Raw genomic sequence first — 72,089 nt, 5'->3', positions numbered from 1 at the left:
TTATCGGATCTGTGGAGTAAGGTTCATTATGATAGAAAGGGCCAAGTAAGTCCCTATAATCAAAAGCAATATTATGTCCCAGAAGGGATTGCAGAGTTAGCACTTTTATTCAAGAGTTGAAGATTACAGGGACAATGGGGATTATGTCTTAATCCCTGCCTTCTCAATTCTCCTGTCCAGTTTCTGCAATAACCTGACAAATTATGATGGGATCACCAGGAACTTGGAGCCCCAGTAGCAGAAGCTACATATGTAGGTTCTTGACTGTGATAGGTCAGCATTGCCTTGGTACATGGCATGCAGCTCTAGATTTGATGAATGCTTTCAAACCTCCATCGATATATGCCCTTCATCGTTTTGCACAAATCCCCTCCTTTCTGTAATAACACAGGGATCTGGATTATCTTGATGGTCTTCAGTCTGTCATGTAACTCATCTGTGTTGATGACATCATATTAACTACACCTGATGAGCAAGAGGAGGCAAGTGGCCCAAATGCTTTCATAAAACATGAGTTTAGGGACCTACTGGTTTGGAGCACGTTGGGAAAACTATTAATAAAGGGCTTGTATCTCTTATCACTAAGAAGGATGTGCCTTGTACTTTGCATCTTTTATCACTAAGAGGCTCAGGTCTTGATGGGACTTTTTGGATTTAGAAGGCAGAATATATAACTTATTTATCAAGGTACTCTGGAAATCTGCCAGTTTATATCTGGGCACAGGGCCAGCATGACATGTCCAATGTGCAGGCTACAGTCAAGCTGCCCTGCCATTTAGAGCATCTGACCCAGTGTTCTCAACTAGAGATAACTATCATGATGAATGAGGATTCCCCAGGGGGTGAGTTGTAGTGCAGTCCTTTAGGGTTCTGAAATGAGGCCACTCTCTCTCTTTTCTAGAATTTTATTTATTTATTTACAGCTGTAATGGGTCTTCATTGCTGCACAAGGGTTTTTTCTAGCTGTGATGAGCAGGGCCACTCTTCTTTGGAGTGCCTGGGCTTCTCATTGGGGAGCACAAGCTTTAGGTGCACAGGCTCCGTAGTTTTTGCACGCAGGCTTTGTTGTTCCACTGCTTGTGGGATCTTCCTGGACCAGGGATCAAACCTGTGTCCCCTTCTTTGGCAGGCAGATTCTTAACCACTGGACTACCACTCTTCCTTTTTAAAGAATAGCTCCCTCAATGTTTCAGAGCCTTCATGAAGACTGAGTAGTTGGTCATGGAACAGCAAGTGAGAATGGGATGTGGGCTGCCTCTCATGAATTGAGTGTTTTTGATTCTCATGCATCATCATGCTAAATGCACACAGCAGCGAAGCATTGCCAGATGGAGGTGGTACAATCAGGACTGGACCTGAGCACTGGCACTGTTGAGTGCACAATTCACCAGCGGTAGTGACTTAATACTTAGCTCTCATCTGCCACTATTTTTTGGATAGAAGAGCCAGCTATCCAAAAAATGGATTGAAGAGCCAGCTACATGTTGACAATGATATTGAAATTCTCCATCTTAGAGGAAGTACTAATTCATTCTTACCAGAACTAATAATAGAAGCAGAGGAATTTGGCAATACATGACCATTTGGGGGCTTCTCTGGTGGTCCAGTGGTTAAGATTCCACGCTTCCAGTGCAGGGGGTGTGGGTCCAATCCCTGGATTGGGAACTGGGGTCCACAGGCCATGTAGCATGGCCAAGAAAATATATATATATAAAGTGACCATTTTTGTCTTACATAAATGACAGTTTCATGTGGTTCAATTTTTACGGACATTATTCTGGATATGAGTATGGTAGGCAGGATGATGATACCCATTCCCCTAAACGTGTTTACAGACTAATCCTTGAAACCCCTGAGTATGTTAGGTTACATGGCAAATGGGAATTAACATTGCAGATGGAATTACAATTGCTAATCAGATGACCTTAGGATTGAGAGATTTTCCTGGGTTTTCTGGCAAGTTTCAATGTTAATGCTAAGGATCCTTAGAAGAGAGACTTGAAAAAAACAACCAGAGAGATGGCAGTGTAAGGACTCACTGCTTGAAAGATGGAGCAAGGCAGCCATGAAGGAAGGACTGTGGGCAGCCTTTAGAAACTGGAGAAGGCAAGGAAATAGCCCCTCTTCTGCCGCCTGGCTAGCACCTCCAGAGAGGAATGCACTCTGCCTGCCATCATCTTGATCTTAGCCCACTGAGATCCATAGCAGATTTCTGATCTACAAAACTGTAAGACAATTTATGTTGTGTTAAGTGACTACTTGTTATGATCTGTTATAACTGTAATAAAGAACTAATGTAGCTGACCTTTGAGCAACACTGGGGTGAGGGGTGCTGACCCCATGCAGTCTAAGATCCATGTATAACTTCACAGTGAGCCACTGGTATCTATGGCTCCATAGAGGTGGATTTACTCAACCTCAGATTATGTGGTACTGTAGTATGAATTTATTGAAAAAAAAAATTCACATGTAAGTCAATCCTAAAGGAAATCCATCCTGAATATTCTTTGGAAGGACTGATGCTGAAGCTGAAGCTCCAATACTTTGGTCACCTGATGTGAAGAGCCAACTCTTTGGAAATGACCCTGATGCTGGGAAAGACTGAAGGCAAAAGGAGAAGGGGACAGGCTGAGGATGAAATGATTAGATGGCATCACTGACTCAATGGACATGAGTTTGAGCAAACTCCAGGAAATATTGAAGGACAGGGAAGCCTGGCATGCTGCAGTCCATGGAGTCACAAAGAATCAGATACAGCTTAGCGACTGAATGACAACTGAGGAAGTAGTGGGGCTTCCCTTATGGCTCAGATGGTAAAGAATTTGCCTGCAATGCAGGAGACATGGCTCGATCCCTGGGTCGGGAAGATCCCTTGGAGAAGGAAATGGCAACCCACTCCAATATTCTTGCCTACGAAATCCCATGAACAGAGGAACCTTGCAGTCTACAATCCATGTGGTCGCAAGAGTTGAACATGACTTGGAAATTAAACCACCACAACTACCTGGGGAAGAAGTGAGGACACCTTCTATACATCTAAGATTTGTAGTTTAAAAAAAAAATGTTTATTTAATTATCTGCTTGCATTTTCTGCCCCTTTATTTTTTCCATGGTGTTTTGTGTTGTCTGTCATTTTATTTATTTTTAGGCCACACCATGTAGCATGTGAGATATTAGCTCCTAGACCAGGGATTGAACCGATGCCCCCTGCATTGGGAGCATGGAGCCTTAGCGACTGGCCTACCAGGGAAATCCTTAACATTTGTATTTCATTGGAGTTTGTGAGCAGAGCTGAGTATCACTGAGTAAAGTTTATTACATTCAGTGCGTGTTGCCCCACATCAGCTTGCCTCCCCACCCCAAATTCAGTGGTTTGCTTTCTTTTCTGTCCAGACCAGCCCTGGAAACTGCTCACAGCCTTTCGTGCTACACTCTGAAATCGCTTTATAGCCACCAAACCTCCAGTTGTTTACACCTTCCCCAGGAAGTAAGGGCTGAGTTCTGGCACAACCTCTATGCCCCTTGGAAGTGCATGGGCTTCCCTAGTGGCTCAGCAGGTAAAGAACCCACCTCCCAGTGTAGGAGACACAGGAGACACAGGTTCAATCCCCGAGTCAGGAAGATCCTTTGCTGAAGGAAATGGCAACCTGCTCCAGTGTTCTTGCCTGGGAAATCCCATGGACAGAAGAGCCTGGCAGGTTGCGGTCTATGGAGTCTCACAGAGTTGGACACAGCTGAGCTACTCAGCGCATACACACACTCCATCCCACCCCCACATCTAGCAAGCCAGAGCAGTGCTAGGTGCTTCGTTCCAGCCTGGGTGCAGGTACTTGGAGGCTCCAGTTTCTCCCATGGTTGTCCAGAGGGACCTGGAGACCAAGACGGAATTGCTGAGGAAGTTAAAGCCCAAAGGAGAAAGTTAAAGCTCAAAAGAGATTGGTTATCTTTTTGACCAATAAGAGATGGAAGACATGATCCGAAGAAAGTCTGCTCACTCATCCTCTCGCATAGATTCTACCTAGCAGGGCTTTCATTCTGTCTGGTGGAATGGAGAAGCACCAGGATTTCCTTGAGAAGCTGTACCAGTTCAGAAGCACATCATCTTGTCCTTCCTTCTTCCCTGTCTCAATTTTTTCCCCCCTCACCCCTCCCCTCAATATTAAGTGTTAGCACTTTGGTTTTGCCTTCGATTCTGATGTATTAGAAAACCTGGCCTGAAATATTGCACTTGAGGCATGTTGAAGACTTGAACTACCTGAGTCACAGTGCAGAAGGTAAAGAGAGGTAGATAGTTGAGTTAATTCAAAAGAAGAACTGTCTGTATTTGCTATTGCTTTGGACTAGAACTGAAGAGCTGAGGAAGAGAGGCAATTATAAAACCTTTGAAGTTAATGGTATTGGCAACTGCTGAAATGATGTGTTAACTAAGATTTCAAATATTAAATGTTTGGAGAGAAGGTAATGAGCTGAATTTTTAATAAATCCTGCTTGAGGTGCTAGTGGGGCAACATCCAGGTGTTGAAGTCTAGGAGAAGTTGGAAATGCATTCTTGCAGCTAAGGTGATGGCTTTGGTAAATGCAAGGTTGAGGTCAGCTTGCTACAGTGTAAATTTTTTATACACATAGATTTTTTATGGCCACATTTCTGGCAGACATGGAGGTGTGTTTCAGCAGTGAATATAATACCTTTTGGAAAATAAATCATCCAATAGCATTTATTTGAATGTCCCCTGCCCTAAAACATTTTAACACTCCTGTCATTTATTTCTTCCAAATCATCTATCATTTATCCTTTCCTGGCTAAGGCCACATTTATCCACAGGGCTGGCTGTGATGTGCTATCAGAGGTACCAGTAAGGCTGCTCTGTTTCAGGAAGTATCTCTTTATTGCCTTGCTCAAGCTGGATTTTCACAATTAGTGGTTCTACTATTGAGATGAAGGATGTAATCTGTCAAAATTTGGTAGGTCATTAGCGGATTTGGAGAGACTGAAAGTAATAGATTCTCTCTGAGGGAAGATTGTGTGCATATGAGAAAGAGAAAGGTGGTCATCAATGGTGTAAAATAGTGGTTCTATTAAGATTCTTGTGTCAGTCACTTGGGTTTCATCCTAGACCTGTTGTCTTTGGCTCTTGGAAAAATTACTTCACTAAGATTCAGTTACAACATATCTATAAAATTGAGCATAATCATAATAAATACCTAAAGGGCTGTTATGTGATTTAAATGGAAACATGAATGAAGGGTACTTCATTTATGCTAAGCTCTCAAAAATTATCAATAATATTTTTAAAAGTATGAATGGGAAAGCCAAAGATAAACATTACCTACTTTATAATTCAGTCTGGAAAATGGCTTTCGGATAATGGATGATCATTTTTAGTAAACTTAGACTTGGAATATGTTTTTCTCTTAATTCATATTATTCATAACATAAATAAACTGAATGATTCCAAGTGACCTCTCCCCCCACCCCTGTGGAAGTGTCATTTGCTTTTTAGCTTTCCTGAGAAAGTGGCTTTTCAGAGTTAAAGTCTCGCTCATTCACTTGGAGGTGGATGGTCTGCCTTACCTCCAAGACACACCTTAAATTGTCCGTCTCTCATCATCTATTAATACATGGCTTTGACAACGGCAGTGACCTCCTAATGGAGCTCATTTTCATTTCTTACCGCTACAATCCGTTTTCCGCTTAACACAGAGATTGCATTGAGAACAGTTCAATTGATTCCTGTTTTAGTTCGTTAGTTGTTAGTTAATATTAGTTGCTCAGTCATGTCTGACTCTTTGTGACCCCATGGACTGTAGCCTGCCAGGTTCCCCTGTCCATGGAATTCTCCAGGCAAGAATACTGGAGTGGGTAGCCATTCCTTTCTCCAGGGGATCTTCCTGATTCAGGGATTGAACCTGGGTTTCCTGGATTGCAGGCAGATTCTTTACCATCTGAGCCACCAAGGAAGCCCTTGTTTTGATTAGAGGAAAATCTAAACTCCTAGTCACGACTTCCAATGTAGATTTCTGTCACATCGATATCATTAAAAGCAGCCACAGATCTTATTCTGTTTCTTAAAATATCAAGCCCTTTTTGTTTCTTTCTTGGTTTCTTTCTTATTTGGGGCCTTTTCACTGGTCTCATCTCTCCCAGTTCATGACAAGTCACAAATTTGTGTTCACAAATGATCACCCTTTTCTTTTTCTTTATAGCCTTTATATCACAATTTCATTGTCATTATCTTATTTCTCTATTAGTTCATTCGTATAAGCCTCTCTCTTCTGTAAGAGCTACATGAAGCCAGAAGCCTTATTTCTATCTTGTTTAATGTTGTATCTGCAATGTTAAATGAGCCTGGCATAGAACAAGTACTTAGTAAATATTTGTTTAGTGAGCAAATGAATAAACAAATGAACATGAAGCAGTATTATTGACCATCCAAGTTTCCATGACTAAGAGAGTTAGAAAATGAAGTGATGCACTGAGGAAACCAGATCTGAAAGAGACACGTGCACCCCAGTATTCATCGCAGCACTGTTTATAATAGCTAGGACATGGAAGCAACCTAGATGCCCATCAGCAGATGAGTGGATAAGGAAGCTGTGGTACATATACACCATGGAATATTACTCAGCCGTTAAAAAGAATTCATCTGAATCAGTTCTAATGAGATGGATGAAACTGGAGCCCATTATACAGAGTGAAGTAAGCCAGAAAGATAAAGAACATTACAACATACTAACACATATATATGGAATTTAGAAAGATAGTAATGATTACCCTATATGCAAAACAGAAAAAGAGACACAGAAGTACAGAACAGACTTTTGAACTCTGTGGGAGAAGGTGAGGGTGGGATATTTCGAAAGAACAGCATGTATATTATCTATGATGAAACAGATCACCAGCCCAGGCTGGATGCATGAGACAAGTGCTCGGGCCTGGTGCACTGGGAAGACCCAGAGGGATCGGGTGGAGAGGGAGGTGGGAGGGGGGACCGGGATGGGGAATATGTGTAACTCTATGGCTGATTCATATCAATGTATAACAAAACCCACTGAAATATTGTGAAGTAATTAGCCTCCAACTAATAAAAAAAATTTAAAAAAAAGAAAAAGAAAATGAAGTGATGATGAAGACCACCCACAATGATGATAATATACAAGATGTCTCTGTGTCTACGGGTAGTTGAGAAGAAGTAAATGTGAAGGTTTTAACAGTTGAGAAAGTAGTGCATAATAATTGCAAACACATTGTTTTTGTCTGTTTGTCAGGCATTGTTCTAAGAAAAGGAACCATATTAATTCTTTAAGTCTCACTATAACCCCACCAAATAGAAGCTGTCACTAGCACTCATATTTTATAGACGAGGAAATAGTTGCAAAGGAGTTGAATAAACTGATGCTCAAATCACACAGTTAGCAAATGTGAGGGGAGGATGTGAATCCAACAATCTTGTCCACATAGCTAACCAACTCTATGACTCCCTAAGATGGTCTAACAGGCTCGTCAACACAATACGGATACTGAATGATGCAAGCAAGGATCATAGCTCAGAACTGTTCATACCCACTTAGCAGTTAATTCTCTACCTTACATGTGATGGTCATATATCAGATTGAATCATAATTCAGCAGGGTAGATGAGGAAAGAAAAGTCTTATGCTAGACCTTAAAAATCAACAAGTTAGTTGAAAGAATATTCTAGAGGTCATTAGGAAAAAAATGATGATTAAATAAAAACAGGGAACATTTTGATAATACAGGTGATAAGATTTTTATAGAATCCAGAAAAAAGTAGGATAAACAAATGTGTTTCCAGGGAAAGAACGGCATTCCAAAGGAAGAGGGTAACTTGACTAGAGAACACAAATACATGATAAAATTGGCAAACAGAACCCTTCAGTGGAGAGGAATGGCTCATGAGGCTTCATAGCTTGATGAAAAAATCATCTCTAGGGGCTATGCAATTTTTAACTCACTGATTCCATACAGTGGCTCCTTGGTATCCATGGGAGATTGGTTCCAGGACAACCTCACAGCCCCATGTGTGTGTGCTAAGTTGCTTCAGCTGTGTCCAGCTCTTTGTGATTCCATGGACTATTGCCTGCCAGGCTCCTCTGTCCACGGAATTTCCAGGCAAGAATACTGGAGGGGGTTGTCACAGTGCCCTCCTCCAAGGGATCTTCCCGACTTCCCCCACAATACCAACAATTTCCAGATGCTCAAGTCCCTTGTATAAAATGGAAAAATATTGACACATAACCTATGCACATCATCCTGTATATATTATATTATCTCTAGATTACTTATGAAACCTAATACAATGTAAATGCTATATAAATAGTAATAAATACAATGTAAATGTCAGACTGTGAATAGTTGCCAGTTTGCAGCAAATTCCAATTTTGCTTTTTGGAACTTTCTGAATTTTTTTCCAATTATTTTCAATCTGCAATTAGTTGAATCTGTAGATGTGGAGCCTGTGGGTACAGAGGGCCAGGTGTATTTACCAAGTAACCTTCAAATTTAAATTCAATTTCTCAATGTTTACTGACCTGGAAAAGAAAGGTCCAAGATCACAGGCAGACTTGTTGCTGCCAATAGGGATGTGGGTATGGAAGGGATGGACTGGAAGTTTGGGATTTGCAGATACAAACTATTACATATAGAATGGATAAACAACAAGGTCTTACTGGGAACTATATTCAGTATGGTTCTGTAATAAACCATGATGGATAAGAATATGAAAAAGAATATATACATGTATAACTGAATCATTTTGCTATAAGCAGAAACAAACACAGCATTATGGTAAAGAATCTGCCTGCAATGTGACAGACCCTGATTGGATCCCTGGGTTAGGAAGATTCCCGGGAAAAGGGAACAGCTACCTGCTCCAGCATGCTTGCTTGGAGAATTCCATGGACAGAGGCTAACTGTCCATGGGGTCACAAAGAGTAGTACATAGATGACCAGCTAACACACACTATACTTCAGCAGGAGTAGAGACTCAGATATAGAGAAAAGGCTAATGGATACAGAGGGGGAAGGATAGGGTGGGACAAATTGAGAGAGTAGCATGGAAATATATACATTACCATATGTAAAACAGGTCAGTGAGTTCAGTTGCTCAGTCGTGTCCGACACTTTGTGACCCCATGAACCGCAACAGGCCAGGCTTCCCCGTCTATCACAAACTCCGGGAGTCCACCCAAACCCATGTGCCTCGAGTCGGTGATGCCATCCAACCATCTCATCCTCTGTTGTCCCCTTCTCCTCCTGTCCTCAATTTTTCCCAGCATCAGGGTCTTTTCCAATGAGTCAGCTCTTCACATCAGGTGGCCAAAGTATTGGAGTTTCAGTTTCAACATCAGTCCTACGAATGAACACCCAGGACTGATCTCCTTTAGGATGGACTGGTTGGATCTCCTTGCCATCCAAGGGACTCTCAAGAGTCTTCTCCAACACTACAGTTCAAAAGCATCAATTCTTCAGTGCTCAGTTTTCTTTATAGTCCAACTTTCACATCCATACATAACTACTGGAAAAACCATAGCCTTGACTAGATGGACCTTTGTTGGCAAAGTAATGTCTCTGCTTTTTCATATGCTGTCTAGGTCGGTCATAACTTTTCTTCCAAGGAGTAAGCATCTTTTAATTTCATGGCTGCAGTCACCATCTGCAGTGATTTTGGAGCCCAGAAAAATAAAGTCAGCCACTGTTTCCACTGTTTCCCCATCTATTTCCCATGAAGTGATGGGACCGGATGCCATGATCTTAGTTTTCTGAATGTTGAGCTTTAAGCCAACTTTTGCACTCTCTTTTTTCACTTTCAACAGATAGCTGGTGGGAAATTGTTGTGTAACACAGGGAGCTCAACCTGGTGCAGTGTTATGACCTAGAGGCGTGAGATTTGGGGGCCCGGGTCTGGTAAGAGGGAGGTCCAAGGAGGGGGGTCATATGTATGATTCATGCTGATGTGTGGCAGAAACCAACACAGCATTGTAAAGCAATTATCCTCCAATTAAAACTAAATAAATTTAAAAAAGAGTTTGTTTTCAATCAAGGATTATGTAGCTTGATCTCTCTAGTACACACACAGACACGCATGTGAGCACACACATACACTGCCTTCTCCCAGTATACAGTTATATAATATTCTAATATTATCATCCCCCTGACACAGACTAGACCCATAGACATCATAAGGGGTGAGAACTGGGAAAAGGAGCATGGGGGTAACATTAATTGAAAGACTTGAATGAATTTGTTTACTACTGTGACCCTCAATATTTATCCTACTTGTCAGCTTCCAACATGGTCTGATTTTCAGCATTATCCCAAGAGCTTTGGTGCGTGGGTCCCTCCCAAGGCTAACGTTAATCAATTGACATAAAAACACTCATAATTGCATAGATCTTAAATAAAAACTGGGGATACAGATAAAACATGTTCTAAAATAAAGGCAGTGTAGTTCATCACAGAAGGGCTCTGTTCAGTGGATAGGAAATACAGGTTAGGCAGCTGTAACATTACTTTGTACTCTTGGAACTATGACCTTGATTCCCTGGACTGTGTGGCAAGGCCTCCAGTCCTTCTCCAGTCTTAATTGAAATCAAACTAAACTAAACATAAGGCTTTTCCTTCCCTCCCCACTTTTCTCCTTCATTCCATTACTTTTTCATAGTTAATGTCTATGTGGAACTAACTGGCTGCACTGTTTTTCAATTCATTCTCCCCAAAGCCTCCTCTGGAGCCATAAAACCATGAATAAGAGGAATTAGCAAACAGAAAGCCTATGATTTTAGAGTATCTGGGGTAAATGGGAATATAATTAGGCTGGTGCTGGTTTACAATTAGGAGAGGGATTATATCTGCCTTTGCTCACTCTCTACCAAGGTAACCTGGAGAAATACGACTAATTTGGAGGAGAATTATCACGTTAGCCCATAGCTGTCGTTCAGCGTCTCTCTCCCACAGCTGCGGTAGCTCCACCAGTCCCTTCTTGCAGAGAAAGCCCCCGCTACCACCCCTGCCGCTTTATAAATGCTCTCTTCAACCCGAAGGGATTGTGCTCACAGCAGAGTGCAATTTTCATTTAGAAATGGGCTTCCAATCGTGTTGACACACCTCATTAGCTAAGACCGACCTCTTAAGTCAGGGAGTTTCATACAGGTGTTAAGTACTGGAGGGGAAAAAAAAAAAAAACAACCCTAGTCAGGAACAGTCAACGAAGAAAAGCTTTATTCTTCACCCAAATAAATAAGGGAAGACAGCGTTGCTTACTCCAAGTCCCTTGTACCGTGTAATTCTAAGCTTGATGATCTTCGTTGTTGCTATTGTTTTATTTTATTTCCTTTTTCTTCACTCTAGGGTGGAAAGTCGCATTATTTGTAGATGATACGGGTGCGGTTACACACGGGTTTGGCTTTCTAGAATTATAGAAAAATGGCGCAATATTGTTTTTCTCTCCATGGCTTCCGCCCGTGTGCATTGTCAGGTGTGCCATTTGGAAATATTCAGCTAAATTTATTTAAATGTTTAATTTTATCAGCCTCTGCTGAGCGTGCGTTTGGCACTTTATTTTACTTATTGGTTTATCCGATGAGCTGTTTCTCAGTTGTCTAAGGGAGTATGTGTACTGATAACTGTGGCAGGTGTTTAAGCGTTTGGCAGGATTTGTCACTTGGAAGAGAACCAACCCAGCTTGGGCCATGTCCTGTGGTAGTAAATTTCAGCTCCGCTGTAGGTTTCTCCCGCTCATCGATGATTTACTTGTCAGGGAAGAGCCTCTAAGAGGTTCTATTGAGTTAGACGACTCTGCCATCCTCAGAAATATTTAATGAATCAGTTCCCATTATAAGAGTAGGCTGGAGACAATTGCTTGTCTATTTTGCTCTTTTTCTTCCTGCTTCTTTCTAAGCCTTTTCCTGAGAAAGAACATTGCATCCTAAACCTGCCCTGTGTAATTAATGTGTGACCCTTGCCTTTTTTTCTGGACATCATTTTATGTTTCATGATGAGCTTTTGCTAACAGCAGAAATGGGGTAGAGGATGTCAGGAGAGAGAAACTACTCCAAAGGCTTTATGTGATGAACCACATTGTCAAGCATTACTGGAAAAAATATGACCGCAGAACAATGATAAAACACAGGGGAGAGACACCAATGACCCCCACAGATAACCATGCGCATTTAAGCTCCTCTAGCTTCTTTATTCACAGGTAGATGTTCTGCAAAGCAGATTCTGGAATGCTATTGGGGTAAATTGGTAGCTTTTAGAACCAGGATGTTTTTCTTAGTAAATTTGGTGTCCCCTCTCCAGGTTTCATGGAATCATTTTTGTTTTAACTCTCCTTCTAAGTCTTTTTCACTTAACCCATCTGTAAACTTTAAGCTTGCTTCATTCTAACTATAGACTATCTCTAATGATGTTTCCAGAGATGCAAAACAATGACACTTTGGGGAGTTTTTGTTTTTAAAATTATTTATTTTAAATTAGTTTTTCGCTTTGTTTTTAAACTTTTTGCTTTGTGTTGGGGTATTAATGTTGTGATAGTTTCAGACAAACAGCAAAGGGACTCAGGCATACATATACATGTCTCCATCTCTCCCAAACTCTCCTCCCATCCAGGCTGCCACATAACACGGAGCAGAGTTCCACTTGCTGTCCAGTGGATTGTACCACCTCACTTAAAACCAGCAGCGACTAGCCCGCTTCTTGATACACCTACCCTGTTCTGTTCAACAACATTTTCTGTGATTCAGGATTGGTGGCTTAGTCACTCAGTTGGATCTGAATCTAGTGACCCCAGGCTCCTCTGTTCATGGGATTTCCCAGGCAAGAATAGTAGGGTGGTTTGCCATTTCCTTCTGCAGGGATCTAATCCACATCTCCTGCACTGCAGCCAGATTCTTTACCACTGAGTCACCAGGAAAGCAGTGGTGTTAAAGTTTTTATATGCTCACTTAAGACACTCAGATATCATCATAATTCTAGTTGGTCTCAGATTGTGTTCTGGAAAAAAAGCTCTAGTGCATTGTTACTGAAGCTCTAGTAACTGTAAGAATGCTGCTGCTGCTGCTGCTAAGTCGCTTCAGTCATCTCCGACTCTGTGTGACCCCATAGACGGCAGCCCACCAGGCTCCCCCGTCCTTGGGATTCTCCAGGCAAGAACACTGGAATGGGTTGCCATTTCCTTCTCTCATGCATGAAAGTGAAAAGTGAAAGTGAAGCCACTCAGTCGTGTCCGACTCTTAGCGACCCCATGGACTGCAGCCTACCAGGCTCCTCCATCCATGGGATTTTCTAGGCAAGAGTACTGGAGTGGATTGCCATTGCCTTCTCTGACTGTAAGAATAACCTTCTTGAAAAGTGTAGATTCTCGCCAGAAACTAGATCGACTTGGATCAGAGTCTACAGAGGGAGGAGCCCAGGAATCTATAATTTTGACAAAGGCTTACTTTTACTATCAGACCATTTTGGGAAACATTGCTCTTTGTCTATGAACTGTTGGTCTAGGGGAAAGAAAATGGTCTATGAAGACAGGCAGACATGGACTTGAGTCTCTGCTTTCTCATTTCCCAATTCTGTGGCCTGGCAAGTAAACTTCTCTGATCCTCATTTTTCTAAGCAATAGATTAAGGATAATACTAATACAGATTGATATTAAAAATATTTGACAGCCTGGTGGCATGGCAGCCACCAATTAGAATCAATACTAGCCAGAGCTCTGTGCCAGGCATTGACTTTTTTTTAAGTCTTTATTGAATTTGTTACAACATTGCTTCTGTTTTCTGTTTTGGTTTTTGGCCATGAGGTATGTTGAATCATAGCTCCCTGAGTAGGGATCAAACCTGTAACCCCTGAACTGGAAGATGAAGTCCTAACCACTGGACCATCAGAGAAGTCCCCAGGCATCAACTTTTTAGTTCCCATTCATGGGGAGAGCAGTTGATGGCAAGAGAGCCTGGGAGTTGGAGTCAGGTGGGGAGCACTTGGAAGACTAAGGCCGTGAGTATTTACTAACCTATGAGAAAGTATTGCAGTATTTCCATAATTGGGAAGGCGATGTCCTTATGCCTATCAGCAGGCTAACAGCTCTCAATAAATTCAGATGGTTGGGAATATTAAAATAATGCTTAACACTGAGGTGCCTAGAATCCTATAGGTATTCAAAAAGTAAAAGTTACTATTAGCATTCATGCTTTTTATTACTTATTACATGTATTACCTGTGGAACTGAACCAGACCAGAGAAGATCAGGTCCAAGAGTCCATAGACACTCCCAGAGTCTCTAGAATAGGATTATCATCAAGTTATTGTTCTAGCCTTGGGAAGGCAAGGATGTGAGTACAGAAAGGGGATCTGAAATTGGGAAATGATTCCAAGTGTGAAAAAACAGCTAAGATATGAATGAGGGTTAGAAGGAACCCCATGTGTCACCTTAAGCAGAGACAGAGCAGACAGTTACAGGGTCCACTGAGACCCCAACCCTGTAGAGAGAGCTACCAAGAATCTAAAGAGACACATATTCAGATACTCAGTAGTGGATGCCAAGAGCCTAGCTGAAGGGATGGGGTACAAATTAGGTGAAAGACTGGGTGGTAAAAATGACTCAGCAACTAGAATCCAGCCTTGAGGAGACTTGGCTGCATGAGTCACAGGGTCATAATAACAAACAAATTGATGTAATGTGGTGATAAAGCTTCATAAATATGAACACTTAGTCCTCTGCCTAAGGACTGGGCTGATTTTGCCCTATGGGTCAAATTGCAGCCTACAGAGGAAGGCTAAGTGGACAATTATCCAAGCAATACCTCTGATCTATGTGATGATGGAGAAGCCCAGGGTTGCAAATTCCAGCGAGAGATTGAGAAAGGAGTAGGTGAGAGAGGATGGCGGTGATTTGCAGAGGTGGGGGCAGGGAAAGAGAAAAGAGGAGATCTCAGCAGGCAAGGAGATGTCCTTCAGAGATCTGTCAGTCTTTTTCCTCCCACACTCACCGGCTGTCTCTGCCTTTAGACCATTTTCCTCTCATCCATTGCCATTTGCTCCCCAAATAATGTAATTGTGGAAGCCAATCTCTATTGCCCTAGGAAAGCATTATACACGCTTATTAAATGGAAACAGAGCTATTTGCAGAGAGCTTAACTTTAAAATAAAAAAAATGAAACTACTACTCCTCAGGTAGTGCAGCCTGCAACCCTGACGTTGAACCACTGCTGGAAGGAAGAACCCAGCTGTTGGCACTTCTGTGGGGCTGGGAGAAGCCCAAATGGAGAAAACTTCATGTTTTGTAACCCACAGCAGTATTGATTATTCTCTGCTGCCTTCTGTGGGAACCAGAAATGATTTTAGCAAGAAGGCTGGCTGGAGGCAAATAGAAAAACAGATTTCTGAGTAGTTCAAGAAGCGCCAGAGAGGGACCACTACCAAGTGGGACTTCTGGTTCTCCCGCTGCCTTTCGAAAGCACCTCTTCCTCCATTTATCTCTGGCCAGTGTTGATGTGAAGCCATTGGGAACATTAGCAAACTCCAAAGGGAAGAGGTACCAAACTGGCTCTTGGTTGTTGTCATTTCTAAATGTTGACACTGTTGACTTAGAGCGATTTCCAAGATGGGTACCTGGTCCTCCATGACTTAAATAATGCATATTTATTTATATCTTTAAATAAGTTTCTTTAGGCACCTCCTATTCTCAGAACTGTCACAGTTAAGCTGAAGGGGGTGAGTTCAGGCTGGAAAGACAGTTTCTTTCTCTGGAGTTTAAATTAAATCCTTGACATTATGAAACATTACAGATCCATTACCATTGTCGATTGTGTACCCTTCCTATGTTTTTCCTATTGCATTATTCAGAATTAAGTTAAGAATTCTTTTTATTGTGTCTTAATGTTTCTGGGATGTGGACAGATCAATATTTCCAGCCTGTGCACACTCTACCTAAGGGCTGTGAGTCATATCTGCTTTGAAAGAAATAGCACTTAAGGACTGTCAGTCAAGTCAGTTGTAAGAAACATAGAACTCTTTAAGAATTACTCTGCCTCCTCCTCACATCTAAATATAGCCAAGTGGTTGGAGTGTCTAAGGCAGATAGCTAAGCTGTATTTTTAAAATGGCACAATTGCAATTAATCTACACAAATAAAAAGCTCAATGTCTTATTACCTATGTATAGCAAATATATAATTTTTACTAAACTAAAAACTATATAGCAATATGAGGAAGGAATATAGGTAAGAAAATGACCCTGTTTCCTAAAGTCGTTTGGACATCAATATTACAGTATATTCTTTTACTAGGTCCTTATGCCCAGGTTGGAAGAGCATTGGGGCAGGGTATGTGAAGATGAGATTTCTAGTCTCTGTTTGGTCACTGCTTAACTGCATGACCTTTATAAACTACTGCCTTCGACTTTTCCTTCCCAAGGTCTGAGTCTCCTTTCAGACTCCAGGTTAGGGACTACATATTAAGAATGAACTGTGTATTTTCAGATTCACTCGCTGCGTCTTTGTGAGAACTTGGAGTTCATATCAATCAGCTTGATATTAGAAGAAATCCCCCTTTTACACTCAAAACCGGCTTGCCTCATTAGGATTTGTTCATTGTTCCTGGAAGTAAATAAAAGCAAAATTGTTCCCCTGGTATCTAATGTACTAATAACATAACAAGTATTTATTCAGTGACAATTTACCTTAAGCTCATCTCTGTGCTAGGTGTAGTTAATTGTGTCTCTGTATGAGCTTCCATTTACCGACCACATAATTTATATTTGCAAAGTGATATTTGGATTCTTCTGGCACATTATTGCCAAGAGCGCCGATAAAGGAATCATACTATGCCCTAATATCCCTGATTATATTTGTATCAGTGTCGTAGAGGTTGTATCAGCAGACAGAACAATGGACTGCACCATTAAATTAGCACAATTTTGCAGCACCGTCTGGCAGAAGCTCACACTTAATCCAAGAGGTTATTCAACCCTATCCAATATGATTACTCTATAAATATTTGCCCAAGCTCAGCACCAGCCGTTATATCACTAATCACACACAGGTTGGTTATAGCCAAGACCCCCAGTGTCAGCAATTTGAAAAACAAAGCTAATTAGTTTTGATTTAGGGATGGGAAGACTTATTAAGTTGAAAGTGGAGAGTTCGCACAGTATAGTGGCTATTTAGAGCACATAGGAATATGAAGGAGATTTACTCTTATTTGCATAGGATTTTGAGAAGGAATGGAAGGACTGCCAGGCTCAGAATACAGGCATGTGTGACAATAAGTGGCCTCAATGCAGTGATGGCTGGGGGGTTGGCATGAGCAATAGGACAACCCTATTAAAATAGAGCAACCCCCTAAAAATATGATCCCAAATGAATATTCATTAAGTAATCAGTGTATTTCTATATATACCAACTTTAAGACAAGTCCTTGGTTTCCTTTTCCAAACAGAGTGCTGATCCTAACTCCTCAATAGAGAATCCTGGTACCAACCACAGTGTTGATAGGTGGGTTGATATGGAGGGTAGCAAAGGAACCCTTTCCTCCTGCATCCATGGGCCACCAGTCTACCGTGGTACTTGGGTTTGTTATCATTATAGTCTTTCCATCCTCTAAAATTATTTTGAATTGGGAAAATTTTACTTAGTGACATTTTTTACTTAGCCCTAAATAATGCAGAACTATTTATTCCACTTTTTGAAACACACTATTGTATAATAGAAAGAACTCCTTAGACACTAAATCCTGGAGAAGGGAATGGCAACCATTCCAGTACTCTTGCCTGGAGAATTCCATGGACAGAGGCGCCTGGTGGGCTACTTTCCATGGAGTCACAAAGAGTCAGGACTGAGCGGTTAACATTCACACACAGACACTAAAGGAAGAGAAGGAACATTAATCAGCCCTTAAGTTGGGTCAAGCTGGGACTTCCCTGGCAGTCCAGTGGTTAAGCATTCACCTTCCAATGCAGGGGGTACAGATTGCAGGGAACTAGAGTCCCACATATCTTGGGGCCAAAACACTAAAAAACATAAAACAGAAGCAATATTGTAACAAATTCCACAAAGACTTTAAAAATGGTCCACACCATTTTTAGGTGTTTAGGCCAAAAGTTGGCCTAAACAATGTACTACCCTCTTTAAATATTCTCTCATTTAATTTAAAACATAAAAATTTTATTTTTAAGGTTCTTAATTTCCCCTTTAAAGATGAGGAAACTGAGACCCAGTGAGGTTAAATAATTTAGCTCTGGGCATTTCATACTCTCCCACTGATTACTAGATTTTTCTACTCACAGTTGAGATCTTGGGTAAGTTGTTCCTTTCTTTGTGGTCACTTGCCTCCTCGGTAAAGTAACAAGAATAGGTAAGATTACTGGTATCTCAACTTTTTTGATTATACTATTTTATTAATTTTAAAAAATCTTGGAGCATTTATAGATGAATATGTATTTATAGTAAGTCATATGTATAGTATTCAGAATCCATTCATTAAATAATGAGCTTATTGCTTTCTTAAATATCACACTAAAAATATAAATCTTTGTATTTTATCCCTCAGGATTGAATCAAGATATCAAGATCATATGCACCCTACTTTGTAACTGCAGGACTAGATGATCTCCATCAGCTTTCAAAATCTATGATTCCAGGCTGTCTGTTCAGCTTTATAAATTATAGAAAGAATACACTGATGAAAATCTTCTTGGCATGAGTAAATTATGATTAAAGAGGCAGAAGCAGCTGAAAAAACTAGGCCAGGAATGCTCAGTTGAAAGCCCTGGGCAACGTAATGTAGAAAAACTGGAAACCCAATAAATAGTGAGGAAGAAGAAGAGATGGGAGGAGATGGTGATGATAATAACAACACAGTAGAATACTTTCTGTTTTGGCCCTAAGTCATTTTACAAATATTTCTTTATTTTTGTAATCACCACCACAACCTACGAGGTAGGAGCTATTATCTTTAAACGGGGAATGAAGGAGACAGAAATGAGGAACAGAGAGGTCAGGTATCTTTATTGATTGTATATCTAACAAAAAGCTGAACTGAGATTCAAAGCCAGTCTCTGGGTCTCAGAAATGAGACCAAAGGTTGTAGAAAATTGCATATTAGTGGACATTTCTTCATTGTCTTATTACGAGCAACTCAGTGATTGTATTAGAGTTCTCTAAGACACAGTAGGGTAGATAAGTAGACAGATAGATAGATAGAGTTATTATTAAAAAACACCTGGTTCATATGATGATAGAAGCTGGGAAATCCATAATCTTCAGTGTGGGCTGGCAGCTTGAAGACCCAGGAGACTAATGGTGCAGATGGAGACCAAAGGCAATTGGCTGAAAAAGTCCTTCTTGCTCTGGGAGGCCAGTTTCTTTTTTTTTTTTTGTTCTATTTAGGTCTTCAACTGATTGGATGCAGCCCACCCATATTATGAAGGACAATATGCTTATTCAGTGTTCAACAATTTAAAAATTAATCTCATTCAAAAACATCTTCCAAGTTGACCTAACCACCTCATCAGTGTAAGCCATTCAGCGTATTTCATCTACACTATTTCTGAGATGGATTCTTGACCTGATTAAAACCAATTAGGCCCAAGAAAGCTTATCTCTGTGACTTAATGTGTTTCCAGAGACAGGACTCTCTTCCTAATATGAGGGAAGAGGTTGCCTGGAGCACAGCCAACACTAAGGAAAAAGAGCAGAGTGGTAGAGAGACATCCCAATTTTATCTTATGAAACTTGATCCAAGCATTGTAGAAGCTAGATACACCTGTGGACTATCCAATTATGAGACTTGATAAATCTTTTCTAATTGAATTTGCGTTGAGCATTCTGATACTTGCAACATAAAAAGTTCTAACAAATATATATAGAGAAATTTGGCAGAGAATGATCCCAAAGGTTTTGAGATCAACTTCAGGTTATAAGAAACTACCATGATTTATTGGGCTTCCCAGATGTTGTAGTGGTAAAGAATCTGTCAGGAGATGTAAGAGACACAAGTTCAATCTGTGTTGGGAAGATCCCCTGGAGGAGGAAATTGCACTCCACTCCAGTATTCTTGCCTGGAAAATTCCATGGAAAGAGGAGACTGGAGGGCAATAGTCTATGGAGTCCCAAAGTGTTGGACATGACTGAGTGACTGAACGTACCCCCCCCCCCCCACCTCCACACACACACACCATCAAAAAGACTGTGGCAGCTGACTATTAGACAGATCCAAGAAAGCATTGCAGGCATTTTCATGTATTTCTAGGTTCAAGGAAAAGCCAGGCTGACCTTTCCTGCCAGATGAACTATTGCCTGCTTCATGATTTCACCTAAGACTAGTTTAATGACAACAAATAAAGAGAAGGATGTGGCCATACATCAATAAAATAAAACCAGAATTTTTTGGAGACTTGGTGACTAAAATTACTTTAATGTACTCTAGAAAATAATTCATCTTAAGCTCCAGCAAAAATAATCTTTCACAAGTCCCTTGTACAAACATTTTCCTTTTTTTCCTCAATCCTGGTCAATCTCACTGTATTTCAGACTTTTCTTTTGCTCACATCGTCTCCTTGCTGTCAATCTGATGGTACCAAAAAGTGCTGTCCTCTTCAATTTTCCTGTTTGTTTTCACTCAGATTGATCTTTCTCTAAAACCATCAAGGCTGGTATTGCCTTTTCTACTCATCTGAGCACTTAGTCATGTCTTGTATGATTACCTTGTAGACTCGTGTCCATGAAAGAAAAAGAGAGATGAACCACTCCAATTCATTCTTAGAAGACCAAGTTAGAATGCACTCAAGGATTTGCCCTATAGGTCGGGCAAGAAAGAAAGTAGAACAGGGAAAGATCTAGATGTTTTGCTTAACCTTAACTTAGAGACAGGTACATGGAGACTGGTATGCTTTCAATTGCAAAATCAGACCATCTTAGACAAAAAGGATGTCAGTACCTTCAGATTCAAATGTATCATCAGTCTGCCAAAGGAGGAGTAATGTAGTGATGAGCCCATGGTCTGATAACAAATCAGGCATTGAGAACAAGCCCTGGAAGTCAGGAAATAGCCAGTGACAGAAATTTTTGGCAAGGAAGCCTTAGTTGGAGTCTGAAATGAAACCAAGACCCTAGGCATTGACATTAGGGGTGTAAGCAGAGGGTAAGGACTCTCTGATTTAAGTCAGATATAGGTCTTAATCTGGAGTTAGGTCAGAGAAATGGAATGCTCTAAAATAATCCCTCCCAAATAAAACAAAATAATCCCAAACAAGAATCATGACTGTACAACATAAGAGCTAGAAACTTAGCCTTAGAAAATGTAGTTTTCAGCTGAGTGACCTTGAACAGGCATTATAACCTTTCTGTGACTCAGTTTCCTCTCTGGTAAAATGAGAGGGTTGGGCCAGAGAAACCTAAGGTTCCAAGGGGGTGATTCAGGGTTCATATTTGTTCCAATCATAAAGATTTTAGACCATCTGAGAATCCTGCACCTTGCTGAAAATTATTTTAAATATTAAGGTTCTATGTAAGAGTTTGTTTGAAAATAGAACTCTACTGAAAAAAAATAGTTTGAAAACAACTTGAACAGATGTTACTAGAGTCTGATTTTGTGCTATAAACTAGAATTATTTATCCTTCCACCAAATAACCTTAGATGATAAGTGATTTGTGTTTTATTGATATCATTTGAGAGTGTCTTATGAAGAAAAGGGCCTAAAGTACCTTTGGCAAAGGAAGAAATCAGATATTTGGATTTCTGACCAAATATATTTGCAATCGTATTTTACATTAAAAAGTAGTACACATTTTGATGTATTACATATAATACCTTTTTTTTTAACAGTAAAGAGAAGTATAAGGAAGAAGATGGAAATCATATGGATGCCTTTAAGCTGGAGAAAATAATCATCATCGTTTCATTTATTTCCTTCTTGTCTTTTTTGTGTTTGTGTGTGTGCATGCCCACAGCACAATGTTTGTCAACAAACTGAAGGTCCTTTATTTATATTCTGTACATTTTAAGGTGAGTAGGAATAGTGTAGTAGGAGTGTTAAAATATTATAAAAGTAACCAGATTACAAGACCATGTATACATGTCATAAAAGAGATAAATACAATCTTCTACCAAAGTTAAGCAGAAGGCTTCTCTGGTAATGCAGTGGTTAAGAATCTGCCTCGCAATGCAGTGGACACAGGTTTGATCCCTGGTCTGGGAAAACTAGGGATCAAAGGTCCTCCATGTCTTGGAGCAACTAAGCCTGAGCACCACAACTACTGAGCCCACACTTTAGAGCCCGTAAGCTGTAACTGCTGAGACCATGAGTTACAGCTGAAACCCAGGCACCCTAGAGCCTGTGCTCTGCAACAGAGAAGCCATTGCAAAGAGAAGCCTGCACACTGCAGTGAAGAGTAACCCCCACTCGCTGCAACTAGAGAAAGCCCAAGTGCAGCAATGAAGACCCACTACAACAACAAAATAAAAATAAACCTTTTTTTAAAAAAAAAAGTTCAGCAGAAATGAGATCACTTTAAAGAAAAGCAATATTTTATTTTTTGGCTGCAACACAAGGCATGCAGAAATTCCTCCCTATCCAGGGATTGAACCCATGCCCCCTGCATTGGAAACATGGAGTCTTACCCACTGGACCACCAGGGAAGTCCCTGAGATCATGTTTAACTGGGTAGAAGTTTCAGAATTAAGGGGAAAGAAGCCCAATGGGTTTTAGATAGACTGATGTGAGAGAGAAGATATTATCAGATAAGAGGAGAGGTTATCGAAATGGAAATGAGAGGAACATGTGTTGATTGATCAGTCCCAGAGAAATCCATCTAGGCTATCTCCCTAGTCTCTGCTTTCTGTTCCTGGCTTGGCATTTCACACATAGGCAGGCCTCGTCTTATTGTGCTTCACAGATACTGCGCTTTTTACAAATTAAAGGTTTGTGGCAATCCTCCATTGAGCAAGTCTATCAGCTCAGTTTTCCATCAGCATTTACTCATTTCATGTCTTTGTGTCACAATCTGACAATTCTCACAATATTTTAAAGCCTCCACCAGCAAAAACATTACAATTCATTGAAGGCTCATATGATGGTTAGAATTTTTAGCAATAAAGTGCTTTTTACTTGAGGTGTGTACATTATTTTTTTCAGACATAATGCTATTACACATTGAAGAGACTACATATAATGCAAATATAACTTTTATATGCACTGAGAAATCAAAATATTCCTGTGACTTACTTTATTGTGATATTCAGTTTATACTGGAGGTCTGAAACTGAACCTTCAATATCTCCAAATTATATCTATATGGCTAAAATAGCAGCATCATTTATAATTGCCAACATATGGAAGCACCTAGCTGTCCATCAACAGATGAATGAATAAAGATGTACAATATATATACAGTATGTGTATTGTTTATATACAATATATGTATACAATATACATAATGGAATATTACTCAGCCATAAAAAAACAATGAAATTTTGCCATTTGCAACTACATGGATGGACTCAGAGGGTATTATGCTAAGTGAAATGCATCAGACAAAGACAAATACCATATGATATGTGGAAAAGACAAACTAGTAAATATAATAAGAAAGAAACAGACTCAGAGAACTAACTAGTGGTTACCAGTGGTGAGTGGGAAGAGGGGAGGGGCATAATAGGGGTAGGGCATTAGGAAGTAGAAACTACTATGTATAAAATAAATAATCTATAAGGATATACAGACAACACAAGGAATATAGTTAATATTTTATAATAAGTGTAAATGGAATATAACCTTTAAAATTGTGAATCACTATGTGTACTCCTGAAACATATATAATATTGCACATCAACGATATCTCAATGAGAAATAATTTGTCTCCTGGTCCGATAAACTATTAACATATTTTGGCTTTCCTAAGCCATTGTCGACATAGGATAGAAGATTCACAGTTGACACAAAGAGCCCTGCCAGTGTCGATGTGGGGTACCTCTTCACAGATGCTACAGCAAAGCACAGTTGCCGCTCCTGACCTTGAACGTGGGGTATCTTCTCTCGCCGCCCTAGCGCCGCACAGCATTCAATATCATGGTTATCCAAGTCTACGCCCCAGCCAATAATGCTGAAGAAGCTGAAGTTGAACGGTTCTGTGAAGACCTACAAGACCTTCTAGAACTAACACCCAGAAAAGATGTCCTTTTCATTATAGGGTACTGAAATGCAAAAGTGGGAAATCAAGAAACACCTGGAGCAACAGGCAAATTTGGCCTTGGAGTACAGAATGAAGCAAGGCAAAGGCTAATAGAGTTTTGCCAAGAGAATGCACTGGTCATAGCAAACAGTCTCTTCTGACAACACAAGAGAAGACTCTACACATGGACATCACCAAGTGGTCAACACCAAAATCAGATTGATTATATTCTTTGCAGCCAAAGATGGAGAAGCTCTATACAGTCAGCAAAAACAAGACTGGGAGCTGACTGTGGCTCAGATCATGAACTCCTTATTGCCAAATTCAGACTGAAATTGAAGAAAGTAGGGAAACCACTAGACCATTCAGGTATGACCAAAATCAAATCCCTAATGATTTTACAGTGGAAGTGAGAAACAGATTTAAGAGACTAGATCCGACAGACAGAGTGCTTGATGAACTATGCGTGGAGGTTTGTGACATTGTACTGAAGACAGTGATCAAGATCATCCCCAAGAAAAAGAAATGCAAAAGAGCAAAATGGCTGTCTGAGGAGGCCTTACAAATAGCTGTGAAAAGAAGAGAAGTGAAAAGCAAAGGAGAAAAGGAAAGATATACCCATTTGAATGCAGAGTTCCAAAGAATAGCAAGGAGAGATAAGAAAGCCTTCCTCTGTGATCAATGCAAAGAAATAGAGGAAAACAATAGAATGGGAAAGACTAGAGATCTCTTCAAGAAAATTAGAGACACCAAGGGAACATTTCATGCAAAGATGGGCTCAATAAAGGACAGAAACGGTATGGACTTAACAGAAGCAGAAGATATTAAGAAGAGGTGGCAAGAATACACAAAAGAACTATACAAAAAAGATCTTCACAACCCAGATAATCACAATGGTGTGATCACTCACCTAGAGCCAGACATCCTAGAATGTGAAGTCAAGTGGGCCTTAGGAAGCATCACTACGAAAAAAGCTAGTGGAGGTGATGGAATTCCAGTTGAGCTATTTCAAATCCTGAAAGCTGATGCTGTGAAAGTGCTGCTCTCAATATGCCAGCAAATTTGGAAAACTCAGCAGTGGCCACAGGACTGGAAAAGGTCAGTTTTCATTCCAATTCCCAAGAAAGGCAATGCCAAAGAATGCTCAAACTACCGCACAATTGCACTCATCTCACACGCTAGTAAAGTAATGCTCAAAATTCTCCAAGTCAGGCTTCAACAATACGTGAACTGTGAACTTCCCGATGTTCAAGCTGGATTTAGAAAAGGCAGAGGAACCAGAGATCAAATTGCTAACATCTACTGGATCATCAAAAAAGCAAGAGAGTTCCAGAAAAGCATCTATTTCTGCTTTATTGACTATGTCAAAATGTTTGACTGTGTGGATCACAATAAACTGAAAATTCTGAAAGAGACGGGAATATCAGGCCACCTGATCTGCCTCCTGAGAAATCTGTATGCAGGTCAGGAAGCAACAGTTAGAACTGGACATGAAACAACAGACTGGGTCCAAATTGGGAAAGGAGTACATCAAGGCTGTATATTGTCACCCTGCTTGTTTAAATTCTATGCAGAGAACATCATGAGAAATGCTGGGTTGGAGGAAGCACAAGCTGGAATCAAGATTGCTGGGAGAAATATCAATAACCTCAGATATGCAGATGACACTACCCTTATGGCAGAAAATGTTGAAGAACTAAAGAGCCTCTTGATGAAAGCGAAAGAGAAGAGTGAAAAAGTTGGTTTAAAGCTCAACATTCAGAGAACTAAGATCATGGCATCTGGTCCCATCACTTCATGGCAAATAGATGGGGAAACAATGGAAACAGGGGCAGACTTTTTTTTTTTTTTTTTGGCCTCCAAAATCACTGCAGATGGTGACTGCAGCCATGAAATTAAAAGATGCTTACTCCTTGGAAGAAAAGCTATGACAAATCTAAACAGCATATGAAAAAGCAGAGACATTACTTTGCCAACAAAGGTCCATCTAGTCAAGGCTATGGTTTTTCCAGTAGTCACGTACGGATGTGACAGTTGGACTATAAGGAAAGCTGAGTACCGAAGAATTGTTGCTTTTGAACTGTGGTGTTGGAGAAGACTCTTGAGAGTCCCTTGCACAGCAAGGAGATCCAACCACGTCATCCTAAAGGAAATCAGTCCTGAATATTCATTGGAAGGACTGGTGTTGAAGCTGAAACTCCAATATTTTGGCCCCCTGATGTGAAGAGCTCTCTTATTGGATAAGACCCTGATGCTGGGAAAGATTGAAGTTAGGAGGAGAAGGGGATGACAGAGGATGAGATGGTTGGATGGCATCACCAACTCAATGGACATGAGTTTGAGTAAACTTCGAGAGGTGGTGATGGACAGGGAAGCCTGGGGGTGCTGCAGTCCATGGGGTTGGGGACACGACTGAGCGACTGAACTGAACTGAACTGAATGTCAGTGCAGAGCAATCTATTTTCAGATACCATGTGAAGTAAGAATCAACTATTTTTATCATAATAGGGAATAAAAGCCCCACCCTTATCTTTCTTAAGCCATGTGAGTACCAGAATAGAACATCATTGATCTTACAGAGACGGCAACATGAAGATCATCCTTGTCTGTAGTCAGTCAGCAATTTCCACAAATGTCACATACAGACTTCCATATATATATGTACTGTGCTATGAGCAAGTAACCAAGTAAAGACTGAGGCTTCATCCTAAGGTTTCCAAAAGAGGATGCAGCATAGGTTTTGCTGGACAAAACACAGTAGAATATGTAGGCAGAAAATCTAATCTGAATCAAGTTATTGCTGGTTACTGAGCCATTGAGTCTGGTGACTGCCAGTTTCTTTCCAAGGAAGAGCTGACACTGGGATCAGAGCCTGCTGCAAGCTCACTGCGTATTAGTTGTTTGATGAAGACATAGCTAAGCTTCAAGGGGATTTGCATTCTGAACCTGTTTGGTAGAGCCCAGCTCAGCACCTCTCATAAGTCCTTAAAGAAAAACCAACTCCCTAAGTCTTTAGAGAGTTGGATTCTTTATTGAAGACTAATGGGAAAAGAAGAAGGGGGTTATATTACATTCTATGCTTGAGATCCTCATGAAAATCCTCTTTAGCTATATCTCTCCTCTCCTCACCAGCCACTTCATCTCTTTCTCAATGCTTCCCTTAGCTGCTCCTACTGATCTGCTTGCCCTGGTTTGTTAGGTATCTGCTCTAGTAACCCTCTCTTCTTATCTCTCTTCTATTTTATACAGGTCTATTTAAAACTTCTCTCTTTTTTTTTTTTTTTCAACTGTTTTTACCTCAGTTTTTTAAAACTTATTTTAAAAATGTTTCATATTGCTTTATTTTTTGCCAACTTCATTTGAGGGTGCCAGAAAATTGTAAAATTGCAAATTTTCCCTACTTTGAATTTCACAATTTTATATGTGTACTAAGATGTATTGTCTGTTTTCAGAATGTCTGTTTAGTAATTTTCAACAAATCTTTCATACTCTTTCAACAGAAAGAAATTTGGATTACACACAAGCACTCTTTTGGGTACTATTATAACTGGTTGCATGTCTGGTTGACCTCACTATCAGTGTCAAGGTTTTGATGTCCCAGAAGTTGACTGAACCAGATAATAAGACCATCCCATTTCCCGAGTACTTTACATTTTCTGCCCTCTTATTCATCCCACTTATGAGAATGGCAAGACAGATCAGTTGAAATCGTTGTTGCTTAAATTCTACAGCAAGTTTCTAGAAGAGTGGCTTAATTGGGGCTGCGGCAATGCTGGGTAGGCTATACTGGTGGGGAAAGAGGCTAAAATTGAAGAATCCAGTTTAAAAATTCTGTTATTTCTGTGGCCACTGGAAAGGTGTCCCCTTAAGGGAACCTAAGATAATTCTCCAAGTTCTACTATAGGCTGGGTGAGGTGTTTTTTTGTTCTGGACAATTTGTTATTTCCCATTTGCTTTTCCACCTAGCAAAGGAGCACTTGTAAAGAAGATTTGACTAATCTGGTCAGTGGAAAGGCATGACTGTTCTTTTTTTAGCCTAATAAATCAAAATTCTGGTTTTATAAATCAGCAATACTGAATATACAAGTATGAATTCATTTTGGAGAGACTGAAAACTCATCTGGGCCAATAAAAGGGGAATATTTCAAATATCTTAATATTAAATTAAATACTTATATGTAAAATAACAAGACAGAGGAATCTGTGTGGCATCCTAGTCAGTTTTGTCCCCACTTCCCCTTTACTTTTTAACTACTGTATGTCATTTCAAGGTCATTTACCTCTGCTCTTCAGTTTCCTAATATATGTAAGGGAGACAATGCTTATTCTAAAGTGTTCTTTTAAGAAACAAGTTACCATACAATGGAATATTACTCAGCCATAAAAAGGAACACATTTGAGTCAGTTCTAATGAGGTGGATGAACCTAGACATAGGGAACTTCCCTACACATAGGGAAGTAAGTCAGAAAGAGAAACACAAATATCATATATCAATGCATATGTATGGAATCAAGAAAGATGGTACTGATGAATCTGCAGGGCAGCAATGGAGACACAAACATAGAGTACGGACTTGTGGACAGAGTGCGGGAAGGAGAGGGAGGGGACAAGTTGAAAGAGCAACATTGAGACATCTACATTACCATATGTAAAATAGATAACCAGTGAAAATTTACTGTTTGATGCTGGGAGCTCAAACCCAGAGATCTGTGATGACCCAGAAGGGTAGGGTGGGGCTGGAGATGGGAGGGAAGTTCAGCAGAGAAGGGACAAATGGATATCTATGGTGGATTCATGTTGATGTATGGCAAAAACTAACACAATATTGTAAAGCAACTAATCTCCAATTAAATTTTTTTAAATAAAAAAAAGGAAAAAAAATCAAGCTATCAGTAGAAGAAAAGACACTAGGGAAAAAAAATGAGGTGTTATAAAAATTTAAAGGGATTAAAATTAAATTTATGATAGGAAATTACTTGGCCTTATGCTCCTGTCAGTCACACCTGGCTGTACCGAAAGGGTTGTTGTTGTTGTTTAGTCACTCAGTTGTTTCCAACTCTTTGTGACCCATAGACTGCAGCCTGCCAGCTTTCCCTATGCTTCACCATCTTCTGGAGCTTACGCAATCTCAACCATTGAGTCAGTGATGCCATCCAACCATCTCACCCTCTGTCGTCCCCTTTCCCTCCTGTCCTCAGTCTTTCCTAGCATCAGGATCTTTTCTAATGAGTCAGCTGTTTTCATCAGGTGGCCAAAGTACTGGAGCTTCAGCCTCAGCATCAGTCCTTCCAGTGAATATTCAGGACTGATTTCCTTTAGGATTGACTGGGTTGATCTCCTTGCAATCCAAGAGACTCTCAAGAGTCTTCCCCAACACCACAGTTTAAAAGTATCAATTCTTCAGCACTCAGCCTTCTTTACAGCCCAACTCAAATTACATTAATTTATATAAAATGTATGCCCTTGTCTACGAATACTTACTGTCACAAGCTTAATTCTTGAAAGTGACAAGTCGCTCAGTCATGTCTGACTCTTTGCAACCCCATGGATTGTAGCCCTCAGGCTCCTCTGTCCATGCTATTCTCCAGGTAAGAATACTGGAATGGGTTGCTATTCCCTTCTCCAGGGGATCTTCTCAACCCAGGGATTGAACCCAGGTCTCCTGCATTGAAGGCAGATTCTTTACTACATTCCTGGGGTTTGTAAAATGTCAAGAAGCATTTGAATTAGGCATATTATTTCTTAGGATAAAAAGTTTTAGTGGGTTTACATTGATAAGTCCATAAAAGTTTCCTGGAATGATTAGAAAGATGTCCACTGAAGCGAACCAAATCAGATATTCTCAGTTCAGAATAAATTGTTCTCTGCTCACCATAAAACTAATACTTCTTAATAACATTGAATAATCTCAGTGCTGAAGTCTCCCTTTTCTTGCAATCATGCCATTCCTCAGCCCTGCTTGAAAATTTGTACTCTTGCTACCACTGATATATCTGTTCTAGAAAAGAACAGGCTGTCGTTTCCAGGACTGTCAAATCAGGAGCTTTCACAAGAACGCAAAGATTCACTCTATTATTGCACATCATAGAACTCATGCCTGTAGCTTGAAAATAGAAGTCTTTGGTGTAGGCATTTGCTTGTTTGACAGTTCTGTCCTAAATTTTGAAACCAGTGGTACTGTAAAGTGCCTGTCTGACAATGGTGTACCAGCGCTCATTCATGCAAAATAATTATTGTTCACGGTTCCTTAGCTGAAGTCAATAGCTCTGTGCAAAACACAACATAATGCAGAGATCTAAAGTTACTAAATCAAAACGGAGAAAAAGAAGAATTTTAAATGGGCTTGGCAGAAAAAAAAAAGCTTCTACAAGATTTGCCCAGTGATTTCTCTCAACACAATGGAAGCCTCCACGATAAGAAATGATGGTAACTTTTATTAGTGGGTTCTGATAATTGTTATCACAGAACTTCTATGATGTCAAAGAGACAAAAGCAATTATGGACATAGAAAGTGGTGCCCATTGCTTGGTCTCTAAACTTGAGACTATTTTCAGGTTTGCTTCTGTGAATTCAGGTTTTTGTTTTATTTTAATATCTATATCCAACCTATCATCTACCCTGAAGGGCTTGATTTAATTAACCTAACTATGTATATGATTACTAACACACATATGGAATGTTGAACTAGCAAATTTTGCATTGGCCCTGGTGGCTCAGATTGTTAAGAATCTGCCTGCAATGTGGGTGGTCTGGGTTTGATTCCTGGGTTGGGAAGATCCCCTGGAGAAGGAAATGGTAGCCCACTCCAGTATTCTTGCCTGGAGAATCCATGCACAGAGGAGCCTGGCAGGCTACCATCCATAGCGTCTCAAAGAGTCGGACATGACTGAAGTGACTTAGCACAGTGTTTTTATCCACATATAACACAATCTGTTTTCCCATTCTTCTGCTGATGGGCATTTAGGCTTTTCCAGTTTGAGGCAATTACAAATAAAGCAGTGAAGTCATTCTTAAGCAATCCCTTTTGTGCCTAAATATCCTCATTTCTCTTGAGTGATACCTCAGAGTGGAAATGTTCCATTAGGTCCTACTATAGGTCCAGAGAAAGAATTCCAACAACTCCAGTCACAAAATTCAGTCAAATACATGTGTGTGCATGTTAGTTGCTCAGTAATGTCCAACTCTTTGCAGCCCCATGGACTGTAACCTACCAGGCTCCTCTGTCCATGGGATTCTCCAGGCAAGAATACTGGAGTGGGCTGCCATGTCCTTCTCCAGGGGATCTTCCTGACCCAGGGATCAATCCCAGGTCTCCCAGACCTCCCACCTGGATTAGGACCATAGCGTAGGCCTGTGTTTTTGTTTATAGGAACCTGCAAGATGGTTTTCCTAGTGTGGGTACCCCATTTTTACACTCACAGGCAACATGTGAGAAGTCGCTTCACACCCTCATCAGTATTTTATCTTATCTGTCTTTTTAATTCTTGCCATTCTAATGTTTGGGAAGAGATATCTCACTGTGGTTTGACTGCATATCTCTTAAGACTAATGCCATTGGACTCTTTTGCATATGCTTCTTGATCATTCATATATCTTTTTTTGTGAACTGTCTGTTCAAAACTTTTGCAATTTGTTTTTAATTATATATTTTATCTCCTAATTACTGCTAGAGATAGTCTTTATGTATTTTACATACATGTTCTTTGTTAGATAAATGTATGGAGAATATTTTCTCCCAGACTGTGGCTTGCCTACTCATTTTTTTTTTTTTTTTAAGGTCTTTATTGAATTTGTTACAATACTGCTTCTGTTTTATGTCTTGCTTTTTTGGCTGCAAGTCATGCAGGATCTTAGCTCCCTGACCAGTATGGAACTCAAACCCCCCACATTGGAAGGTGAAGTCTTAACCACTGGATTGCCAGAGAAGCCCCCTATTCATTTCCTTGATGATATCTTTTGATGAGCAGAATTCTTAATTTTGATGAACTCCAGTGTATCAATTTTTTTCTCTTACAAATAATGCTTTTTGTGTCTAGCCTAAGAAATCTTTGTCAACTCCAAGGTCATGAAGATATTTTCCTATGTCTTATTCTAGAAGTTTTATAGTATAGTATTAGTTTTGTTTTTTGGTTTTTTTTTGGCACTTAGTCATGTCCAACTCTGGACCCCATGGACTGTAGCCTACCAGATTCCTCCAGCCATGGGATTTTCCAGGCAAGAATACTGGAGTGGGGTGCCATTTCCTTCTCCAGGACAGTATTAGCTTTTAAGTCTATGATCTATCTTGAATTATTTTTATTTGTACAGTGTGAGCTGGGGGTTGAAGTTCCTTTTTTTCCATGTGGCTATCCATTTGTTCCAGCTCCATTTATTGAAAACTTTCCTTTCTCTATTGCATTTCTTTGGAACCTTTGCTGAAAATCTAGCACTAGTGGTAAAGAACACACCTGCCAATGCAGGAGACTCAAGAGACGTGGGTTCAATTCCTGGCTTGGGCAGATCCCCTGGAGGAGGACAAGGCAGCCCACTCCGGTATTCTTGCCTGGAGAATCCCGTGGGCAGAGGAGCCTGGCGGGCTACAGTCCACGGGGTCACAAAGAGTCAGACTTGACTGAAGAACTTGGCACAGTGTACAATGTCCTGAAAAATCAACTGACCAACTAAGTGTGATTCTATTTCTAGATTCTTTTCTGTTCTTTTGGCCCACTTGTTTATCCTAAACCTTTACTGTATTCTCTTGATTACCTTCATGAGTTTCATCATTTTTTAGTTCTGTTTTTGTGGCTACTTTTAACTCCAGCAGGTATTAGGTTCAGATTTTATTTTAAAAGTTAACACAATTTTCAAACTCCTCTGGACCTCAGTGACTGTAAAATAGAAAAAATAAAAGCTCTCTTATAGGGTTGTTGGGAGAGATGAACAATCTAGTATACCTTTAAAGGGGCTCTCTTGGTGGCTCAGGGGTAGAGAACATGCCTGCCAATGCAGGAGATGTGAGTTCCATCCCTGGGTAGGGAAGATCCCCTGCAGAAGGAAATGGCAACTCCCTCCAGTATTCCTTCCTGGGAAATGCCAGGGACAGAGGAGTTTGGTGGGTACAGTCCATGGGGTCTCAAAAGAGTTGGACATGACTTAGCAATTAAACAACAACACAATACCTTTAAAAAGTGTATTATAATTCTAAAATAATCTTTGTAAGTTTAGAATGCTGCTTATTTTTCTTTCACTTTTTGCTTCCCTTCATCTTAAGCCATGTTCTCACATATATTTACTGAAATCTCCAAAAATGGTCTATATCCTTAGTTTCAGATTTGCAGAGGCAGCTACTGTATGGATTAGAGAATAAACAAAGGTCCAAGAGAATCAAAAGGAGTGACGGGCATCTGATTCCTTCCCATTTATGCGAAACCTAGTCTAGCGGTGATAGCAATACTTTCTGACATTTTTCATTTGTCTGTTTTTTTTTTTTTTTTTTAAGGCAAGAACTATTAGATTCCTAATGCTTTATTCTTCCAGATCGTTCTGATTTGATCTCCCTTTTCTTTGTTGTGGCAGCTACTCTTTGCTGAATGACCTTTGCTCTCTCCACCCCACATCAGTGACCTTTTAAACTGTTTTAATATTTACTGTGGAATTACTTGTCTTGAACCTTGGATTGAGTTTCCCTGAAAGATCTCATTATAGGCTTAACATGGTGGTGAGCAGAAGGGTTCAGAGTTTGAACCCTTCCCTTTACTTAAACTAAAACAAGCTGAAAAATAACTTTCTCTTCCTCACTCATCTAAGAGTATGCAACAGAGATGAGTAGAAGTGTTGATTCTTTCATAACATTTTTCCTATTACTACTCTAGTGAGTGAGTGAGTGAAAGTCGTTCAGTCAAGTCCAACTCTTTGCAACACCACAGACGATACAGTCCACGGAATTCTCCAGACCAGAACACTGGAGTGGGTAGCTTTTTCCTTCTCCAGGGGATCTTCCCAACCCAGGGATCAAATCCAGGTCTCCTGCCTTGCAGGCAGATTTTGAGATCAGCTGAGCCACAAGGGAAGCTATTACTACCCTAGATCATACCCCAATTATCATTCTCATCTTTAAATTGAAATTCTTCATCCTTTGGTTTAGTAGCAGCTTCTTACTTTTGGCTACTGTTTTTACTCGATTGCAAACTCCTGGAGCATAATTATTTGATGTCATTTATTTTAGTTTCATGAGCCTTCCCTGGTAGCTCAGATGGTAAAGAATCTTCCTGCAATGCAGGAGACCCAAGTTTGATGCTTGAGTCGGGAAGATACCCTGGAGAAGAGAATGGCTACCCACTCCAGTATTATTGCCTGGAGAATTCCATGGAAAAAGGAATCTGGCAGGCTATGGTCCATGGGCTCAAAAAGAGTTGGACATGACTGAGCAACTAATACACATATCTTAGTTTCAAATCTTAGCATCAAACCAAGTGCCCTGTATTCATTTCATAACTATCTACCAAATTAATTCTTTATAGTCAATAGTTGATTATTGTACCAAAGACAATGTCATATATATAACAGATAGGCAATAATTGTACATGATTTATTGATAGCAGGAACTCAGTACTTATTCACTGATTGATTAATAGTTTGAATTCATTTTATAATTAGAGCACCAGATGAGTCTGGTGATCATTTCAAAAACTTGTTAAAACTGCTTAACTGGAATTCTGAATACCAAATTATTTAAATAATAGCTCTCTGTACCTTTTTCTGTAATGTTATCCATAAGATTAGAGACATTTTACTTCCTAATAAATGAAAAGAGTCTTCTAAATAATTGTAGTATTAAAATCCCTTGACAACAATTCAGAATTATCTCAAATTCTGTCTTATTCCAGTGAGTGTCACAGCCAAGTTCCAGTGTACTTGACTGAGATAGAATAAATATATGTAGTTTTCAAGGGACTCAGACAATGAAAGTGCAGCACTAATGTCTGCTGATGCTAGACTTTCTGATTCTTCTACTGATATACTTCTGTAGAAAGTGTTCTCGGGCCTGTGATTAACTCCTGCTTCCTAGAGCAAACTGGTAAATCTTACTTCCTTTTTTGATAGAATATGGATTTGTCCATCAAATCTTAGCCAGCCAGTCCTGGAGGCAGCTTTTAAAGCCAAAAGGAGGTAAAATGAGTTCAAAAAAAGGAAGTATACTATACACGGAAGGTGGTAAATGTGTAAGAGGCATGAGCACATGAGAAGTAACATAGATGGAAAACAAATCCTTAAACATGTTTCGATAAAGCCACGGGAGTGTTGACTTTTAAAAAAAATGCAGAATGTGAGAGTTGTGAGTTATGTTTTATTTGGGGCAAAATGAGGACTGCAGCCTGGGAAAACAGCACCTCAGACAGCTCTAAGAAACTGTTCCAAAGAGGCAGGGGGAAAGGTCAACATACACGTGATTTTGGTGAAGCAGGAGTACATGCAATCAATCACGGTTTGTTTTTTTTTTTTGGCAGAAGTTTTCTTAGTCACAAGGAGCAGATGTCACCATGAAGGATTTTAGTGTTTTTCTAGATATGAAAAGATACAAGAATGGGGCTCATAAAATCACCTCCTGAAAATACATATCTGAAGACCTGTTCTGCCGGTACTTCTTGCCCTGCCTCGTCCTGTCCCCACATCCAGCCAAAGTGCCTCATTTCTGCTCCACTCTGAACTCTTCTTGGCAGGTGTTGAAAACCAGCAGCTGCGGTAGCACATATTTAATTCTTGTAGAGGTAGACGATAAGTGCCAATGGCAAATGCCAATATATAGTTGACTGAAGTTACATCCATAAACACTGTTGTGGGACAAGGAGGCTTGGGATGTTCTCATTCAGTCGCTAAGTTGTGTCAGACTCTGCGACCCCATGGACTGCAGCACGCCAGGCTCCTCTGTCCTCCACTCTCTCCTGGAGTTAGCTCAAGCTCATGCCCTTTGAGTCGGTGATGCCATCCAGCCATCTCACCCTATGCTGTCCCCTTCTCCTCCTGCCCTCAATCTTTCCCAGCATCAGGGTCTTTTCCAATGAGTGGGCTCTTCACATCAGGTGGCCAAAGTATTAGAGCTTCAGCTTTAGCATCAGTCCTTCCAGTGAATTTTCAGGGCTGTGATCTGCTTTAGGATTGACTGATTTGATCTCCTTGCAGCCTAGATATTGGTATTGGAATAACTACAGCTTTCTTAAACACTCCCCTTTAGTCCTTACAAAAGCTATACTAAGCTGATTGTGTAAGAATTGCTGCTGCTGCCGCTGCTGCGAAATCGCGTCAGTCGTGTCCGACCCTATGCGACCCCATAGACGGCAGCCCACCAGGCTCCCCCGTCCCTGGGATTCTCCAGGCAAGAACACTGGAGTGGGTTGCCATTTCCTTCTCCAATGCATGAAAGTGAAAAGTGAAAGTGAAGTCGCTCGGTCGTGTCCGACGCTGAGCGACCCCTTGGACTGCAGCCCACCAGGCTCCTCCGTCCACGGGATTTTCCAGGCAAGACTACTGGAGTGGGGTGCCATTGCCTTCTCCGTGTGTAAGTACTGACCCAGTTTAACTTCTTCCAGTGCCATTTTGGACTCTGAACAGAAAGGGTTCAGAGTGGGGAAGCAAATTGTCCAGGATCACGGATTTGGAAGACTTTTAGGTAATCTACACCAAAGGTTACATTGTTGTCAGTGCCAGCCTTTAGAAGCAGGGAAAGCAAAGTTCAACAGAAGTATCTGCGACTTCTAATCAGGTCCCTTCCTTGCCCCGCCCCCTAGATTTAAACCTTCTCTAAAGCTTTCAGTGGTTTCAACACTGAGACCTCTAAAAATTGCGGCTACATAAACTTGAAAGGTCCCCAGGCGCAGGCGGGCAAACGGCCTTTGGGGTTGAGAGCTTCAGCCCGCGCGGAAAAGAAAGAGCTCAGAAAGCGCAACCGGTGGGCGGGTGTTACTCCGGGAGAGAAAAATCAGGCGATTTAGGGGAGGGGTTTGGCGAGGTCGGCCTTTGTGCGTTCAGCTACCCGGAGCCAAAAGCGGAGGAAATAAACCAGAGGGGGCGTGGCCTCTGAGATACCCCGCCAGCCCCGCGCTGTGAAATTCCCACAGCTCCCGAGCGACCCGCTCCTGGGACCGGTTCGCGGTCTTCCTGCTGCTCGGATTCACAGCACCTACTCGGGAGTGGTGTGTAAGCAGAGGGTAAGAAGAAAGAGGGTGGCGGCAGGAAGGGGGCCGGGGTGGCAGGTGCAGGCTTGGGGGATCTCTGCAGACCTGAAACTTGTTTGCACAGAGTAACTGCTAAAAGTTTGCTTCTCAATCCATTACTTTTAAAAGGGAGTTTCATTTCTTTACCACCCCCCCCCCCCCCGAGTCCCGTAGATAAACTGTCAAACTTCAGGAATACAACGTGAGAGACTGTCTTTTTTGTGTTTAAGTGATGATTTACCCACTTTGAATTCTCAAGCCAAGGGAGCATCCACTTGGAAAGGGTGCCGGTTGAGCTTTGGGGGGAGTAAAACGTGAGCTCATGTAACAGCAGTTGAGGAATGAATGGCTGCAGTTTAAGCAACTTCTGTTCATCCTAAGGGTGTAAAGTCCTGCAGAACCTCTGAGATCCAGGACAAACTGGACTTTGCATCTCCTGAAAAATAGAACTTGCCTCTCTTGGTTCACTTTGACAGGCCAGAGAAACAGCAGCAAGGTAAAAATAATAGAAATAATGAACAAAGTGCAGCAGGACCTGAATCAGATCCTATTAGATGAATTAGATATCGTTAGAGTCACTTGACAGGAAAGCTAAGGATCAAACTACCTGGGAGGGTTCTGGAGGGGAGGGCGCCCAGACTGCAGGTGGAAGCGTGTGGAAGGAGTAGAGGAGAGAGGAACCCTTCCCTGGGAGTTAAGGCCTCATCTGTGACTGCCATCGCTGGACTTGGGCAGTGGGGGTCAGGGTGCCTGCAAATTCTCTCTCTCTGCTGCATTCTTTGAAATAGTCACAAGATCTTTTGGTAGTCCCGACACCACTTTTTATTTTCTCCTTTTCCCTCTGCTGTTTACTCTCTAAGAAAGTGCCAAGTGGGCTGTCATCAAACATGGTTGAATAGCTTCTGGAAACTTGTTCAGGCCCCCAGCTAACAGGCTTTAAACCAGGCCAGCCCAGTGTTCTCAGAGCCCTACCCTGCTGTGAATGCCAAAGAAGACACACCTTTTGTATTCTCTGGGAATTAGGCTGGTATTGAGTTTTGCTGTCTTCTGGTGTTTCCAAAGCAAGAAGCCTCTGTGTGTGTGTGTTGACCATCTTTGGCCATCTTGAAAAATAGCAAATTGGTCCAAATTTGAATATTACTTTCTGCGGCAAGGGCGGTTTTTCTGAGGGTTTGTTTGAGAGTGGAGTTTCTTAGATGCTGAGACTGGAAAAGGAGGTCAGCATAGTTTCCTGAGCATAGTCCCCTTCCCCCCACAGCCAGCAGCATCCCCCCCACCCCCACCCCAACACCTGGGCCCTGAAGCATAGGTGGCCGAGTCTGCAGTCACTCAGTCTATTCAGTAAATTCTAGAACTTACAAACAGCAAGGAGACCACTGAATTGTCTCTTCTCTTTATCTCACGGGCAGTGTTCTGTTGCTTTAAGAAGGTCTGAAATTGCAGAGTCATGACCATGGGAACGTGTGCTCACATTTTCTATGTGTTGCACAATATTGATGGAGAAAGGCCGCATAAATAAGGTAACTTTGCTCTTTTTGGCCAAGAGCCTATAAAGAGAAGAGGACTATTTCTCAGTTAATAAATGGTATCTATCACTAAACTGTGATAGACCATAAGGGGGTGGGGGTGGGATTCTGGGGGGAGGGTGAGGGGGATAAGACAGGAAGGGGATTTGATGGAAAGAATTCCCCAGAAGACCAGGGTAGTCCAGAATTCTTTGCCTTGATGGTGAATAGCCTACAGGTTCAATATTAGAGAAAACTGGGTTCCAGTCTTGGGCCCTCCACTGTGAATTTGGGTCAGATTACTAATTCTGCCTCTCTGGATCTCAGTTTCATTATATGTTCAAGGTAGTGACAAATATTATTTGCTCTACTTGAATTTCTCCGAGTTCTCAAGAGAAATAATGCTATGGCCTTTGAAAACTCTGAAATTGTATCCTCAGTGTCTAGAACAGTGCCAAGGTAAGAGCTTATTTATTCACCAAATACTTACCTAGCACTTACCAGGTCCCACTGCCTTTCTTTTTTTCTTATTTTAAACTTTTTATTTTGTCCTGGGGCATAGCCAATTAACAATCCCACGACAGTTCCAGGCGAACAGAGAAGGGACCCAGCCACTCATAAGCATGCATCCACTCTTTCCCAGACTCCCCACTTTATGCTTTATTCACTTAATGCTCCCAAGAGTTTTGTGAAGTAGGAGGTTTTATTAACCCCATGTTGCAGAGAAGATTAGTTAATCACAGCTGGTAAATGACAGAATTGGATCCACTACGTCTAGTTCTGGAGTCTGTCTTTGTCCTTTGTAAAAGCACCCCCTCCACATGAGGTGATTGAGTCCCCCTCTCTGGTGAGATAGGTAGATATATTCCCTATTATGCCAACCAGTGTTGGACAATGAAAGGGCCAACACACTGTCCAAATAGAGTTCATCACTGGAATAATTTCTATAACTCATCACCAAGTTTCATGTTTTGCTCTGCTTGCTTTTCTTAGATAATTTCTACTGCATTCCTTGACTACTCAAATCACTGAACACTTTAACCTCTGAATTATTATTACTGCTCTACCACTTTCCTCTCTCTTGATGATCTTTCCTGAACAAAGCTTCTAGTAACTTCTTTTTGGAGTGCAGTGCAATGGCATGATGCAAGTTCAAGGCAGCTTATCGACAAATAAACCTTGAAAAAAAAAAGTGTAGATTAGCGGCGCCTAATTTCATGCTGTAAATGACTCCTGTTTCTTAATGTCTTACCTTTAGCTCTGCTTACCGCACCCTCAGATGTGCTGGGAGTGGACCACGTCTATCCTGAGAGGCGATCTGTGGGCCCACAGAGGGCTGTATCAGGAGCTCAGTATTGGCCATCTCCCAAAACCACAGACTGGAAGAGCTAAGCCACATTCTTGGTGATTAAGAAATTCTGTGAAGTACACTTTGTGTGTTGTTCACGTTTAGAGGAAAAAAAAAACAATCCTGCCGTTGACCTTTGTCCCCAACTGCTCAAGATTTTGTGTCCTTTTCCCAGCAACAGTCTGAAAGTCTTCTACTTTTTCTCTGCTCTTTCAACCCCCATGTTCACTGAGAGAAAACCGTCCTCTCAACTTTTCTTTCACTGGTAAATGCATTTCATTCTGAGAACATTGGTGAAGACCTACAGGAACCTGTTGACTTTTAAAACTAGGGCTGGATAGTAGCACCTCCTACTTGATAAACTTTCTTAAGTTGTTTTCTATTTTTTAAATTAACCTCCCTGCTGTGTTTCTTCAGATCTTTGTCCAGAGGCCTAGGGCTTAGGGACTTAGTAATTAAGCTAATTACTCTAAATTCAATGATGGAGAAGAATGCAGTTTGTTTGTGACTCCTCCCCACCCCCATACTAGAACAATAGTAGATACATTAAATGTTGCAAAAAGCAAGGGGTGGAGGCTTCCTGGCAGTCTACCGGTTGAGACCTTCCCCTGTAGGCAGGTGTGGGTTTGATCCCTGTTGGGATTGGGACACTAGAATCTCACATGCCTTGGTGACCAAAAAAATAAAACCTCATAAAACAGAACCAGTGTTTTAACAATTGGTTTTTTGCACAGCAACAGTTGGGGGAAAAAAATCCACATCAAAAAAAATCTTTAAAAATGTTACTAAAAGTATAATGTTATCTTGCCCTGAGAAATGTGGACTGAAAAAAACATCATGTGAGAGCTATGAATTCAGTTTTTGTTGAGGCTTACTGAGGACTGTAGCCCAGGAGACAGCCCCTCAGCTAGCTTCTCTAAAGCTGAGGAACTTCTCTAAAGAGGTAGATGGGGAAGTCAGTATATAAATGAATTTGGTAAAGGGGGTATGTGCAATCAAACCCAGATCTTGGTACAAGGTTGCTGCTGGTTATGAGGAATAGATTTTTCCATTAATGATTTTAGTGCTTTTCTAGGTATAAGAAGATGCAAGAAATTTGGCTCATAAAAATTTCTCCTGGAAAATGTCTTAACTATCTGAAAGCCAGTTTTGCCAGTTTTCCTAGAACACAGGGTGACTTCTTTCTGATTAACTCTGAACTCCTTTCAGGGCATGATAAAGATTCTCATAGAATCAGATGGCAAGTGACAGTCTTTAGCTGGCAGAATCTGTCATACTTGCTTTCAAGACTACTGACCTGTGGAAGTGGATTAATTTGCTACTGTGTGTGTGTGTGTGTGAATGTTTAAACTAAATGCAGCTGATCCTTGAACATCATGGGGGTCGGGGTGCCTATCCTATGGGTAGATGAGAATCCACGTATAACTTATAGTCACCCCCTCCTTATACACAGTTCCTCAGTATCCATGGCTCTGCATCTGCAGATTCAACCAACTACTGATTGTGTACCACTCTGGTATTTAGTATAGAAAAAAATACAAATATAAGTACATCCACATGGTTCAGATCTGTGTTGTTCAAGGGTTAACCGTACATTTCTATTTGTCTGAACCCAAGGAAGCTATTTTTAGCCTACCTTTCAAAATAGAGATTGCTTAGGAAGCTTTGGGTTTTTATTTCCAAAATGAGGCTAATACTTACCTTGTAGCATAGTTGGAAGAAGAAGGAAGATAACTGGTGGAATGGGTGCTGGCACTGGTGCAGGTGTAGGGTAGGTGCAAGGTAGGCAGTCACTCAATGTTAGTTGAATCAGAATTAAGCAGTTTGCAGTCTCTTGAAGGGAACAGTGCAGTGTGGTTGGTATATGAGATGTGAGATCAGAGATTTGGGTTCCTGTCCCAGTGTGGCTGCTCAATATCTGTAATTTCCATTTATTTCATCTGTAGAATAGATATACTCATGAGGATTATAGTCTCATAGTTATAGAAATTATGTAAGCTAACGCACATAAAGTACATGGTATAATATAGCCAAGTCTTATAAAATTAAATATATATGTATTATATATATATAGACATATATATATAGACATGTCACATTCAACAGTAACATGCAGACAGCTGGATGACCAGTAGCAGAGTCTAGAAAGATATATAGGTTTATAGATTATTGGTAGATGGGTAGAATGATTAGAATAATTGCTCTAAAAAGGTTGTATGCAGGGGTTGAGTTTTAAAGGCAGGAACAGATATGTCTACAAGAGACAACACTCCATGCTAAGGCAGTAAAATGGTGTTTAAGCTTGGGTATGAGAAAAGATGGGCTTCTCAGGTGGCACTAGTAGCAAAGAACCCACCTGCCAAAGCAGGAGACGTAAGAGACGTGGGTTTGATCCCTGGGTCGGGAAGATCCCCTGGAGAAGGGCACAACAACCCACTCCAGTATTCTTGCCTGGAGGATCCCGTGACAGTGGAGCCTGGCGGGCTATAGCCCATAGGGTTGCAGAGAGTTGGACATGACTGAAGCGACTTAGCATGCATGCATACATGCACTCATGATAAAAGATGTGTGTTTATGTGGAAGAAAGAGAAGATGTAGGTAGTGGGGCTGATAATAGAACAGAGGAGGTTAAAAAGAATGTCAGATAGTGCCAAATTTCAGCTTTTCCCTAAATTCTTATCCACTTGGATTTGAGTGTCATCTGTGTACCTCTTCTTCCTCCTCCTGAGCACTTCTCTAGTTATTCTTCCAACTCTAGATTCAGGGAGTTACATTCCATTTACTCTTGACAGCTTTTCGATGGGAGTAAATATAGAATGTGAAGTGACCTGAAGAGTTTTGTAAAGCTAATCCTCCTCCCGTTGTCCCTTCTACGAAAGAATCATGAATACCTATTTCTCACCCACATTTGCAAGCCTTTTATTTATTTATTTATTTTTGCACGCCTTTTATTTTATGTTTCCATTATCCTGTTTCACCCTCTTCACTTGTGTTGGTGTGAATGATGACTCTGGTCGTGGTGATAGTGATGATCATGATGAGGAGCTAATCAGTTTTATTGAGGGTTTTCATGGACCTGGCATGTGCTAGGTATGTTCCACACGTTATCTCACTTAAATCCTGACAGTAACCCACTAAGTTGGGAGATGCCGACTCATTGGAAAAGACCCTGATGCTGGGAAAGCCTGCAGGTAGGAGAAAAATGGGGGCGACAGAGGATGCGATGGTTCGATAGCATCACCGATGCAGTGTACCTGAGTTTGAGCAAACTCCGGGAGATGGTGAAAGACAGGGAAGCCTGGCATGCTGCAGTCCATGGGGTTGCAGAGTTGGACACGACTTAGTAACTGAACAACTATTCCTATCTTACCAATGAAGAAATCCAGTTTCACAGAGTCTAAATCTCTCACTCAAAGACAATAACCAAATGATGTGACTGGAATTCAAATCTGGAGTCTGAGATCTTGATTACCACTGAAATGACAAAAGGTTGTGAACTGGATTTATAGAGAAGGGCGTGTATTAGAACTTAGGCATTTCTACTCAAACATTAATGGTACTACTATGTACATAGTTTGATGTTTTGAAAAAGGTCCATGGATTCTGGTTTCGGTCTAATTTGTGGCTCGTCGTGATGCAAAATATGATTTTATTCTAACTTTAGCAAAGTTTACCTATGTATATTTGCTTGTGATAACCCCTATATTCATTTTCACACAGTGCTTGTTTGATATGTTCAAGCTTAATGATATAGAACCAGAAAAAAACCAGGGATGGGGGTAAGATGAATTGGGAGATTTGGATTGACATATATACACTATTGATACTATGTATAAAATAGATAACTAATGAATGAGAGCCTACTCTATAGCACAGGGAACTCTGCTTAGTACTTAGCTGTGACCTAAATGGGAAGGGAATCCAAAGAAGAGTGGCTATATGCTAGGTATAGCTGATTCACTTTGGTGTACACTAGAAATTAATACGACATTGTAAAGCAGCTATACGCTAATAAAAGCAAATGAAAACAAAGAAAACCATGGATAAGAGCAAAGACTATTACATGTATTTCTTGACTTATATAAAAAGAGTAACTTAAATAAATGATTAAAATGGGGGAAAAAGAATTAGAAAAAAAATGATACTATTCATTAGGAAAAAATTAAAAACTAAATGATTATTTCTTCTTCAAATAACCTGAAATATCTCTAAGAACAATATGGTTAATGCTGCACTATAAGGACTCCGTGCCCATCAAGTTATTTGGGGGTATTTATGTCTGGTTTTTCCTATCTTGTCTAAAATCTTTTTAAGGTTCCAGACCAAAATCAAAAAAATGGTCAGCCTTTCGCAGCTAACGGAGAATGAAGTATTCATGGCCTTTGCCTCCTACACGACGATTGTGCTTTCAAAAATGATGTTTATGAGCACCGCAACTGCGTTCTATAGATTGACAAGAAAGGTAAGACATGGGAGGCAGTATTTTGTTTTAACAGTTGGGGTTCTGAAAAGCAATTTTCTTATCTTTTTTGTAAAGCCCAATGGCATATTGTTTAAAACTGTAAATGAATATGCAGGCATTTAGTTCGAGTGGTTCTGATATATTTACAGAATAGGTAGTTTCTCCCAGAAATGAGTAAATGTTTTTTTGTTTGTTTTTATTGTTCAGTTAGCATATGAGATTTCTGAAGTATCAGATTTTTCAAGGAAACTTTGTGATTTTGAAGTTAATTTTGCTAACTAGAGCTTAGAAAATAGTCACTTTCTAGACAGTGAATTGGTGTTTTCAGCTCTATTACAGATCAGGGATATGCCTTAGGGCACAGAATCAAGTTCTTATTGTTATTAATAGAGTCTCTATGATTGGGACAAGACATTTGAATTTTGTGTGGTTATGATTTCTTAAGTGGATAGTATTTCGACCCAGCATTATAAGAATTTTTTTTTTTTTTTTTTTTTTTTAAGTGGAGGCTTGGGGAAGGTGGTAGAAAGTTTTGAAACACATAACCCATATACAGGGGAAGAGCTTCCCTGATGGCTCAGTAGTAAAGAATCTGCCTGCAGTGCAGGAGATGCAAGAGACATGGATTCAATCCCTGATCTGGGAAGATCCCTAGAGGAGAAAATAGCAACCCACTCCAGTGTTCCAGCCTACAGAATCCCATGGACAGAGGAACCTGGAAGGCTACAGTCCATGGGGTCACAAAAAGTCAGACACGACTGAGCGGCTGAGCACGCAACCTGTGTGCAAGCAGGTTTTGTGATAACAGTAATATGGGTAAAGCAAAGCTACAAAATTAGATGATTTTCACTGGTGTGACTCCTGTGCCTATTCACCAACTTCTTTCTGGAAAATCATTTCTGTCTCTTGGTCCCGTTCCTGAGTTTCAGTCCTCCAGAGCCTTACTTTTATTTAGAAGTCACAGTCCTCCCTAAGGTATTTCCTCATTGCTGTCTTGAGGTATCATTCCTTCCCAATGATGTTTGCATTTTAATGGGGCACATATCCACACAGGTAAACCTCTGACAGGGCAAGGTGTTTGAGCCTCTGGCTATAAAGTGGCTGCTACTAGCAGGTCTTGGCTCAGTGGTAAAGAATCGACCTGCCAGTGCAGAAGACACAAGAAATGCGGATTTGATTCCTAAGTCAGGAAGATCCCCTGGAGCAGGAAATGGCAACCCACTCCAATATTCTTGCCTGGGAAATCCCATGGACAGAGGAGCCTGGTGGACTATGGTTCATGGGGTCTCCAAAGAGTCAGACACAGCTGAGAGCCTAAACAACAAGCAACCACCTGATCCACACTGTCCTCTAGAAATACTGTGGCATCAGGGACAGCAGAAATGTTGCTTGTCTTAGAAGAAAAGGGGAAGGGAATTCAAATTTGTGAAGTGCCAGTGATCTACGCTAGGCACCATGACACTGTGTGTGTCAGGTCATGGAAACATTTTACATAATTGTTAGCATTATCCTGTGAGATGAGCGTTACTCTTCCCATTTTATGGATGAGGATATCAAAATCAGAGCAGTTAAGTAGCTTTCCCAAAGTTACACACCAACCAAGGCTGAGGTTGGGATTCAAATTCAGATTGGTTTTAAACTCCTATTTCAAGCACTTTCCATTGTAATACATTATTTACTTACTCAAAATCTCTTTATTGAACATCCAGTATGTGCCATGCATTTATTTCAGAACCAGACAGACAGATCTGCCCTCAAGAGCTGATCGGTTCTCCTCAACATCTTTATCTGAAATAAATGCTCATGTCATATTAAGAAAAATGCTGTATTATTTATGAAATTTCTCAGCTTAAATTAAGGCTAATTTTATAGTTCATGTTTTTCTTTATTATAAATCATTAAATAGTGGAATATAAATATTTTTAAATGCATGTTTCAAGTTTCAGGGAATGGGGAAATCATTTCAAAGAGCATAATAATGAAAGGAAGGACTATGTGAAAATATGTCCTGGAACATGTGCCTGGTGTTTAAAGGAATGCAATTCAACTTCTTATATTTCACTGGATTGTTCAGCCTAAAGTTTTAGTTAATTCAGAAGAAAAAGAGGCACACATATCCTATCAAAGTACAAAACTGTCCCCACTCTTTTATGCTGCATGCCTGTTCTCTGGTATCTTTGGCAAATAAACTTATGACTTTCATATGAGTCAATCAGTTGGAAATAATGTTCTTAAGGACAAGTGCATCAATATTACTATTAAAAAATGCCAGTTCACCATAATAATAGCTTTTTATTATTTTAATGAGGACTCAGAATTATGCTTTTTTCTGGTTTTGCTGCCTTTTCACTATTTTTATATATCGGTTTTTATTTAATAAGTTCTTATTTATGCTTCTCTTTAAAAATTTTTTACACTGTTCTTAAAAATTCAGGTTTTTAGAAGAGATGCTTTTTCCTGTGTGTATGTGCTCAGTTGTGTCCAATTCTTTGCTACCTTATGGACTGTAGCCTGTCAGACTCCTCTGTCGATGAGATTTCCCAGGCAAGAATACTGGAGTGGGTTGCCATTTCCTACTCCAGGGGATCTTCTGGACTCAGGCATCAAACCTGCATTTTCTGTGTCTCCTGTGTCGATAGGCAGATTCTTTACCACTAAGCTATCAGAGAATCTGCATGCTTTCTCCTACCCCTGGGTTTGATCTATAGCTCCCCAATTTTTTTTTTTTTCGTAATGACCAACTTGGATGCCTGTATTTCTTCTGATAAAATGTGAATATCAGGTAGAGTACCCCCCATGTTATTTGGTATTTGAAACAGGTTTTTTTTTTCCCCCTCGGCATTTGGAATAGGTTTTTGCCAACCCCGAAGATTGTGCAGGCTTTGGCAAAGGAGAAAATGCCAAGAAGTATCTTCGGACAGATGACAGGGTGGAACGTGTTCGAAGGTAAACCAGTGTCTCCTGAAATGACTCATTTGATCGCAGGATGTTGGTCTCAGAGTCAAGTGAGGCTGTTGGGGTCTTGAAGAAAAAGAAAAGTCAATCATTTTACCTACTCTGTATAATTATAGAAAATTAGCGATCTAGAAGTCTCCAACTATCACTGTGATTGCATGTATTTCCAATTTAGCTTTTCTGTGCACTTTGTTAGGGTTAATGACTTTGTTCTGTGTAGGGATTTATCAAAAGTAATGACAGGTAGGAGGTGAAACGAGGAGGGTAGATTCTTGCAGTTTTTGTCCTCTTTCTCCAGAGGTGAGGCTGTCAGCTTGGGTAAAAGTTTGAAGAACTAGGTATTTTTGCATAAAATAGAAAGTATGAACTTGGGAAATCTCTCCCTATCTTCTCTCTCTCTCACTCCTTTGTAGATATTATATTTAATGTACAGAGAATTCAGTGAACAATGAAAAGCAATAAGCCAAGATACCATCTACCCAGCTTCCTAATGATATCATTAATAAACTTATTTTAAAAGCACATTGATTCTAGTTCTGAAGGTATATTTCTTATTCCTTGTCATAAAGTGATGTAAATTACAAACTTTTTCTTTCACCTTTACTGAGACTTAATTGCCAAAATTGTAAGTGTACCATTTGCAGTGTACCATGTCATTCATTTGATACACATATATGTTTCAGAGTCCTTCCATTGAATTAGTTGACATTAATTAATGAATTTCATTAATTAACACATCCATCACCTCTCAGATTTCATCTCTCCTCCCCTCTTTTTTGGTGAGAACATTTAAATTCTGCTCTCATAGCAACTTTCAGTTATATGTGCTACGTGCTTAGTTGCTCAGTAATGTCTGAGTCTTTTGCTGGCCCCCGCCAGCCTCCTCTGTCCAGGAATTTTCCAGTCAAGAATACTGGAGTGGGTTGCCATTTCCTACTCCATAGGATCTTCCCGACCCAGGTATTGCACTCCCATCTCTTACATCTCCTGCATTGGCAGGCCGATTCTTTACCACCGTGAAACCTGGGAAGCCCCAGTTTTCAGTTATACAGTTACACAATGCAGTGTTATCTGCTGTAGTCAGCGTGTTATCCTTTAGATCCTCAGACCTTGTTCATCTTATAACTGACAGTACTGTTTTATCAACCTCTCCACATTTCCCCCGACCCCTAGCCCCTGGCAACGACTACTTTCTGTTCTTATGAGTTCAGCCTTTTTTCCTTTCGGTAGATTTCATTTATAAATGATAACCATACAATATTTATCTTTCTCTGTCTTTAGGTATTTCATTCACCATAATGTCCTCCAGGTTCATCCAAATGACAAGATTTCCTTTTTTTTTTTTTTTTTTTTTTTTAAGACCGAGTAATATTCTAATCTTTTTTGGGATAATGGTAGGGAAGTTCTGTGCTACGCTGTGCAGTACTTAATTGCTCGGTTCTGTCCGAGCTCTGTGACCCCATGGACTGCAGCCCACGAGGCACCTCTGTCCACGGGGATTCTCCAGTCAAGAATACCGGAGTGGGCTGCCATGCCCTCCTCCAGGTATCTTCCCAACCCAGGGATCGAATGCAAGATTCCCGCATTGCAGGCAGATTCTTTAACATCTGAGCCGCCAGGGAGGACCTTCCAAGCTGTTCTCCATAGTGGCTATACCAGTTTATATTCCTAGCAGCAATGTAGAAGAGTTCTCTTTTCTCCATATTCTGGCAAGTATTTGCTAACTCTTGTCTTTTTCACAGTAGCCATCCTAATAGGTGTAATGTGATAACTCATTTTTAGTTTTGATTTGCATTTCCCCAGCTGATTAGTGATGGTCAGTACCTTTTCATGTACTTCTTGGTCATTTGGATGTCTTCTTTGGAAAAATGACTATTTGGGTCTCCCTTTTTTAATTGGATTATTTTATTTGTTTATCTATTAATTTGGAGCTATGACATTGTGAGTTCCTTATATATTTTTAATATTAACTGCTTACCAGATATGGGCTTTGCAAATATTTTTTCCCATTCCATAACTTCTCTTTCAATTTTGTTGATGGCTTCTTTTGCTGAGCAGGAGCTTTTTGATTTGATGTAGTCCCACTTGTTTATTTTTGCTTTTTTTTTTTTTTTTTTGCTTTTGGTGTCAGATCCAAAGATATCATTGCCAAGACCAGTGTCAAAGAGCTTACAACCTTTATATTCCCTCTAGAAATTTTATGGTTTCAGGTCTTATGTTCAAGTCTTTAATTCATTTTGAGTTAATTTTTGTGTATGGTATAAGATAGGGCTCAGTTTCGTTTGCATGTGGAAATCTAGTTTTCCTGACACAATTTACTTCAGAGGCTGCCCTTTCCTACTGTGTATTCTTGGCTTCTGTGTAAAAAATTGAGTATACATGCATGAGTTTATTTCTGGGTTCTCTATTCTGTTTCATTGATCTGTGAGTCTGCTTTTATGCCAAAAAAAAAAAAATACTGACTTGATTTCTATAGCTTTGTAATGTAGTTTGAAATCAGGAAGTATGAAGTCTCCAGCTTTGTTTTTATTGCTTAAGATTGCTTGGATATTCAGGGTCATTTGTGATTTCACACAAATTTGAGGACTTTTTAAAAAAAATTCTCAAAAAATGCCATTGGGATTTTGAGAGGGAGTACATTAAATCTGTAGATTACTTTGGGTTGTGTAGACATTTTAACAGTGTTAACATTAGTTTTTCCAGTCCATGAGCAGAGAATATCTTTCCATTTATTTATATATCTTCTATTTCTTTCATCAGTATCTTACTGATTTCAGTAAATAGATCTTTCCCCTCTTTGGTTAAATTTATTCCTAAGGATTTTATTCTTTCTGATGCTGTTTTAAAGTTCGTCTTTCCCAGGTGACTCAGTGGAAAAGAATCCATTTGCCAGGCAGGAGACTTGGGTTCAATCCCTGGGTCGGGAAGATACCCTGGAGAAGGACATGGCAACCCACTCCAGTATTCTTCCTTTGGAGATCCCATGGACAGAGGAACCTGGCTGGGCTACAGTCCATGGGGACTCAAAGAGTTGGGTATACCTCAGTGACTAAACAGCAGCAGCAGTAAAGTTAGTCTATTTTATCCTTCCAAAAAATCAGCTGTTAGTTTCATTGATTCTTTTCTATTGTATTTTTAGTTTCTATTTCATTTATGTCTATTCTGATCTCTGTTATTTCTTTCCTTTATTAATTTGGGCTTAATTTGCTTTTCTTTTTTTAGTTTCTTGATACATCAGGTTAGGTTGTTCATTTGAGATTTTTTTTTCTTAAATGTGGGGGTTTATCACTATAAACTTCCTTCTTAGATTGCCTTTGCTGAGTCCCCATGAGTTTGGTATGTTCTGTTTCTATCTTTATCTGTCTCAAGATATTGATTTCTCTTGAGTTTTTTCTTTGACCTATTTGTGAATTTTCCAGTTTTCTTTTTGTAATTGATTTCCAGTTTCACATTGTTGTGGTTGGAATAAATGCTTGATTTTGCACTTCTTAAATCTATTAAGACTTGCTTTTTGGCTTAAGATATTATCTATCTTGGAGAATGTTCCATGTATGCCTGGGAAGAATGTATATTCTGTTGCTGTTGGATGTAAAATTCTATAAAAGTCTTTTAGGTCCAACTGAGCTAAATGAACTTTCTAGATGATCTATCCATTGTTGAAAATGAGATGTTGAAGTCCTCTGTAATTATGGTATTGTTATTTCTTCTTCAGATCTGTTACTGTTTGCTTTATATATTAACATTTCCTATGTTGGGTGCATATATATTTACCAATGTTATGTCCTCTTAATGCCTTGATCCCCTTTATCATTATATAATGAATTCTTTTGTCTCTTGTTCCAGTTTGTTTTGATATAAGTATAGGTTTTCCAGCTTTCTTTTGGCTTCCATTTGCATGGAATATCTTTTTCCATACCTTCACCTTGTGTCTATCTATGTCCTTAACTCTTCATAGGCAGCATATTGTTAGGTCTTGTATTATTTTTATCTGTTCACTCATTCTTGTTTGATTGGAGAAGTTAGCCCATTTTGATTTAAAGTAATTTCTGATGCTTCCCTGGTGGCCCAGACGGTAAAGAATCTGCATGCAACGCAGGGGTCCTGAGTTTGATCCCTAGGTTGGGAAGATCCCCTAGAGAAGAGAATGGCTACCCACTCCAGTATTCTTGCCTGCGGAATTCCATGATCAGAGGGGCCTGGTGGACCATAGTCCATGGGGTCACAAAGAGTCAGACGTGACTGAGTGACTAACACTTTCACTTCACTTCATGAACTTATTGCCATTTTGTTAATTTTTTTTTCTAGTTGTTTTGGAATTCCTTTGTTCCTTTCTCTTTCATTGTGATTTGATGATTTTTCTCTAAGGGTAAGCTTTGATTGCTTTCCTTTTATCTTTTGTGTATCTACTATGAGTTTTTACTTGGTGGTTACCCTGAGTCTTATGTAAAACATCCTGTTTTATATTAATAATAGTCTATTTTAAGTTGATAACAACTTAACTTTTAATGCATGCAAATGACTTAGTGACTAAACAACAACAAATCTTAATCCACATTTTCTAGTTGATTTATTGAGAAAGTTGAGGAAAGAGCCAAGTTTATATCAAAATGAAGAATATGAATATGTGCACAAATGCAGGATTGAAGACTAAGTTAATCTTGAGACTGTATACCATAAGGGAGTCTGCAGAAATCTTTGGAGGGGCTTCAGACTTTGGAGAAGGAAGTGGCAACCCACTCCAGTACTCTTGCCTGGAAAATTCCATGGATGGAGGAGCCTGGTAGGCTACAGTCCATGGGGTTGCAAAGAGTCAGACACAACTGAGCAACTTCACTTTCAGATTTTCCAGGGAATCAAAAGTGATAAGGCAAATATGATCTTGATTCTAAAGGGATTAGATGCTGCAGCTGATACCTGAATCAGAGAAGTAAATTTTTTTTCAGTCTCCATTTCATTGTCTATTTATACTCACCAAATTGTAGAAGTGTAGTCAAATATATTCATGGTGTTTCCTATCTCAACTATTCATCACAAAACTAAATATCTAAATGTTTAAGTATGGCTGTGAAAACTCCTCACTGCTTCTTTAATTTTATATAATTTTGCTTATCCTGTGAAATGTGTCTAGAATTATACCACAGTGTAGATGCGCATTAGAAAATACTAAATGAAGATGGTACATAACTTCAGCGTTCCACATGTTAGGAAAATGGGTTGGCAATAGAATCTCAATAGAAAAAACTTTTCAGTGGGAGGTCAGTCAAAATGGTGACACAGGGGACTCCTGAACTTCTCTCTTTACACTTATGTTGTTGTTCAGGTTGTTCAGTGGCTAAGTCGTGTCTGACTCTTTGTGATTCCATGGACCACAGTATGCCCATGAAAGCTTAGCAAAAGAAATTTTATTTGGGGATTTTAGATGCCTTCCACTCCCCCTTCTCAGCCCCTACTTCGGTCTCTCCTTGCCCATGGGATGATATTTCTAGAGGAGAAAGCCATTATCTAAGCTGACCTTCTCATCAGATTGTGAACAACAAATAAAATTTAGTGAGAACAATTGCCCTTAGTTGTGAAAGGAGTGTGTCCTTGAGGAGGCGCAGGGACTGTGTGTACAGCGCCCCCTGGTGATCAGACACTGGCTTTTCAATGTGGCAAGAAAGAATCTCCAGGAAAGAGAAGCTTCTGGTTTCCAGGTGTATTTTTTGAGATCAGATCAGTTCTGTTAAGAAAGTGATTTACTAAATCACTTTTGGAGATACTTTTCAGAATAAGAGTTTCCACAGTCTCCCCTCTCCATTTTTAACCTAGAACTTTTCTTTTTCATTACTTCTATTTGTAATTATCAAGTTGTTTCTATTAGCATGTTTTGGTGACAGGGACTGAATTTGGCTGCAAAGGACGTGGAAGTTATGCTTTTAGGCATGCAATTGAGAAAATATACACTACACCTATGGGACCCTTAATTAAAAATATAAATATGTGTTGAAATGTCAAGATAAGTAGCCTAAAGTAAGTTATTTGTATTCTGGGCATATGGAAATCAGTGATGATTAGAAAGCCTTTCACATTTTGCATTTATTTAATCCTATCCCATATTGTTCTAGAAAGAATTCAAGACTATATACCCGTGCGCACGCACATGCGCACACTCCGTTACTCAGTCATGTCCAACTCTCTGCAACCCCATGGACTGCAGCCCGTCAGGGTCCTCTGTCCATGGGTTTTTCCACGCAAGAATACTGGAGTGAGTTGCCATTTTCTCCTCCTGGGAATCTTCCTGACCGAGGGATCAAACCCATGTCTTTTGCATCTCCTGCATTGACAGGCGAATTCTTTACCACTGAGCTACCTGGAAAGTCCCATGTACATTCCTTACAACAAGATAAAGTTGTAAGGTAACCAGGGCAGTTGAAGAAATAAGGTGAAACATTTAAAAGAGAAAAAAAGGGTTTTAGTACTTAGGAAGAGATGTTTAGAATAAGCTACCTTCAATGGAAGAGAATACCTCTTTATTGAGACTCTTCAGTGGGGTCCAGTTGATACACACTGGGAATTCTTCAAAGAAGTGGAGGATGGGATAAAACTTAAAGCTAGTTGATTCCTTTCTGGCCCCAATACATGAATGAAGCATTTATTGAGAGATTACTGTGTGTCTCACTGTCACTTCTTTTATTGGGATGCTGTAAAATGGCTTTAAGACTGACTTCCTGCCCTTGAGCGGTTTATAACTTTTCCACTGAGAAGTAGACTCACATGCATGTATTACTTAAAGAATGATATAAAGCTCTCTCCCATTAGGTGTTAAGTAGTAGGATAACAGTGTAACTTCCTAGGGTCTTTGGGGATATTTCATAAGGGAAGAAGTTGAAGACTGTTAGGATTTGGAAGGAAAAAAGGAGATGCGAAATCATGGCAGTTTGGAAAAATTTCCTTGCAGGAACTTGAACACACTGCTACAGTACTGAGCATGAAGAGCTATGGGTAAGAGAAAGGAGTCAGCTAGTCTGGTGTGAAGCTCCTTTTGTGGTTGGCCACTCCCGGACCATTTTCAGTGATGTATAGCAACTCTGGTTTAGGTCCGGTTGATGCTGAGATCCGAGTGGTTCTGATCTGACTAGGGTGATATGACTGAAGCATCTTGAGCCCAAAGCAGGGCTGGAGTCAAGGTCAAGTCCAGAGCAAGCTTGCACTAAGGGGCATCTGCCCAAAAAAAGAAAGAACTTGGGAACGTGGGATGATGGAGAGGAAGTAATAGACCCTGGTAGAAAGTGGTCATACATAAAGACGGATGTCCATCTGCTACTCGATTTCGGTAGCCATCTAGGAATGACACAGAAATGAAGGAAGCTGCCCCTTTAGGATGCATTCTGTTGTTTGAGTAGAGAAAGGGTTACAGTGGGAAGGTGATACCAAACTAAGCAGATGCTCCCTGGGAGAGGGTGTGCCTACGCTGGGGTCTAAAAAGAAGTGATCGGCAGGTACACTCTGTTATATTTAGAAAGGATAACCAACAAGGACCCTGCTATAGAGCACAGGGAACTCTGCTGAATATTCTGTGGCAGCCTGGATGGGAGGGGAGTTTGGGGGAGAATGAATACATGTGTATGTATGGCTGAGTCCCTTTGCTATCCGCCTGAAACTATCACAACATTGTTAATTGGCTATACTCTGATATAAAACAAAAAGTTAAAAAATAAAACTAAAAAAAGGAGAGCATATAAGAAGGCATAAATTAACACAGTGTGAGGCTCTGTTGAAAACTGGCCTTACTAGAACAGTGAGGAATACTGTGAGACCATTTTGAGGGTTGAGGGCAAGGAAGAAGAACTGAATGAAAGAGATAAATAGAGGGAAGCCAGAAAAAATGGAGAGGCCAGTAAGTTCCAAGGAACCCCTGCCCTTGAATTTCCTCCCCCAACGTCCACCACTGGAGCTCTTTACCCCTAATTTTCCTTGACTTTCTCCTCTGTTTTCACACTGTATTCTATTTGTCAGTTGTTTAATATAGACTTGGGGCTTCCCAGGTAGTGCAGTGGCAAAGAGTCTGCCTGCCAGTGCGGGAGATAAGAGACACAGGTTCGATCCCTGGGTCAGGAAGATCCCTTGGAGGAGGAAGTGGCAACCCACTCCAGTATTCTTGCCTGGAGAATCCCATGGACAGAGGAGCCTGGCGGGCTGCAGTCCATGGGGTCGCAAAGAGTTGGACACAACTGAGCGACTGAGCGCAAACATATTTCTACGTGGTCTCATCATTATAGGTTCTTTGTCAATTTAAAAAATGTCTGTCCTTTTAGAATGTGGTAAAGGAGGAAGTAACAGGGCCTAGATGGGAGGTGAGGAAATATCTGTGGTCCAGCAGGAGAATTCAAAGGATCCAAACAAATACCCTTGATGTAATTGGTGATGTGAGCTCATCTTTAGTAGAAAATAGTGTTTCTGTCCTTTCTTGCCCACCTCGCTTTCAGTAACCCTTGGTTTGTCCCATGAAACAGAGGGAACAAGAACACTCATACCCTTTCTGTCTTGGCTTTATTTAGGAACAAGTGGTTGTTTATTTAAATCTTTCAAAATTGCTATTTATCCAAGTTACTGTTACCTTCTGCATGCCTTTATTTTTTGTTATTCTGTTTATCAGGAGACCTTAGAGATAATCTACAGAAAACAGGAGAAAGGAAAGGAGGTGATAATGGTGATCTTTGAGCAAAGATTATTTAGTAATTACACTTTTTTTTGACTAAAAGAGAAAAGTGAAAGTGAAAGTCGCTCAGTCGGGTCCGACTCTTTGCGACCCCATGGACTGCATAATCTATGGAATTCTCCAGGACAGAATACTGGAGTGGGTAGCCTTTCCCTTCTCCAGGGAATATTCCCAACCCAGGGATCGAACCCAGGTCTCTATCTTTCATTTTGAAATATGTATCAAAAGCTTACAAGTTCTATCAAAATCTCAATTTATAGTCTAGATTATTAAGCAGTTTTTAACTGTGGAAAATGGAACAGGGTTACCAGATTTGAGAATTAAGCACTTTATAAATATATTTATAAAAATAAAAAAATATATATGTTTTATAAATATACACTTTATATTAAAAAAAATTCTCACCAGTAATTGATGTGCCTTGTGTTCACGATCTTAGCTGGAGGTGCCATGAATTGGAGAAAAAGTTGTGTCTAAACTGTGCTTTCTGTTTTCTTTTAGCTGTGGTATAAAATTCATATCTAGGGTGCATGACTTTCCCTTTATTATTGTCTATCATGTTTGTGTATATTTTGCCCCATCACTACTAACTAATTCCTTTTGTAATTTTAGGATAGGTTGGCTGACATTTTTCCCATGTTTGAAAGGCTAGTTATATATTCTGTTATCTGTATGTGGAGAAAGTGAAATTCTTGATATTAAGATTGGTAAATTGATTTCTGGTAACCTAGTGGCTTGGGTGAATGGGCAAGGGTGATATCAGTGACCATTTTGCGTCCTATCACAAGTGAGGGGGCTCTTAAGAAAGATACTAACCCAAAGGATTTTCTTCTTTTCGGAAGAAGAATTTTTATAAGAGGAATCTTGAATTGCTGTTGTACAGACTTCAGAAGAAAAAATATTTTATATGTATAAAAATGATGGGAGTTTTATTATGTAGATGCACTTTTGATTTTCTTGAACGTGCAAAAATCCTTCTTTCTTATATGTTGAGATACACTGAAAATAGAAGAAACAAAATAATGAGTCATTCTAAATAACAGCCAAGTGGATAGGGAAGCAAGGGAATTTGAGAGAAATAAAATGAATCTTACTTTGCATGTTTAAGATCCATTAACACTTCTATTTAGTTTCAGAAGAGAGGGAAAAGTGAATGTATTTCTGCTGATTTCAAAATTAGGGTTTTACAAGTCATCTTTTTTTCCACAGAGCCCACTTGAATGACCTTGAAAACATTGTGCCATTTCTTGGTATTGGCCTTCTGTATTCCTTGAGTGGTCCAGACCTGTCTACAGCCATCCTGCACTTCAGACTCTTTGTCGGAGCACGAATCTACCACACGATTGCGTATTTGACACCCCTTCCCCAGCCAAATCGCGCTTTGGCTTTTTTCATTGGCTATGGAGTTACATTTTCAATGGCTTACAGACTGCTGAAGAGTAGTCTGTACCTGTAAAGAGAATCCTACAAGTCATCATCCAATGATTTTCTAAAAATTCTGTACTTCCAATTTGCAATGAATCCTTTTATGATTTTAAGTGGGAGGGGAGCAGAGAAATTAAGTTAGAGAAAACCTAGTCTGCACATTAATACTGCCAATATTCTATATTCTTGTTTTGTATTTACACAGGACATTTAACATAATTTTTAATTCCTTTGTCTTATTCATGAAGTACTTTGTCATAAATTTTTATTATAATTTGTAACATTTGTTCAACATTTCCTATTTTAAATCTTTAAAAAGAGTAAGTACATGTATATTAAACCTGTATTTCAAAATTGATGAAATGGGCATATGAAATAAAGAATTCAAAGGATAATTTCATTTAGTTTTATCTTTCCCAAAATATTTTCAGAAGTTTCAAGCTACAGAGAAGTAGTACCATGAACTTTTATATATGTTTCACCTATATTTACCAATTGTTAACATTTCCCCATATTTGCTTTAGCTCCATCACTCAATGTTTTTTCTGAACAATTCGAAAGTTATTCAATTGCTAAATCGTGTCTGACTCTTTTTGGCCCCATGGCCTGTAGCACCCCAGGCTTCCCTGTCCTTCACTATCTCTCGGTGTTTGCTCAAACTCGTGTCCATCGAGTCAGTGATGCCATCCATCCATTTTGAAAGTGAGCCATAGATATCATGCTCGTAAGACACTTCACTCTAAATACTTCGACATGTATCTCCTATGTACAAAACAGTCTCCAAATAACCTTATCATTATCACACCAAAGAAATTTAACTAAGGTGGTATAGATGAATCTATTTGCAGGGAAGGAATAGAGATCTCATTTGGTGCTCTGTGATGACCTAGATGGATGGGATGGGGGCTGGGAGGGAGGTCCAAGACGGAGGGGATATTTATGTATATATATAACTGATTCACTTCTTTGAATAGCAGAAACTAATGAGACGCTTTAAAGCAGTTATACTCCAATTTAAAAAAGAAATATAACTCTAATACAATAGTATTATTTAACATATATGGTGAGTAGTGAAAGTTGCTCAGTCGTGTTCAACTCTGCAACCCCGTGGACTATACAGTCCATGAAATTCTCTAGGCGAGAATACTGGAGTGCGTAGCCTTTCCCTTCTCCAGGGGATCTTCCCAACCCAGGGATCGAACCCAGGTCTCCCGCATTGCAGGCAGATTCTTTATCGGCTGAGACACCAGGGAAGCCCATTTTAACATATATATTTAACATACAGAGTTCATATTTAAAGTTTCCTTAATTTTCCCAATCATGTCCTTTAGAACTACTTTATTTTTGATTTAGGAATCAGACGAGGACCTCACACTGCCTTTTGTTATCATTTCTATTTACTTTTCAATAAAATGATGAGTTTGTTTTTTTTTTGTCTTTTATGACATTAGCATTTTTTGATGAGTTTGAGGCTGGTTATTTTATAGAACGATCCTTAATCTGATTTGATTTTGTCTATTATTTTCTCATTCTTGGATTCAGATTAAACATTTTTGGTAATGTTATGTTCTTCAGATTATAGAACATTTATAGACATATGTCAGTTTGTCCCATTAGTGGTGATCAATTTAGTAAGGTAGTATTGACCAGATTTATTTTGTAAAGCTATCTTTTTAACTTTATAATCATATTTGGGTGATAAATTGAGACTGTGCAAAGTCTGTCTTCCTATAAATTTTTACCCAATGGATTTAGCATAAAAAATGCTCAGTTTTGTTTCTATATAAAAATAAATAATCATAAAACTTAAGTGTTTACAAGCCTATAAACACTGTATACATCTATACACATTTAGATTTTTTTGTCTTAAATGGAATTATGTGTACTTAAACCTTTTTAATAAATGATGAGCATTTACAATAATGATATTTTTCTTATACTTGACATTTATATTATTAGTTTTTCTATCTCTTGATTGATCTTAATACATATTTCTTAAATAGTGCTTTTAGTGGCTCTCATAATTGTTCATTGTTCATTTAGGTTTAGCACACAGAAGAAAAGTTACTGTGTTGTATTATAAGTTTCATAATTTGAGCAGCTCTTAAGTTCATAAAATGTTTTGGACAATTGATCATGAGAATTCGGTACAAGTTTCTTTTTACTTCTTTTCCTAATGTTAAAAGCAGCTTTGCATTATCAGGAAAGCTTCGTGCTGTAAATAATGGGAAAGACCATGAATTCAGAAGTGAAAAGTTCAAAATTTAAGGATTATCTCTACCTGCATAAACACATACACACACACACACCCAACCCTCTGGATTTAGACAACCTATGACACTGTCCAATATGTAGTTCCCTTATACTTTTGAGAGTTGTTAAGGTCAAATGATCTATGTACATGAAACGTATGAAGAAAGGATATTCCAAACAATAAAGTGTCCTCCATATGTAAATTATTTGGGTAATCTATCAAGCACAAAGATTCAGTTAGCTGAGTTCTATATGAGATACTTGTTTAACCATCATCACTTCTATAATTGTTTTAATAAATTCTCTACTTCCCTGGTATTGTTTCTCAGAGTAGCATCAGAATGCATTGTGGTTATTATAATGGGTACACACTCAGCTGCTAATATTTGATAGCCATTAGTTAATGACTCTCAGGAAAAAGAAAGGACATTTAAGTTATGTATTCTGAGAGGTTTAAGAACTATGTATATGTCCAGAACATGCCTAAGAAGAAATGAAAACGTCTAGAGATTACTAACTTTCATTTCCAAGTCTGAATAGTTTTAAAGATGATTTAAAGTGGTTTCTAACTGTATATTCACTCAGAAGAGAAGCTGTAGGTGTTGGAGAATTTATTAGTGAAACTTCTAATGGGAGAGGGTGGATGAAGGGTAAGAATATTTACTGGTTCAGTGTCCCCTGCACCAAAGAATCCCCACCTGATCACACGACACATTGGGCTCTGGGGGGAGTCTGCGCCAGAAACGGCTTTGCCTTATGATGGGACAGAGGTGGAGAAAAGGTTGCACAATTTGTATTAACACTGTTAACCTGTGAGGGATGTGATGAACATGCTTACGCTTCTACCACTTAATTAGAACTCTTTGAAAGCAACAATTATGCTTCTTTATATATATATTTTGATTCATGTACATGGACATACACATCTGTATTCACATACCCCATTCTCAGGCTCCACACAGATACACACACACACACACACAGTTAATATTATACCATCACCATCACCAGTATTAAATTAGCCATTATGGATATACTTTGTAATTAGATAACAAGTTACTTTTTCAAATTTCACCAATCCCTTCACTCACACCTTAGTGTCTCGTCACCAACCCTAAACAAACTCTGTAATAAGTAAGTCAAGATCTTTCTGCAGAAATCAGAAGGTATTTATCTGTAATTCTTATAGTGATGGGAGTTTTAAGGGAGAGGGTTGAGTGACTCTCAAATGGGGCTAGAGGATGGGGCAGGTTTTATCAGAATCTCTATAGCTAGCATCTGCACACACAAGATATATATATGTGTATATATATATATGAAATCTATGTTATTTAGGATATATTCCCTATGGTTATTTCATGTAGTATTATATAAAGTAGACTCTTCTTAGCAGGTGGGGACATATACCTCTAAGATGTACTTATTTGGCTTGGACATGTTGAAAGCTGGTTGTGGGACATCAGAATTTTATATATATTAAAGGGCTCTCTGGTTTTAAAAGACTGAGCAAACCTTAACTAATCAATGCAAATTGGGTGAGTCCCTCTGTTTTGAAAACTCATTACTTTATCAGGGTATCAACGTGACTAGGCCCTGAGAGGTAGGCTCATAAATGAAACTTGAGGGTAAGCCATAGCAGCAAAGAATTCATAGAAACTCAGTCTTGTAACTTCCTCATGATCAAGTGGTCTGAAACCCAGGGATCAGTCCATTCTGGCATTGTGGTTAAGCTGCTTTGGAAACTAAATTATGATCAGAAATAACATGTTGATTTTCTCTGGGGGAGCGTTGCCAAAGGTACGAAAGTTACTCCATGACCCAGTGCTCTGCATATTGTAAGCAGGCTTATGTGGCAAAAAAAAAAAAGGTTTGTGTGGCCTGGTGAGCATGGATTTAGACCAGAGTTGGATGAATCAAATATTCAATGGCATAAGATTAAGGCAATCTGATACATCCATTTGAAATGGATCTTCACATACATAGATCCATTTCATAAAGATGATGTCATGAGTGGTACAAAAAATATTCATAGTCCATTGACTACAGTACCCCACATTCATCTCCACACCTGGACCAGTCTTAAGAGTGGGATTGAAAGACCAAGTCTAAAGACACAAATTCCTCACCATTGTGGGCACTTAAGTACAGTCAACACTTAGATTTGCATTCTTCTTTTTGTCTGTTTCTTTGGCTATCTAATCCTTCTTCCGAGTGAAACCGTTCTCTTTTCACCACACTAAAAGTCAGAGTCTACCTCTTGGGTCTTCTTGACCTGAAAGTGAGCAACTTCCCATATCTATGCCGTGTTGGGCTAAGTGGTCAATTATCAAAGGTCAAATGTACAACTTCCAATTCTTATTTTTTAGGGGAACCTCAAGAAACACATCGGTGGTTCAGTGGCAAAGAATCTGCCTGCCAGTGAAGGAAATGTGGGTTCAGCTCCTGGGTTGGGAAGATCCCCTGGAGTAGGAAATGGCAGTCCGCTCTAGGACCCTTGCCTGAGAAATCCCACGGACAGAGGAGTCTGGTGGGCTGTAGTGCATGGGTCACAGAGAGTTGGACACAACTAAGCGATGGCACATTCCTGCAGACAACACCTAGGCACTGCTAACAGCTAGGTGTAACGTTCAGTGACTCCAAGGCCAGATATTTCTCTAGGCATTGAGAAGACGGGAATAGCGACACAACCAAGCGATGGCACATTCCTGCAGACAACACCTAGGCACTGCTAGCAGCTAGGTGTAACATTCAGTGACTCCAAGGCCAGATATTTCTCTAGGCATTGAGAAGACGGGAACAGCGATTCTGGTGCCCAAAGCATTCAACTTTCACGTCCTAGGGAATCCAGGATAACTTAAGTTCTAGAAACCATTCACCTGAGGGTTCTCCTTTATAACTACCCCCCCCCAAATATTTTTTTGATTTGCAAAGTTGCTTCACCCTGTGTCTTCTTGGAGGCAGGTGGTGAGAAGTGAGGCAATTTGCCTTGAAAGTCTCTACAATCCATTTAGAAACAGCAGCACAAAAATCCTATGATCATCTCCCCCCTGCTAGCCTGAAATGTCAGCCCTGTGGGAAGCGGATAGGTGTTCCTGCTATCAGTGAAAGCATCACCTCTACATCCGCACCTTTCAGAGCACTTTATTCACCATACATCCTATGTAAACTGTTGGATTTGACAAGGAGGGGTTGTCGAAGGCAGGCTGCTGGGAAGGGGCTGTGTTGGCTTGAATTTGGCACCAATCTCTCACACTTGACAGCTCAAGTACAAGATTGTGGATGAGCTATAGGACCTATGAGCTTCCTCAGTCAGCAAGCGCAGGCCCTAAGTCACATTTAATTCAGAAAGCCCTGACAGCCCTGCATAAAACGGAAGCAGTAAAATGGAGAGGTAGGAGCTGCGTGCAAGAGGAGCCATTTAACTTATTTCCTCCTTACTGGAGTTCCGGAAAATAAGAACCAGGATGATACAGACCAGGGTACATCATGAAGAGATCTGCGTTAGCAATTTAAAGAAAATTGTCTAAATGTTAAGCCTGGATGACATGATTTTTTTATAGCTAAAAGGGGAGTTAGTGGAGTCAGAGCTGTCTAAAATCCTTCATCTTTTACCCTAAATTGTACATATCTGTGGAGAAAGAAATGGCAACCCACTCTAGTATTCTTGCCTGGAGAATTCCATGGACAGAGGAGCCTGGCGGGCTGCAGTTCATGGGGTCGTAAAGTGTCCGACACGGCTGAGCGACTTTCACTCACTATACATTATATATCTGTTTGCTGCTTTTGTTTAGTCACTCAGTTGTGTCTGACTTTTTTGCAACCCCATGGATTGTAGCCTGCCAGGCTCCTTTGTCCATGGGATTTCCCAGGCAAGAATACTGGAGAGGGTTGCCATTTCCTTCTCCAGGGGATCTTTCCGACCCAGGGATCAAACTGGTGTCTCCTATGTCTCCTGTATTGGCAGGGGGATTCTTTGCCACTGAGACACCAGGGAAGCCCATCTATATCTGCATTGCTATATAAACAAAACCATCTAAAATAAAGAGATAGTAAAGAATTGAAGCAGTTTTATATAGTGAATAGAACACTAGATTTGGAAGCACTTATATGTGAATCTGGACTCTGACACTTTCTGGCTGCCTGGGATAATGACCAAGGTTTTAACTTCTTTAAATCCCATCTTTAATTCTAAAATGGCAAAATTAAGCCTTTACCTATGGTATTAATAATCTTTGGCCATAATAATTCTGCATAACAAATCACCCATGACTCTGAGGCTTTGCAAATGATTCTGCAGGGTTCGACTGACGTTGGCCAAGTTTGCTCATGCGTCTTCTGTGAGCCACAAGTTGGCTAAGTGATTTTCCTGGCCATGTGTCTGATTCTCTGATGTGCCTGACAATTGGCTGGAGCTTGGCTGATTCTATATGATCTCAACTAGAGTTACTCAACTCTACTCCATGCGTTTCATCTTCTAGGGTGGGGGTCAGCAAACTATGGCTCATTGGCCAAATTCTGTCCATGAGTTGTTTCTGTAAATAACAAACATTATCATAAATATTTCCATAAATTTGTTCATTGGAATGCAATTGTGCTCATTAATTTCCATATTTTTTGTGGCTACTTTCAGGCCACAAAGACAGCTTTCAGTAGTTGAAGAGTCACAATAGAGGCCATGTGGCCAACAAAACAAAAAAGATTTACTACCTGGTCTTTTACAGAAAAAGTGTGCTGACTCTTGCTCCCTTCGGCTAGCCTAGATGTGTTATTATGGCCACCGCAAAGAGTAAGAAATAAAATGAAAATGCGTAAACACCTTTTCAAGATTCTGCAAATATCAGATTGGCTGATATGCTATTGGCCAAAGAAAGTCATATGCATGACTGAAGAATTAAAGTGCTGGGACACAGACTCAGTCTATTAGAAGAATAGCAACATCATGTGGCCAAGGGACCTGGATGCCTGAAGAGATGAGAAATTTAGTCTATTTATGCAACCAATCTACCACACCTGCCCACTTTAGGGTACTATTATGAGGGGTTCAAGTCAGACACATGTAAACTCTACAAAAGTATGTGATTAAAACAGCATTCATTCTAGTGCACCCTAATTTTATCATATTAGTGGTTATAACCTGTTATATACTTGGTGTGATAGGCATAGTTATAGCTAACTATGTGGTATGTGAACTGGCCTTCTTGCTCTCATTCGCAATGTGCTCCTTGAGGGGACAGATGGGAGAAGGAACAAATATCTGGATAGCCTTATCGTCTCTATAATCAAGTTGGTTCCCAAACGGTGCCCAGTCTGTTCTCTTGAAATTATCATCTGCACCCTGCTCCTAACCAAGTGTTTCATCAAAATTAATCAAGTTCTGATTATTGGTGCATTGAGTGTAGCACAGACAGCATTACTGGCACAAATTTCTGTGTTAGGATTTGCTGGAATCATTGTATTTTATCTTTCTATGGATTGAATTAATCATGAAAATAAAGGCTGTACTAAATCCTTGTCTGAGCTATGTCTATAACTTGATAGCTGATGGAATGTAATTTACTTTTTCTTTTCTTATAACTCATCTTTCATGACAATACAGTGTTGAGAACCAAGAACTGGTTTTAATCATAGCTTCCCATTGGTTTGCATGAGACACAGGCAAATCACCTACTCTTTCTCCATGTTTTCACATTTAAAATCAAGGGATTAAGTTAGAAAAATATTTAAAACAGTCTCTGGCTCTAGAAATTGTTTGTTCTCAAGGCAGGTGTTGGTATCCTCCTTTTCCAGTGATAAAATATGAATAGAAAGTTGTGGGAATAATTATGGCAGGAAGCTTTAGCCTCTAATAATGGGGTCAAAGCTAGATTTGTGTGTTAAGTAGCATTTTGTGGTTAGTGTCTTAGGATAATAATCTTTAAATTAATTTTCTCTGAATCATTATTGTGATGCTACCAAATTCAAAGGGTTGTGTGTTAATTTCAGAAATAAAGAAATGTACTGAGTTACCCCCACTTTTGGGTTTCCCTGCTGGTTCAGATGGTAAAGAATCTGACTGCAATGTGGGAGACCCAGGTTCGATCTCTGGGCCGGGAAGATCCCCTGGAGAAGGAAATGGCAACCCACTCCAGTATTTTTGCCTGGAGAATCCCATGGACAGAGGATCCTGGTGGGCTACAGTCTTTGGGCTCGCAAAGAGTTGGGCATGCTGAACAACTAACACACATACACACACATCCTTACTTCAAGACTTCCTTCTAAATTTTCTTTAGACATTGAATGTGCTGTCACTTAAGTAGATCAGTCACTAGTAGTAGTGACTGTAGAACAAACAAATAGGATGCAAGAAGAAAGTGAAGTAGAGTTTCTTGGTCTTTTTTCACCCTGGGCTCCCTGAATCTCGACTCTAAGAGTTAGTTTCTACTTAGTTCAAATATTTATATGCAAAATAGATATTTTATGTATATTGCTTAATTTATCATGAAAGAAGTATATACTGAGAGCCTCCTATGTGCCAGGTTCTGTTCTAGGCATTTGCTATATATCGGTGAATAGACACACATTTTACCTTCTAGTGGGAATTCTTTAATTTGGGGATTATAAAGAAAGCAAAAAGATTTGTTGAACTGATTGAACCCATACTATCATAAGAATTTTCTATGCCAGTGGTAGTTCACTAGGGCCTGTGGGCCCAATCTCGTCTTCTACTTGCTTTTTTGGCTTACAAGCTAAAAAAATTTTTTCTTCCTAATGAACATTTGCAATAAATCTGATGATAGGAAACATTAACCTTGAATTCCACTTTGGCAAAATGTTATCCTCTGAATAAAATTTCCTTCTCACTAGTAAATCTGAATTACAAAAACGAAGTTGTTCTCTATCATTATTTTTTTAATTTCATTTTTATTTTTTGAATAAAAGATGTGGAAATGTATTTTTTTATTTGTTATATAAGTTCCTACATAGCATAATTGATTTTGCCTTTTAGCTCAGAAAGTCTAGTATTTACTATCTGGCCTTTTTATAGAAAAAGTTTATCAATGTCTAATCTATATAATTGAATACAAAGAATATGAATGGATCCAGGAATTTTTCTAGTTCTTTTTCACTAAATAACTGAATTTAATCAAAACAACTTTAAAAAGCTTTATTTCAGCATCATTTTATATTTAGATTATTATCTATCTTTGTTCTAAATTATTATGTCCTCTATGGTATGGTATATGCTGGAATATTTGGTAATCTTATAAGCAATTGTTTTCTTATTTGTTAAAGGATTGAGATATTGTTAATTGACCTCTGTGAAAACAAAGCTTTTCATTTTGTGTATGGTTTCTTTGCCGTACAAAGCTTTTAAATTTCAGTCTCACTTGTTTATTTTTCCTTTAATCTTCATTACTCTAGGAAGTGGATCCAAAAAGATACTGCTGTGATTTATGTCAAAGAGTGTTCTGCCTATGCTTCCTTCTAAGCATTTTATAGTATCTGGTCTTACATTTAGGTCTTTAATCTATTTTTTAAAAACAAAAACAAAAACAAAAAGACAACCAACAGAACAGGACAAAATATGTATAAATGAAGTGACTGACAAGGAATTAATCTCCAAAATATAAGAATATCTCAAACAGCTCAATACTAAAAACAGTCCAATCAAAAAATGGGCAGACCTAAACAGACATTTCTTCAAAGAAGACATTTGTTGTTGTTGTTCAGTCACTAAGTTGTGTGTGACTCTTTGCAACCCCATGGACTACAGCACACGAGTCTTCCCTGTCCTTCAGTATCTCCTGGAGTTTGCTCAAACTCATGTCCATTGAATCAGTGATGCTATTCAAACATCTTATCCTCTGTCAGTCCCTTCTCCTCCAGCCCTCAATCTTTCCCAGCATCAGGGTCTTTTCCAGTGAGTCAGCTCAAGTGCCTGAAGTATTGGAGCTCAGCTTCAGAATCAGTCCTTCCAATGAATAGGGAATGGCAAACCACTCCTGTATTCTTGCCTCAATAACCCCATGAACAGTGTGAAAGGAAGACATATAGATGACAAAAAAGCACTTGAAAAGATATGTAACATTGATAATTATTAGAGACATGTAAATCAAAACTACAATGAGGTATCATCTCACACCAGTCGGAATGGCCATCACCAAAAAGTCTACAAACGATCAATGCTGGAGAAGGTATGGGGAAACGGAAACCTCCCACATCACTGGTGGAAATGAAAAGTGGTACAGTCACTATGGAGAACAGTTCTTTAAAAACTCGAAAATATATGATCCAGCAATCTCACTCCTGGGCATATATCTGAAGAAAATCACAATTTGAAAAGATACATGTACTCCAGTGTTCATTGCAACACTATTTACAGTAGCCAAGATATAGAAGCAACCTAAATGTCCATCAACAGAGAAATGAATAAGGAAGATGTGATACATACTTATAATGGAATATGACTCAGTAACTGGACATGGAACAACAGACTGATTCCAAATAGGAAAAGGAGTACGTCAAGGTTGTATATTGTCACCCTGCTTATTTAACTTATATGCAGAGTCCATCATGAGAAATGCTGGGCTGGAGGAAGCACAAGCTGGAATCAAGGTTGCCAGGGGAAATATCAATAACCTCAGATATGCAGATGACACCACCCTTATGGCAGAAAGTGAAGAAGAACTAAAGAGCCTCCTGATGAAAGTGAAAGAAGAGTGAAAATGCTGGCTTAAAACTCAACATTCAGAAAACTAAGATCATAGCATCTGGTCTCATCACTTCATTGGCAAATGGACGGGGAAACGGTGGAAACAGTTGCTGACTTTATTTTTCTGGGCTCCAAAATCACTGCAGATGGTGATTGCAGCTATGAAATTAAAAGACGCTTACTCCTTGGAAGGAAAGTTATGACCAACCTAGACAGCATATTAAAAAGCAGAGACATTACTTTACCAACAAAGGTCCATCTAGTCAAGGTTATGGTTTTTCCAGTGGTCATGTATGAATGTGAGAGACGGATTGTAAAGAAAGCTGAGTGCCTAAGAATTGATGCTTTTGAATTGTGGTGTTGGAGAAGACTCTTGAGAGTTCCTTGGACTGCAAGGAGATCCAACCAGTTCATCCTAAAGGAGGTCAGTCCTGGGTGTTCATTGGAAGGACTGATGTTGAAGCTGAAACTCCAATACTTCGGCCACCTGATGGGAAGGGCTGACTCATTGGAAAAGACCCTGATGCTGGGGAAGATTGAAGGCAGGAGGAGAAAGGGACGATAGAGGATGAGATGGTTGGATGGCATCACTGATTCGATGGACATGGATTTGGGTGGACTCTGGGAGTTGGTGATGGACAGGGAGGCCTGGAGTGCTGTGGTTCATGGGGTCGCAAAGAGTCAGACACAACTGAGTGACTGAACTGAACTGAAATGAACTCAGTAACAAAAAGGAATGAAATAATGCCATTTGTAGCAACATGGATGTACCTAGAGATTATCATACTAAGTGAAGTAAATCAGAGAAAAAAACAGATATCATATGATATCACTTACATGTGGTATCTAACAAAATGATACAAATGAACTTATTTATAAAACAGAAACAGATTCATCGACTTTGAAAACAGCCTTGTGGTTGCCAAAGGGGAAAGGTAGGGGAAGGGATAAATTAGGAGTTTTGAATTAACGTACATTCACTGCTATACATAAAGTAGATAATCAACAGGAACCTACTGCATAGCATTGGGGAACTCTCCTCAGTACTCTGTAATAACCTGTATGTCAAAAGAATCTGAAAAAGAATGGGTATATGTATATGTAGAACTGAATCACTTTGCTCTACACCTGAAACTAACACAACATTGTAAATAAACCATTCTCTAATATAAAATAAAAATTAAATACAAAAAAACAGAACAACAACCAAAGAACAGCTTATTACCAGCATGTTTTGAGTCTGTATGTGCTCTCCTTGGTAGTGGCTTTTTCTCTCTGAGATAAGAGCTCTTTTATAAAAATTCTATTGAAGTATATTTGATTAACAAGGTTGTGTTTAATTTCTTCTGTACAACAAAGTGACTCAGTCATGTTGTGCTGAGTCCCTCAGTTCTGTCCAAATATTTGCAACCTCATGGACTTGTAACCTGCCAGGATCCTCTGTCCATAGAATTTCCAAGGCAAGCATACTGGAATGGGTTGACATTCAATTATATTTATGTGTGTGTGTGTGTGTGTGTGTGTGTGTGTGTGTATATTACTTTTCATAATCTTTTCCATTATGGTTTATCACAAGATATTGAATATAGTTCCCTGCGCTACACAGCAGGACCTTGTTGTTTATCCATCCTATTCATAATAGTTTGTATCTGTTAATCCCACACTCTCAGTCCTTCCCTCCCTTCCCCTCTCACCTTGGCAACCACAAATCTTCTCTATGTCTGTAAGTCTGTTTTTATTTAATAGATATATTCCTTTGTGTTGTATTTTAGATGTCACATAAGTGGAATGAGTGATAACGTGTAAGTGATATTATATGGTATTTGTGTTCTGAGATCAGTGTTCTTGATGTTACTCTGATGGATATTGACATTTTAAAGCCCTTTTGGCTGGAAGAGTCTCCTTTTGCTTGGAGTAGATAAATAGGAGGGCCTGGCAACCCATTCCAGTATTCTCGCCTGGAAAATCCCTGTGGACAGAGGAGCCTGGTGGGTTACAGTCTATAGGATTGCAAAGAGTCAGACACGACTGAAGTGACTTAGCACAACGCACACAAATATATAGAAATTATGATGCTTCCAATGTAACTCCATTACATCAGTCACTTCTCAAAAACGGTAGTTAAAATCATTAATGTTTCATCATTTCATACCCTATGCCAAGGAATTTACGCTAACAGAGAGCAGAATAAGCTAGGCCACATGAAACTGAACAGAAAACTCAGGAACAGTTGATGAGATCTAATTTAACATCTTTGTTTTTTCCTGGGACATTTATGCTCATGGTAGTGATTTTATATTGCATACATATAACATAGTCACAGTTATTGCTTTTAGAATTGCTCCTAGTTTCCTTGATGGATTTAAATTTATCACTATTTTATGGAGAAATAGTATACTGCTCCTCTAGGAAAAGCATGACTGCTCCGCCACACAAATGTGAAATTTTCTAATTAAAGAATTACCCCAAACTCTTTATCAAAACCAATGACCATTATGTTTAGAATTCTGAGTTAACATTTTAAAGTATGTTTCAAAATATGAATGAGAAAAAAAATATGAATGAGAAAAATGACACAGATTTCCACTTTTAGGAATCTATTCCAAAGATACATGGCTCAAAAATATAAAAATACTTATGGGACTTCTCTGGTGGTCCAGGGGTTAAGAATCTGCCTGTCAGTGCAGGGTACATGGGTTCAATCCCTGATCTGGGGAGATTCCACATGTCGAGTGATAACTAAGCCTGTGCACCACAACTGCGAGCCCATGAGCTGTAACTGGAAGCCTGCATGCTCCAGAGCCTGTGCTCCGCAGAAAGAGAAGCCCCTACAATGAGAAACCCGCTCACCACAACTAGAGAGTCGACCCCAAGTCCCACACCTACAGAAAGCCCATGCACAGAAACGAAGGCCCAGTGCAGCCAAAAACCATCCATCAGTAAATAAATATTTTAAAAAAGCACTTGTGAACAAGCCTGTTCATTGAAGTACCATTTGTAATAGCAAAGTACTGCAAATAATTCAAACTGATTGGGTTTAGAGTCAACATTTTCATTTCTAAAAATGTGAGGTATTAACTGATTCCACAAACCCACATCACAGCACTGTAACTAATGTTAGAACTATTCGATTAAATACCATCTGCAAATAAAATATAAGGTTTAAATATTTAAGAGATCTAGTATTCTCATTAAAGATAAACAAAATAGCAAAAGCATAATAAAGATTTTTTTTCAACTAAAAAAAGTACTTAAAAGCGTACTTGTGAACAAGCCTAGTCACTGAAGCACCATTTGTAATGGCAAAGTACTGCAAATAATTCAAATACCAATAAGGAATGGTTGAATAAACTATAATGTGTGCACACAATGGATTATTATG

The 72,089-nt window shown here is 39.7% G+C and overlaps 1 protein-coding gene across 1 annotated transcript; it reads left to right on the top strand.

Annotated features, from left to right (window-relative positions):
- The first annotated feature begins 37,206 nt into the window (after positions 1-37,206).
- Positions 37,207-58,339, top strand: MGST1 (microsomal glutathione S-transferase 1). The gene is made up of 4 exons (XM_065940748.1): positions 37,207-37,363; positions 44,537-44,684; positions 47,536-47,630; positions 57,547-58,339. The coding sequence occupies exons 2-4, from the start codon at positions 44,559-44,561 to the stop codon at positions 57,791-57,793; spliced, it is 468 nt and encodes a 155-aa protein (XP_065796820.1). The 5' UTR covers positions 37,207-37,363; positions 44,537-44,558; the 3' UTR covers positions 57,794-58,339.
- The last annotated feature ends 13,750 nt before the right edge of the window (positions 58,340-72,089 follow it).

The sequence above is a fragment of the Muntiacus reevesi genome, chromosome 1, assembly GCF_963930625.1.
Source record: "Muntiacus reevesi chromosome 1, mMunRee1.1, whole genome shotgun sequence".
Lineage (NCBI taxonomy): Eukaryota > Metazoa > Chordata > Mammalia > Artiodactyla > Cervidae > Muntiacus > Muntiacus reevesi.
Note: the sequence above shows the minus strand (reverse complement) of the source record. Positions and strands in the feature narration are given on the sequence as shown.

Excerpts from the sequence above, each read along its gene's own strand:
- MGST1 (XM_065940748.1), top strand. The coding sequence starts at position 44,559 with ATGGTCAGCCTTTCGCAGCTAACGGAGAATGAAGTATTCATGGCCTTT. Across the intron at positions 44,685-47,535 it reads TCTATAGATTGACAAGAAAG|GTTTTTGCCAACCCCGAAGA; the intron begins GTAAGACATGGG and ends CATTTGGAATAG. Across the intron at positions 47,631-57,546 it reads AGGGTGGAACGTGTTCGAAG|AGCCCACTTGAATGACCTTG; the intron begins GTAAACCAGTGT and ends TTTTTTCCACAG.